Source organism: Drosophila miranda, chromosome XL, assembly GCF_003369915.1.
Source record: "Drosophila miranda strain MSH22 chromosome XL, D.miranda_PacBio2.1, whole genome shotgun sequence".
Taxonomy (NCBI): domain Eukaryota; kingdom Metazoa; phylum Arthropoda; class Insecta; order Diptera; family Drosophilidae; genus Drosophila; species Drosophila miranda.
In genome coordinates, this window is record NC_046673.1 from 2,802,472 (window position 1) to 2,874,560 (window position 72,089).

General features: G+C 43.8%; 2 protein-coding genes across 5 annotated transcripts; both read right to left on the minus strand.

Moving 5' to 3' along the window:
* Nucleotides 1-12,111: 12,111 nt before the first annotated feature.
* LOC117187283 lies at nucleotides 12,112-20,207 on the minus strand. Of its 2 annotated transcripts, none has more exons than XM_033389643.1 (2): nucleotides 16,424-20,207; nucleotides 12,112-12,451 (listed from the first exon to the last, which is right to left on the minus strand). In XM_033389643.1, exon 1 carries the CDS (start codon nucleotides 19,665-19,667, stop codon nucleotides 16,929-16,931), a length of 2,739 nt encoding a protein of 912 aa, XP_033245534.1. In that variant the 5' UTR covers nucleotides 19,668-20,207; the 3' UTR covers nucleotides 12,112-12,451; nucleotides 16,424-16,928. The 2 variants fall into 2 exon arrangements, with proteins under 2 accessions (XP_033245534.1, XP_033245529.1); XM_033389638.1 differs by having other exon boundaries at nucleotides 12,112-12,179; nucleotides 16,152-20,207.
* Nucleotides 20,208-20,588: 381 nt separating this feature from the next.
* On the minus strand, nucleotides 20,589-47,305 carry LOC117187284. Of its 3 annotated transcripts, none has more exons than XR_004472029.1 (4): nucleotides 47,206-47,305; nucleotides 24,973-25,418; nucleotides 20,690-22,014; nucleotides 20,589-20,629 (listed from the first exon to the last, which is right to left on the minus strand). XR_004472029.1 is itself a non-coding variant. In XM_033389645.1 (2 exons), exon 1 carries the CDS (start codon nucleotides 24,455-24,457, stop codon nucleotides 21,812-21,814), a length of 2,646 nt encoding a protein of 881 aa, XP_033245536.1. In that variant the 5' UTR covers nucleotides 24,458-24,804; the 3' UTR covers nucleotides 20,589-20,629; nucleotides 20,690-21,811. The 3 variants fall into 3 exon arrangements, 1 of the variants encoding a protein (XP_033245536.1); XR_004472028.1 differs by lacking the exon at nucleotides 47,206-47,305 and adding an exon at nucleotides 25,479-25,838; XM_033389645.1 differs by lacking the exons at nucleotides 24,973-25,418; nucleotides 47,206-47,305 and having other exon boundaries at nucleotides 20,690-24,804.
* Between the last annotated feature and the right edge of the window lie 24,784 nt (nucleotides 47,306-72,089).

Genomic DNA, 72,089 nt, shown 5'->3' on the forward strand with positions numbered 1-72,089 from the left:
ACGGCTTTTATTTTGCTTTGAATAAAAGCAATTACATCATTAGATGTGAGGTCAGGGGCCAGCCGTGAAACAAAAACTTGTCGTTTTGGTGGGACTCCCACCAGTGGTTTAGTCACCACAGGCCTAGTACCTGTGGTGGCAATATCCGGAGGTCCGGAACGTCTATTTACTGGTGGGATCGGGATAGACGGGACAACTAGCGAACTTGCGGACACCACGGACACGGACGCTGCAGACTACCTGGCTGCACATTCTCCGAGGCGATGAATTCGGCTACCGAATCTGCATCGCCAGCAGCTGTCGTTGCCCTTGGAGTGGCAAACGAGATCAACTGCTGCACACTTGGAGTGGTCGGAGTCAGTTTTTCGGCGGCGCACGGCTGAGTGACGGTTGGCAATTGCAGATCCCGCGGAGTGACCTTTTTGCGCCTCGGAGACTCATTCAGCAGTTTTAAACCGCTAAACTGAGCCTCCATGGCTAGGAGCCGATCGTATTGGTTTTTAAAACCAACGGTCAGCTCCTTAAAGCCACTCCGCGTCTGCCTCATAAAAGCTACCATGTCTTTCTCCACCGCACGGCATGCCTCGCAACTGTAGTGCAAACTACGCTGTCGCAGAGCCAGCAGGGGATAATCGGCTGATCGTGGGTGATCTGCTTATTGCATGATTTTTTGGCACATACAACAGAAAACTCCATAATAAAAAATTTGAACAAAATTAAAATCAAATAATATTTAAAAACAACATATGAGGAGAGGGAACAGTTGCATCAACAGCTTATGAGAGAGAGAGAGCTACTGAACAGAAAGTTACGAGAGCGAGAGAGAAAGAACAGTTATTTAAGTTTAGGTGATAGGGAGAGAGTGATAACACAACAAAAGCTACCAGACGAGAGCGGACTGCAATGCAATGTAATGCGTACTCACTCACTGCAACAACACAAACACGACAAGCCGACGCCGAAAAATAAAAAGATAAATAATGTTTTAACACAAATCAAAAGGTATGCACTCGCGGAATAGAATAGGTTTCCAGATTGTTGGCTGGTTAGGAAGTTAATTAAAGTTTATTTAGGAAAACACCGGATGTTTATTCAAAACAAAAGGAAAAAATGCGGAGCGCAAAAAAAAAACGCGTCTGATCACTACGAAAGAGAATGAACGATTTTTGTCAGGATTCCAGTAACTTCTTGGATAAGGGCTCTAGGGACTTCTCTATATCCTCCGCGGATTTCACTGAGCCTGGATTCGCGAGCCTCGAAGTAACAGTCTTTTTAAACTTTACCCAGTTTGTGTTTCGGGGGTTTCTATAGACTGTTATCTTCGAAGAGTGTTTGAATTCGCACTTGAACTGAATGTACTTATGGTCTGAGAAGGATGGTCTTTCGAGGACTCTCCAGTCAGATACCAAGGTACTCTTTCCCGTGACAAGAGTTAGGTCTAGCACGTTTGACGAGTTGGGACCTACGAAGGTGTGTTCCTCCCCCTCGTTTGCTAAGTTAGTGGATAGTATTAAGTTTAGTAGTGAATCACCTCTATCATTAATGTCGGTGCTTCCCCACACATTGTGATGGGCGTCTGCGCCAATGAGCAGTTTGAGAGAGATTGATTTGATTTTTTGAGCCGGCTTCTGTCACCAGTCTCCTAAGTTTTTCCGGTGGTGCGGGCCTGTCGTGAGCCATGTAGCAGGAAGCTGCCATAAGGCGCTTTTCCTCACTCTCCAGTATCACTCCTGTAAGGTCGTCCGTGCTGTAATTATATAAAATATTAGCATGGATTCCCTTCCGTACGAGCACGGTGGTTCTGTTCCTGCTTACCGATGTTGAGTAGAGAAGGTTGTAAGGACTTTATTCCGGCCACAGAATTGCCTGACGCAGTCCACGGCTCCATGGCAATGAGGAGCTCCGCCGACGCTATGTTGCTTTTGTGTAGGTTGAGCTAAAGCACCCTTAGTGTCATGGGTGGCTAACTCAACCTCACTCGACGACTGATTATAATTGTCAGGTCACCGTCCTCCTCTTCCTCCGAGTCGTCCAGCGCAAGACCCTGGGCGGCCTCCACTATGGTCTCCAGACCTAGGTCTTTCTCGACCTCGCCTGCCTGAAGGTTGTGCGCATCTTTATCTTCGGGATGGCGCTTTTTCAGCAGTAGGTAGACGCTACCTACGCCCCCCGCCATCTTCTCGAGCTTGGGATACCTTGCCTCCTTTCTGATCTTTAGGATCAAATGCTGGCCCTCCTCGTTGGGTAATGGGTTACCAACATGTAGTGCCCTCCAGTCTGCCGTTGGCACGTCTGGATTCTGCCTCTGCAGCAGCTTCAGCGCTCGCTCTCCTTAGACAGCAATGGGAAGAGCACCTTCGCCATTGGAATATAAATTATTAATTGAAACTTCCGTTTCATTAATTTTTGTTTTTGTTTATATTATCCGATCACAATAGATATACCAAGTTATCTATTAAAAATACAGCCTGTTTAGCTCGTATTTTTCCATTTACGCCATTTCACCATAATATTGAAAATATCTTTTTGGACTCTTGGTCCAACCCACATGATATCATTTAAACTTTTATTGTTTGTGGTTTTTAGCTGAAGCATCGAAAACCACCCTCAGTTTTGTCGTGAGACTGGAATCTCTTATGACTCCTTGATGGGGCAAATAATATTTCCCATCTTCTTTGGACTCTACCTATTTCCTAAGTTTTGTATTCATGCATAAACTTTATGTAATTTTCTTTTAATTTGGTCTTATTGCTGAGCTTTCTTTCTAAACTTTATAATCGTGCCATAGCTTGTGGTTCTGACTCTCCCAGATCCTTTTTAAATGGTATTTTAGCCACATACCTGCCATTCTCATCTCTTGTTGTTTCCGAGAAATGCTTCGCGCAAACATCTTCTTCTACGTCATTCTTACTGTTTTCCTTAGCAACAGTTGGCATCCTTATTTTCCTTTCTAACCTTTGGATTACATTGCTGGTAAAATGACCAGCTTTAAGATAAGATAACATCTTACTTTAATTTGTTTCTTAATAAGGCTTACAACAAATTTGAGATATGAGACTAAGCTGATGAATTCTGCTTCAGCTGCCGCTGAAGTCGCTTTTGCTGATACCGCTGCTGCTAGTGTTGCCTCTGCCTATGTCGATGCTGCTGGTGTCGATACTGCTGATGTCGCTGCAGCTATTGTCGGTGGCACAGTAGGCACACACAAGCTGTTTTTTTTTTTTTTTTTCACAGTCACAGTTATTTTACCACTTCTATCGTTTTTTTTTTAATTGTTGGCCTTTAAGAGCTTTTGGATGTTTCGGATTATATATTTTTCTTTCGATGTTCCGGCCTCGAAAACGCCAACGTCACGAAAATTTGTATTTTTCAATTAATATAGATATACATCTTTCGTTATCTATTAAAATACAGCCTGTCCAGCTCGTATTTGTCCAAAATATTAATTGAAACTTCCGTTTCATTAATTTTTTTATTTTTTTGTATTCTCCGATCACAATAGATATACCCAGTTATCTATTCAAAATACAGCCAGTTTAGCTCGTATTTTTTCAAATTATTAATGAAACTTATGTTTCATTAATTTATTTTATACTCTGTTCCTTCCTACATGTGGGAAATCTGAATTTTTATTTTGCTACCTTTAGCTATCAGTAAACTGGACACTTTCTCAGTCTCAAAGGAGCTGGTTTAACTCCGTGCTCTTACCACAGGGGAGAAACAACGTAGAGTCTCGAAGGACCAAAATGTTAAGACCCTAAAAGAAAATTTGCGAGTTGAGTTGTAAATTCAAACTAAATTGTATTCTTCAAATCAGAGCCTTATATGTGATTTGACAATGAGGTAGGAGGTACAATTTTGTATTCTATTATTATAGTTAGACCTAGGCAAAGGATACATTTTACTGCGGGTGTCTACTTTAGTGCATGCTTACATTTGTGTTATTTTAGGACTGCATTGGTTAAGTGTGTTCCCCACTTGTCTTTTGTTTTATTATTTTTTAATGGGTTACAGATCTTTTTTACTTTATGTGATTTCTTTTCAGATCAGTTTTGTGGATACAGGAGTGAATGTGTATAACAATATGTTTATGTTTGAACAATTGCTATTATTTACTCTTTCTTTCTACTCTACTTCTTTATGCTAAGCTTATACATATCCAGAAAATCATGAAGTCCAAACCCGTAAATTTTAAATTATTAAATAATAGTTAATATATATAAATGGAATATTAAATCTGTTTCTTTTGCCCTAAGTAGAGCTTGAGGAAGTCCGATGATTAAATAGAGAAACGCTTGATTAGGGTTGTGCTGTCGGTGTCAATGTGTAGGTGTGCGTAGGAAGCTGGGTTGCATAAACCGTCTACAGTTTCGACGTCGCAACTAGACCTTGAACCAGTTGGACTGCGGAGTGGGTGTCCTACGGTGCGCAAAGGAGAGTCTGAAGACACGGCGACAGGCTCTGATGATTGGGATTGTATTGGAAGGAGCACAGGCTCCTTGTGAGATAGGGTTCACTTACTCTGTGCGGGGGTTACATTCCAGGTACTTAGGTACTTGCCAGCAATAAAGTATATAGTTTATTTCTTGATCCCTTTCGGTGGGTTCGAGTTTACAAGTGCTATTGTCTATTCTTAGTTGCTGAAAAAACCAGCAGTGGACAAAAAGTCGACCCCTACGCAGCCGGACGACCAGTTGAACACCAATATAGAGGGAGGGTTCGTAAAAAACCCCGCCCAGGCGTGTCGACGATGCGGAAGTGACCGGGAAATCAATTCCCAGATCGAGGTGGAGCTGGCCTTCGGGAACAAGGTAGTTCCAACCACGCTTCTTGTGTTGTCAGGAGTGATTGATGCGCTTGTCCTGGAATGGAATTTCATCACCGCGGTCGGAGCACTTGTGACTTGTGACTTGGGCACAGGGTTGCAATCTCTGCGAAAGGCCCCCGGTCCTTGCGTCCACTGAAGAATCCTCAAAACCAGCGTCCGGCATAGCCGGTCGAGGAATTCCTGGCGAAGGAGTTGGGGGAGTTCGCCCATCGTGATGTTCAAGATGAAGACGGGAAATCCGTCAAAGATACGTATCCTATGCTAAGGATCGACTATATTTTCGATGAGCTCAGGGAGGCACAGTTCATCAGTTTGGACTTGAAGGAATGCTACTGGCAAATACCATTACCGGCAAGGGAATGTTCCAATGGAAGTGATGCAGTTTGGACTTCAACTTTTCTTCAGCCAGCTTCCAAAGAGCCCCGGACCAAGTGATAGGCCCAGAGATGATACGGCTTGCATTCGCATACCAGTTTGACATCATCTTCATAGGCCGGACAAAGGAGGAACACCAAAAAAACTGAAGGAGATGTTTCGACGACTGAAGAACGCCAACTTGCGTTGGAACATTGACAAATGCGCATTTTCCAGAAAAGAATTGGGGGTCATATTTGGGTCATCTGGTGACTGAGGAGGGCCTCTGTACCGACCCCGGTAGCCGCCATTGCAGAGCTACAGCCCCCAGCTAACGTCAGGACCAGTACCTGGGCGTGGCGTCCTGGTACAGACGTTTTGTGAATGGGTTCGCCCCCTTATTTCAGCCTCTCAGCGCCTTGCTGAAGAAGAAGGCAAACTGGGACTGGACGGCCGTACTGGCGTGCCATAGGCGGAACGTTGCCTGAGCGTAATCGAAGAGGAGGAGGAAAACCGGAAGGAGAGGAACACAGACTGTGGGCGGCTAGGTAAAGTCAAGGAGAAGATGAAGGCTGATCCGATGAAGTAGACCGGCTACGTGGAGCAGTCAGGCCAGGTGTATCGGCATATCCCACACCGGGCCGGAGACGAAGAGGTGGCAAGCTCGGGTCCCAGTCCCGGGCATTGGGGACAGCTACAAACGTCGGGAAAGGCAGGACAAAGCGGATGCCGCCCGTGCGCAGTCTACCGGGTGGGGAGTCGAATGATCCCTGGATCCGAGTCGCTGCACGTGTGTGACATCCGCGTCCAAGCCAATCCGGAGACAGGAGGAGCTGGGCCCAAGGGGCAGCCCGATGTTGGGCCGCACGGGCGCAAGGTCAGAGGACCTGTTGATCACGACCTTGGAGATCGGTCTGCGTCCTGAACTGGTACCAAAGGACGGGCTAGAAGAGAAGGCAAGGTGAGATAAGGAACCCTAAAACTCGGGAGGCTTACCAGATTCAAGGCGATACCAAACAACACGACCTCGAGCAGCATGGGGATGTCCGCCAGACCTGGAAATTATAAGTGGACGTTAAAATAGCAAAATAAGAACAAAAGGAAAGCTAACAAAGCCCCGGGGCACCCTAGGGCTAACGCTGCGAGAGGCGCGGATAATTTTCAAACGGTAACGAACAAGAGAGCCAACTGGAGGGCAAGGGAGAGCAGTCCAAGAGGCCCATGTAGAGCACCGTTACGTGGAACGGTGAGAATCGGCACGAGCCCTTTTAAGGCGGGGACACCACGAGATCAGTTCTTTTTGAAAAAAAAACGTGAGTGAGAAAGGTAAAATGCAGCAACATCTAATCAGATACTTGACCGAACAACGAAAGTTGATGCGAAGTGGGTTTTATGCTGCCGATACCCAAAGTCGGCGACAGGCATACCGGCTTGAGCGCGAAGGGAGAAGGGCGCGAAGAAATGGGTCCACAGAGCTGCAGCTTCTGGCCTCACCGCATGTGTCCACCGCGGGATCAATGGGACCAACGATGTCTTCGGTGGTATCCCCGGGGTGCAGCGGGGCGGAGAGCGACCTCGAGTTGGTGAGTTGGGTGCCGGCCCCGACGAAGAAACGCGCGAGGGAGGTGAAAGGCGAGAGCCGTCCGCCGGTACGACACCACCAAGCGCGATAACCCCACTCCACCAAGCGGGAGGAGCCCCACTCCAGCAAGCGCGAGGAGCCCCGCGCCGGCAAACGCGAGGAGCCCCACGACAGCAAGCGCGAGGATCCCAGCACCGTCAGGCGCAAGGAGCGCTGGGAGCGCCACAAACGGCCGCCAACCAACGGCGAAAACCTGCCCGAGACGGAAATCCAAAGGAGAGTGCCCAAAGAAGAGGCCGGCTGGAGAAAGCCGGAAGGGGACGCGGAGGGAGGAGCCCAGAGAGGGGCGGCCATCGAAACGGGCATCCACGCGCTAGAAGGGGCCGGCCGAGAAGGAGAAGCGGTCGGCCACGCGGTCAACGCGCCCGGCCGAGAAGGAGAAATCGTCGGAGCGCACAAGGGGGAGATTGGCAACGCGGCAGGTGGGACAAGAAGACCAGCGGCCAGCCGAACCGCAGGAGGGGCGGCCTAGATCAAAAACGCAGGCCGAAAGCGGAATTGAGGAGCCGCTGCCGGCAGAAAACGTGACCGAGGAGCCGAGGAGCTGTGGCAGCCGCCCCCACGACACGCCGAGAGCGAAGAGGAGGAGCTACAGCCGCAGTCCAGCGTCGGCCACCGTTAGATCATGGTCGCCGGCTGACAGAGGAAGCCTCAGTCGAGCCGGCAGGCCGAGGGTAGCAACAGCAGGAGCACGAGCCACAGGGAGCCGCTCTCGGGCCTTTTGTGTCGCAGGAGGTGCGCTCCGCGGTGCGAGACGGCATGCTGTGGCACCTTTAAACGCTGCACATATCGTCGATCTCCGGGTCAGCGCTGCGGAAGCCCGTGGCGGAGGAGATGCGCCAGCAACGAGCGGGACCCGAGGCGTAGAGGATGGCCAGTGGAGTCGGAAGTCTTAGCGGTCGCACCCAAGGCCGGGGTGGCCCCCGTAGACGCGTCCGAGGAGACGACAACGACGGAGGCACCTATGCCAACAACGACGAAAGAGGCGGCGGCAGAAACCGCTGCTTTTCTACTCCGAATGGAAGAGAGCGAAGCGGACGTAGCCCTATTCCAGGAACTTTGGATAGTGGGAGACAATTGAGTATGTCGTAATTGACAAGAAGCTTAACTGGAACCTGATTGTCAAAGATGGACTAAGATGGGACATGAACCCAAGTATAGTCCAATAGATATATGTAGCAATAGTTAGACCAATATTACTTTACGGAGTTACGGTGTGGTGGCCGGCCCTATCAAAAAGGACGATCACCAGAAAACTGGGCAAAGTTCAGCGAACCGCCGCCCTATACATCAGTGGAGCTCTTCGCCCAGCCCAAGTAATGCGCTAAGCGCCATCCTATGCTTTCAGAGCCCTGACCTCGCAGGAAAGGAACGGGCAGTAGTAGCAGAAATACGTCTAAGAGACTCAAATCAATGGGTGCCACAGCGCATAGGTCACTCTGCCATATTAAACAATAGCAATATCGCCCCGGCAAACATCTTTACGGATGGATCGAAGACGACGACGGAGTCGTAGTCGGCTCCCAGATCATTGCAGCGTCTTCCAAGCGGAAGTATCAGAAATCAGGGAGGCTCTGAATTGCCTACAAGAGGTTGACGTTACGGCAACCCAGCTAAAAATGTATAGCGACAGCCAGGCTCGAACTCGGCCACCGTGGCAGACTGCCGCAAATATCTCCACAATATGGCTCAGCAATTTGCTATTACCCTGATATGGGTCCCGGGCCACCAGGACATTGAGGGCTACTGTATAGTGGACGAGTTGGCCAGATCTGGCACTACAATCCCCATTCTCCAAGATAAGGAGGATACTTTTATGCCAATGGCCACCTTTAAGCTTATTATAAAAGTGCCACTTGGGCTCGGCCTTTTTAAATGACATTTCGAAGATGTCAAAACAATGTCCCAGGAAGATCGCTAACTTTGTGAGAGCATCTGGATGGGATAATTGCTGACAGGATGTCTCACAAGGCAGGAATGAAAAGATCCTAAGCGGTATCGCAACGGGCCGAGCCTGGCCTAGGTGCGCCGGGCTCCGAGCGTGCCGGGCAGTCGGCGCAGCATAACCTAACCTATGTACATACAGTGGGATTAAAACTTTTATTTTTTGATGCGCCATTCAGAATGCACGAGCGTCGATCTACATACTTTTACATTTCTGGCTAATATATTTAGGTTATTATAATAAAATGGGGTTGCCGTACTAACTAATAGGAATTATCCTACCACAATATTTGTACATTTATTTTATCATACCTTCATACATTTGCATAACTATCATATCTTGTCCGGTAGGTTGCTTGATGCTTGTCAAACAAAATGTTTATACCCGATACTCAAAGATTATAGGAGAATATTAGGTTTGTGCAGAAAGTGTATGGGTGCAACACCCAGACGTAAGCGTTTCCGACCCTATAAAGTGTAGGGTGTGATGTGGTGTGAAAATATAAAAAAATTGACAGATGTAAATAAAATATGTAAAGAGAAATGAAAAATTTTGTTCGCAAAAAAATCAGTTCGTCCCATTTTGTCCCATAAATCATAAGCTCACATATATGTATGTATACTGATTGAGAATCGGGTATTAATGTAGAGTCGCGGCCGTAGCTACGAATCACAACGTTCCCACTCGTTTTTGTCTATGTTCGTTGAATAATGTGACGGTAGTGCTCTGATACCGTAGAGCTCTCCACTTTCCGTTTTGTCTATCTTCCTGTCTCTCTCACAGCTGAGAGTTTGAATTAATTTAGTTTATGCTTTTAGTGCTGTATTTGTTTTACTATTCTTCGCACATGTGTGTGTAGGCATTGCAAATATGGACACACACACAGTAAAAAGAAGCTGCTTCCTGCTGCATGCTTGACAAATATCAGCATCGTTCTGTGTTTAAATCAAAAATAAACATTTTACCGAACAGAAATTTACCGCACTCTCTCTCTCTCTCTCTCTCTCTCTCTGCTACGCGCTTCCACTGATTTGTATAATTCACTTCTATCAACTGCACCGACGAAGCTCATAAATAATCGGATTTGCACAAACTTGCAACAGAAAATAAAAAACATTGGCATCGACCCAACTTTTTCTGATAGGATTGGGGCTCAAAAAAAAAAATTTATTTTGTGTTATTCCTGAGTTTTTAAAATCGAACCATTCATGTTGACTTTGAAATCTATATATTTCGCAGGCGGTTAGCTTGAGCTTCAAAGTCTTGAGAACCGATTGTTAGCAGGAATGCTGTTCTCGGTTCGTAACTGGGCAGTTATATAATACTAGGTGTAGCATATACAAAAATAAGTGGCGGCGAATATTTCAACGGCATTGCACAGTGGTATTGCACACTAAATCAGCCAAATCGAGCTGATTCGGCGGATCGAAATGGATTACTTTCAAAATAAAAACGTTTGCGTCAAAATGATAATTTTTCTGGCTTATTGAACCCATAAGGTACGAAATTACTAGCTCTTACTTAAGAGCTTAACAAAAATTTCTTTAGATGAGACAATTCAATTATTTTTCTGATGATAGCTTAATACGATATTACTAAGGCAACTGAATTGGCTGAACAACCTGTAATACAAATCTTTCCTAATTCCTCTTCAAATGACTCGATTTGAATGGGAATATCTGCTCTAACAAACAACAATTATCTGGCTTAATACTTTTTAGGATAAAAGTTTTAGCTTGTTTTTGTTATCATCCTGTTTTTGTTATAGAATTCCTTCAAACCCTTCGGTACTAGCGTAACAATGCAATTCTGTTTTCTTAGTCGGACTATATAGGGCTAGAACTGGTGCTGAGGCCAGTCTCTCACAGAGATAATTAAATATTGTCACACATTTGTCATCTAGCTCAAAATTTCCCAATAGTTTTGCAACCCGGAATAAATCTCCTGAAGTAAGAAAAGAGTCCTAAGCATTTTTGCATATCTGCGGAATTATTTGGCTTCGGGAGGTGCTTGATTGTCGTGATTATTTGGCTTAATTCCATCCTTGCTTAATGTGAATCCCAAAAATGCATTACAAGTGTAACAAAACAGACACTTGCTCAACTTGATTTCTAACCTTTATTCTGCTAGGAGGTGTAATACTTTACATAAGACAACAAAGTGTTCTTCTATAGTTTTGGTTCCGATTGGATCCATGTGTACAACTACATTTCCCTTTTTTTTTAATGGGCCGAGTATATTGTTCACAAATCGAGACCGAATGGCATGCTTAGATATTCGTATTGTCTGTTTGGTGTCACAAAAGATATAAATTGAATTGAATTCTCTGCCACCTTCACCTGGTGGAAACTACTCTTCAGATCCTGAAGGGAGAAATACTTATTGCAATGGGCAATGGCAATGGGTACCCATCTCTTACTGTTATCTAATTTAATTGTCTATAATCAACGCACAGCCTTTTCTCACCTGATTTTTTTGTTCACTAGTACAATTGCGGAAGTATAAGGGGAATCACTCGGTCTGATATGGCCTTCAGCGAGAAATTCTTCAATAAGTTTGTCAACTACTCTTTTGTAATGATATGAAAGCTTTCTTGGTGTTGGATATCTTGGGGCTTGTGACATAATTTTTATCTTCATTACATACTTATTGTTGAGTCCAGGAACGTGAGTGTTCGTAGTGGGGCGGATCGCAGCTCAACTCTCCCACACCGCAATTGCGGTAGCCGTCATACGAAATGAAAACCGTTATGTTTAGTGGTATATATATAATTATGTGTGTGTATTTGGTTGGACGGTCGCGCGGTAGATCGGCCGTCTGAAGCGGGGGTGAAATCGTAACTGCTTAACTCTATGCCTTATGGTGCTTTTTCTGCCGTGAGCGCCGTGTGGATCGTGGATTGTGGATCCGAGCGCCCCTCCGAGCGCGCGAGAGCGAGTTGGGACCGGGGCGCACGGAGTTGGCAAAGTGCGCGGAAATTGTTTACGGCTGGCCTGAACAGTGAGAATTGCGGATAAAACACAATCGCTTATCTTCATAGGTACTTAGGCGTTGGTTGCGTTTTATTTCCTATTTGCAAAAGGAGGTTAATACATTTTATTCTTATATGTAGGTAATATATCTACGCACGCTTTGTCTTTTCTCCCCGCTCTTTCTTCGACTGCTCAAACTAATGTGACCTTCTTTTCTTTTCATAGTGTGGCCATTTTTCTTTTCTCTTTTTTCTTTATGTATCTGTGGGTATCTGTGCCCTTGCTTAAAACTAAGTATATATAAGCTAATTTTTCTCGACAACATCCCCACCACCGTGAATCAAACACGCTCGTGATTCACAATATGTCTAGCTTTGCCAGCATACAGGTTGGGCGGTGTAGAACTCCAGTCGTCGTCTTTACAGTGGCTGAGCGAACCTGTCCGTCGCGTCCAGGCGTGACTGCTAGAATAACTCCCTTTTTCCATTGAGATCGATGAAGGTTCTTATCACAGATAAGAACAATGTCCATTTCAGCGAGTGGTGGCACTGGGTGATGCCACTTTGTCCGTCTGCATAGGTCTGGTAGGTACTCATTGAGCCACTTGTTCCAAAATGAGTGGGAGATCTGCTGAGCGATGCGCCATTCCTTTCGAGTTGGCTGGTACTTCTCCTCTTGTGGATGTGGTGTCTGGCTAGAATTGGGAGAACCTAAAAGGTCCCACTCTGTTCGCCTTTGCCATATTGACTGCAGAAGCAGTTTAGCCATCAGGGAATATTCGGCTAGAATTCCAAATGGGTCAAACACAGACATAACCACTCGCAATACTTCTCGCTTAGACGGTATTTTTGATTCTGAAAAGATTGATGCGTCAATTTTGTTAAACGAAAGTGAGAACCCGAATTCGTCGCCGCGTGTACACCAGTACATTCCCAGGACCTTTTGATAATGCGAAGATTCATCCCTATCAAGAGTTATGGGTTCAGCTACTTGTTCGTTACCAAAAACCTTGTTGAAGAATTTCGAATTGGACACAAACTTTCTCACTTCGAAGCCTCCCTTTTTGTGAATGTCAACTATCTCCTTCACGACTCTCACAGCCGATTCTTCGGATGAAAAACAATGCACCAAATCGTCCACATAATGGTTTTTAATAATGGCATTCACCGCATCTGGATACGATTCCTTAAATTCAAGTGCGTTTCTATTTTTCACATATTGAGCAGAGGCCGGTGAACATTTGGCTCCAAATGTCCGTTAAGGATTGATACCCGTCGGGGCCAGTCATGAGCATGGAGTTTAACGACACTCCATCGACTTCTGCAGCCGCGTCGAAAACAATTCTCAACTTGCCGGGCTTGTTAGGATTTAAGACCCCAAAATGAGGCAGGAACCATTCTTTTTTCTTGTCCACTTCCAGTTCATTGCTTGTGATATGCCGAATGTATGACTTTTCTTCGTATGCTTCCATCAGGTCGCAGTATTTTTTGTGGTACTCTGGATCATGTATAAATTTTCTTTCCAAGGACAATTGTCTCTTTATTGCCATTTTCTTGCTGTCAGGCAAGACGACGTCATCCACTTTCCATAGTAATCCCGTTTCAAAACGGTCACCAATACGTTTTGTCGTGGTTGATAGCAATCGGTTCGATCTCTCAGTTTCTCGACCTTCTACGTGGTTCTTCACAATCCGCACATCCATTTCCGAATTCGTGATGTAGTCTCGCACCAACTGTTCAATGTGCTCGTCATTGTGTTTAACCAGATGTACGGCCTTTACATTACTCATGGGTCCTGATTCTCCGTGACATTTTCCATACGCAACCCATCCCACATTGGTTAATGCAATGGCTGGCCCAACGTATCCCATAGATCTCATTTGCTTTGGAGCTATCAAATGTAGGTTATCTAGTCCGATTAGTATTTCAGGTCTAGCATTTCTATAGCCTTTCACAGGAATACTCTTTATGTGTGGGTATTGCGAACTTAGCTCAGACATCTTTACGGATTGCTTCGACAGCCGTAAATCCTTAATAGTCCTTACTCCGTTTAGTGCATAGACCTTGCCTCCACGTTCATCAGATATTCCATTATTAAATCGGCTGACCAATTCCGTTGATGTCTTTTCTCCAAACCATTGCAATGTCAGACTTTCTTTGGGTCCATGTAATCCTAGCTCGTCTGCCAGGCTTTCATTTATAAGGGTTACTGAAGAACCTTCATCCAAAAAGGCGTGGCACCTCACTATTTTATTTTTAGCATGAAGATTAACAGGCAATATCTTAAACAAAATCATTGAGCTAGCCTCATGCGTTGCTGTTCCTGTGAACTTTACTTCCTCGCCTGGTTGATTAACTGATTCTGCATGGAGCAAACGGTGAATGCGTTTGGCACATCCATCAAGTCCACATTGGTGATGTCGTCTACATTTTTGACTACGATGGCCGTACTTTAGGCAATTGAAGCATAATTTTCTTTCCCTTACATGCTGCCATTTTTTTTCAAGTTCTAACTGGGCAAATGAGTTACAGTTTTCCAAGTCGTGTTTCCCATTGCAGGCGGAGCACGCCTTCATGGTTACAAGTCCGATGTCGTTTGCATGGAATAGTCTCGACTTTTCCTTCTTTGGCTTGAACGTCGCCTGATCGTCAACCAATCCTGCGTCTTGCACTTCTTCGGCCAATCCCTGAAGCCATAGACTTAAATGACGGATCGATTTTTCATCTCCTAGTTGCTTGGAATGGCGTCCCCACTCCAGTCTCTGTTGCACTGGCAACTTTAAGATTAACTCCTCCATTAATGTTGGGTTTTTTAACTGCTGATGTGCGTTAGCTGCTTCTAAGAATGAAGCCAAGTTTTGTACCTTCATTTTGAACTCTACTAATTGTTCCAATCTCCCTTCGCGAATGCTCGGAAATTCTCTAACGCGACTAATCTGGCTTTTTACGAGTTTCTCCGGTCTACCAAAATTTTGTTTAAGGGTCTCTAAAATATTTGAAACGTTAGAACTGTGAATAAGCAAACATTCAACGGTCTCCCTAGCCTTGCCCTTTATTGCCTTTTGTAGGCGTAACAAATTTTGCCTGTCACTGTATCCGTACTCTGCAGTGGTCATAGTGAAAGCTTCGTTGAACATTGGCCACTCTTCGGGAGCACCATTAAACTCCGGTAGATCGTACAATTTTCTTTGCGTTTCCTGAGAAGGAACCGGTTGCCTTGGTGATGAGACTGCGTCTGATATCACTGAGGGCTCAGCCGTGGTTGATTATGGTCCTGGCTCGCCAGTTGTCCTTCCACTAATACCAAGGGATCGCAGAAGTTTATTAGTTTTTTCCATTTGAATTTGATTCATCCGCAGAACTTCCATTTGGAACTGCTGCATTTGCATTGCATTGGCCCGCTGACCTTCTTGCATTTGGCGCCACATCTCCATCATAACGTTAACAACGCCATGTGATTGGGCTTCTTTTGATGTGCCGGCCCCGGCCCCTCCATATTTGAGGCTTCACCTTGCGCGGATTCTCTTTCCACTTTTCCCATCTCAACGTTGTCCTCGTCCATTTCATCCGTTGCCCTTAATTTGCTCATTGCTCTGGTAATCATCACCCGCAGACTAACCTTTCCCCAAATCAACAATCAAATTGGCACTTACCAAACAAACCACAATCCAGAAATTTTCACTCGATTTCATCAGCCAACTGCGCACTCAAGCCTCTAGTGGCTGGCCCGCAAGAACTTCGTTGGTTAGAGCGAGATGGCAGTATGTGCACGATCTCGCATACATACATATAAATGTGCGCTTTTTTCAGCTGCCTGACGTGCGCACCCACGTTGGCCTTCGTGTTCTGCAATGTTTATTATCCACCCACGAGCGAGATGACCGTCTCCTTGTGGGTTCCGTCGCTTCTCCAATGTCCAGTATACTTCAGTGCTTGCACCACGAGTCTCTGCCCGTCTTCATACAAACTCCAAGAACTCTAGCGTCATTGGCTTCCAAGAAGCGAAATAAAAGATGTTGAGTCCAGGAACGTGAGAATTGCGGATAAAACACAATCGCTTATCTTCATAGGTACTTAGGCGTTGGTTGCGTTTTATTTCCTATTTGCAAAAGGAGGTGAATACATTTTATTCTTATATGTAGGTAATATATCTACGCACGCTTCGTCTTTTCTCCCCGCTCTTTCTTCGACTGCTCAAACTAATGTGACCTTCTTGTCTTTTCATAGTGCCGTCCATTTTTCTTCTCTCTTTTTTCTTTATGTATCTGTGGGTATCTGTGCCCTTGCTTAAAACTAAGTATATATAAGCTAATTTTTCTCGACAACATCCCCACCACCGTGAATCAAACACGCTCGTGATTCACAATATGTCTAGCTTTGCCAGCATACAGGTTGGGCGGACTGAGCGAACCTGTCCGTCGCGTCCAGGCGTGACTGCTAGAATAACTCCCTTTTTCCATTGAGATCGATGAAGGTTCTTATCACAGATAAGAACAATGTCCATTTCAGCGAGTGGTGGCACTGGGTGATGCCACTTTGTCCGTCTGCATAGGTCTGGTAGGTACTCATTGAGCCACTTGTTCCAAAATGAGTGGGAGATCTGCTAAGCGATGCGCCATTCCTTTCGAGTTGGCTGGTACTTCTCCTCTTGTGGATGTGGTGTCTGGCTAGAATTGGGAGAACCTAAAAGAAAGTGATTAGGGGTTATCGGATCGTCTGTGGGGTTATCCAGAGCAATGTGTGTAAGCGGTCTGGAATTTACTATGTTTTCAGCGTTACACATTAGGCTATACAGTATGTCTTCTTTCAGGTTTTTGTCATGCAGCGCGTGTCCTATGGCCCTCTTCACACTGCGTACCAATCTTTCCCAGCACCCACCTGCATGGGGGTTTAGCGGGCAATTAAACAGCCATTCGATCTGCTTGGTTGACAACTCGTTCGCTATTCTAATGTGATCGAGGTCCTGTAATTCTCTTTTCAATTCACGCTCAGCTCCCACCAAATTGGTACCATTGTCAGATCGGATTCTTACTGGTCTTCCACGCCGCGCCATGAAGTTATGCAATACTCGAAGACACGTATCTGTTGTCAGGTCCCTGGCAATTTCCAAATGAATTGCTCTTATTGTAAGGCATGTAAATATGCATATCCAGCGTTTCTCGGTACTCCTTCCTCTTTTTTCGACTGCTCAATAAGCTGACTCTCTCGCATCGCAAAATATGTGTAGTTCAATTGGTTCCCCAAAGAACTCTTCAGCGTTACATTGGGGTATCCTCATCTTGCATGCTTGGCTTAGGCTGCGCAACCAACATTTCCATTGCTTTATATCGTCGCCCTCAACTGGCTGGTCCCACTCTGTTCGCCTTTGCCATATTGACTGCAGAAGCAGTTTAGCCATCAGGGAATATTCGGCTAGAATTCCAAATGGGTCAAACACAGACATAACCACTCGCAATACTTCTCGCTTAGACGGTATTCTTGATTCTGAAAAGATTGATGCGTCAATTTTGTTAAACGAAAGTGAGAACCCGAATTCGTCGCTGCGTGTACACCAGTACATTCCCAGGACCTTTTGATAATGCGAAGATTCATCCCTATCAAGAGTTATGGGTTCAGCTACTTGTTCGTTACCAAAAACCTTGTTGAAGAATTTCGAATTGGACACAAACTTTCTCAGTTCGAAGCCTCCCTTTTTGTGAATGTGAACTATCTCCTTCACGACTCTCACAGCCGATTCTTCGGATGAAAAACAATGCACCAAATCGTCCACATAATGGTTTTTAATAATGGCATTCACCGCATCTGGATACGATTCCTTAAATTCAAGTGCGTTTCTATTTTTCACATATTGAGCAGAGACCGGTGAACATTTGGCTCCAAAGGTCATGACCTGCATTTCATACTCCTTCATCTCGTCGCCTGGATTCTTCCTCCATAGTATGCGTTGGGCACATCGATCCTCCTTTCGTATTATGACTTGGTGGAACATTTCTGCTATGTCAGCACAGACTTCAATCGGTTTCTGTCTGAACCTCATAAGAATGTCCGTTAAGGATTGATACCCGTCGGGGCCAGTCATGAGCATGGAGTTTAACGACACTCCATCGACTTCTGCAGCCGCGTCGAAAACAATTCTCAACTTGCCGGGCTTGTTAGGATTTAAGACCCCAAAATGAGGCAGGAACCATTCTTTTTTCTTGTCCACTTCCAGTTCATTGCTTGTGATATGCCGAATGTATGACTTTTCTTCGTATGCTTCCATCAGGTCGCAGTATTTTTTGTGGTACTCTGGATCATGTATAAATTTTCTTTCCAAGGACAATTGTCTCTTTATTGCCATTTTCTTGCTGTCAGGCAAGACGACGTCATCCACTTTCCATAGTAATCCCGTTTCAAAACGGTCACCAATACGTTTTGTCGTGGTTGATAGCAATCGGTTCGATCTCTCAGTTTCTCGACCTTCTACGTGGTTCTTCACAATCCGCACATCCATTTCCGAATTCGTGATGTAGTCTCGCACCAACTGTTCAATGTGCTCGTCATTGTGTTTAACCAGATGTACGGCCTTTACATTACTCATGGGTCCTGATTCTCCGTGACATTTTCCATACGCAACCCATCCCACATTGGTTAATGCAATGGCTGGCCCAACGTATCCCATAGATCTCATTTGCTTTGGAGCTATCAAATGTAGGTTATCTAGTCCGATTAGTATTTCAGGTCTAGCATTTCTATAGCCTTTCACAGGAATACTCTTTATGTGTGGGTATTGCGAACTTAGCTCAGACATCTTTACGGATTGCTTCGACAGCCGTAAATCCTTAATAGTCCTTACTCCGTTTAGTGCATAGACCTTGCCTCCACGTTCATCAGATATTCCATTATTAAATCGGCTGACCAATTCCGTTGATGTCTTTTCTCCAAACCATTGCAATGTCAGACTTTCTTTGGGTCCATGTAATCCTAGCTCGTCTGCCAGGCTTTCATTTATAAGCGTTACTGAAGAACCTTCATCCAAAAAGGCGTGGCACCTCACTATTTTATTTTTAGCATGAAGATTAACAGGCAATATCTTAAACAAAATCATTGAGCTAGCCTCATGCGTTGCTGTTCCTGTGAACTTTACTTCCTCGCCTGGTTGATTAACTGATTCTGCATGGAGCAAACGGTGAATGCGTTTGGCACATCCATCAAGTCCACATTGGTGATGTCGTCTACATTTTTGACTACGATGGCCGTACTTTAGGCAATTGAAGCATAATTTTCTTTCCCTTACATGCTGCCATTTTTTTTCAAGTTCTAACTGGGCAAATGAGTTACAGTTTTCCAAGTCGTGTTTCCCATTGCAGGCGGAGCACGCCTTCATGGTTACAAGTCCGATGTCGTTTGCATGGAATAGTCTCGACTTTTCCTTCTTTGGTTTGAACGTCGCCTGATCGTCAACCAATCCTGCGTCTTGCACTTCTTCGGCCAATCCCTGAGGCCATAGACTTAAATGACGGATCGATTTTTCATCTCCTAGTTGCTTGGAATGGCGTGCCCACTCCAGTCTCTGGTGCACTGGCAACTTTAAGATTAACTCCTCCATTAATGTTGGGTTTTTTAACTGCTGATGTGCGTTAGCTGCTTCTAAGAATGAAGCCAAGTTTTGTACCTTCATTTTGAACTCTACTAATTGTTCCAATCTCCCTTCGCGAATGCTCGGAAATTCTCTAACGCGACTAATCTGGCTTTTTACGAGTTTCTCCGGTCTACCAAAATTTTGTTTAAGGGTCTCTAAAATATTTGAAACGTTAGAACTGTGAATAAGCAAACATTCAACGGTCTCCCTAGCCTTGCCCTTTATTGCCTTTTGTAGGCGTAACAAATTTTGCCTGTCACTGTATCCGTACTCTGCAGTGGTCATAGTGAAAGCTTCGTTGAACATTGGCCACTCTTCGGGAGCACCATTAAACTCCGGTAGATCGTACAATTTTCTTTGCGTTTCCTGAGAAGGAACCGGTTGCCTTGGTGATGAGACTGCGTCTGATATCACTGAGGGCTCAGCCGTGGTTGATTATGGTCCTGGCTCGCCAGTTGTCCTTCCACTAATACCAAGGGATCGCAGAAGTTTATTAGTTTTTTCCATTTGAATTTGATTCATCCGCAGAACTTCCATTTGGAACTGCTGCATTTGCATTGCATTGGCCCGCTGACCTTCTTGCATTTGGCGCCACATCTCCATCATAACGTTAACAACGCCATGTGATTGGGCTTCTTTTGATGTGCCGGCCCCGGCCCCTCCATATTTGAGGCTTCACCTTGCGCGGATTCTCTTTCCACTTTTCCCATCTCAACGTTGTCCTCGTCCATTTCATCCGTTGCCCTTAATTTGCTCATTGCTCTGGTAATCATCACCCGCAGACTAACCTTTCCCCAAATCAACAATCAAATTGGCACTTACCAAACAAACCACAATCCAGAAATTTTCACTTGATTTCATCAGCCAACTGCGCACTCAAGCCTCTAGTGGCTGGCCCGCAAGAACTTCGTTGGTTAGAGCGAGATGGCAGTATGTGCACGATCTCGCATACATACATATAAATGTGCGCTTTTTTCAGCTGCCTGACGTGCGCACCCACGTTGGCCTTCGTGTTCTGCAATGTTTATTATCCACCCACGAGCGAGATGACCGTCTCCTTGTGGGTTCCGTCGCTTCTCCAATGTCCAGTATACTTCAGTGCTTGCACCACGAGTCTCTGCCCGTCTTCATACAAACTCCAAGAACTCTAGCGTCATTGGCTTCCAAGAAGCGAAATAAAAGATGTTGAGTCCAGGAACGTGAGAATTGCGGATAAAACACAATCGCTTATCTTCATAGGTACTTAGGCGTTGGTTGCGTTTTATTTCCTATTTGCAAAAGGAGGTGAATACATTTTATTCTTATATGTAGGTAATATATCTACGCACGCTTCGTCTTTTCTCCCCGCTCTTTCTTCGACTGCTCAAACTAATGTGACCTTCTTGTCTTTTCATAGTGCCGTCCATTTTTCTTCTCTCTTTTTTCTTTATGTATCTGTGGGTATCTGTGCCCTTGCTTAAAACTAAGTATATATAAGCTAATTTTTCTCGACAACATCCCCACCACCGTGAATCAAACACGCTCGTGATTCACAATATGTCTAGCTTTGCCAGCATACAGGTTGGGCGGACTGAGCGAACCTGTCCGTCGCGTCCAGGCGTGACTGCTAGAATAACTCCCTTTTTCCATTGAGATCGATGAAGGTTCTTATCACAGATAAGAACAATGTCCATTTCAGCGAGTGGTGGCACTGGGTGATGCCACTTTGTCCGTCTGCATAGGTCTGGTAGGTACTCATTGAGCCACTTGTTCCAAAATGAGTGGGAGATCTGCTAAGCGATGCGCCATTCCTTTCGAGTTTTCTGGTACTTCTCCTCTTGTGGATGTGGTGTCTGGCTAGAATTGGGAGAACCTAAAAGAAAGTGATTAGGGGTTATCGGATCGTCTGTGGGGTTATCCAGAGCAATGTGTGTAAGCGGTCTGGAATTTACTATGTTTTCAGCGTTACACATTAGGCTATACAGTATGTCTTCTTTCAGGTTTTTGTCATGCAGCGCGTGTCCTATGGCCCTCTTCACACTGCGTACCAATCTTTCCCAGCACCCACCTGCATGGGGGTTTAGCGGGCAATTAAACAGCCATTCGATCTGCTTGGTTGACAACTCGTTCGCTATTCTAATGTGATCGAGGTCCTGTAATTCTCTTTTCAATTCACGCTCAGCTCCCACCAAATTGGTACCATTGTCAGATCGGATTCTTACTGGTCTTCCACGCCGCGCCATGAAGTTATGCAATACTCGAAGACACGTATCTGTTGTCAGGTCCCTGGCAATTTCCAAATGAATTGCTCTTATTGTAAGGCATGTAAATATGCATATCCAGCGTTTCTCGGTACTCCTTCCTCTTTTTTCGACTGCTCAATAAGCTGACTCTCTCGCATCGCAAAATATGTGTAGTTCAATTGGTTCCCCAAAGAACTCTTCTGCGTTACATCGGGGTATCCTCATCTTTCATGCTTGGCTTAGGCTGCGCAACCAACATTTCCATTGCTTTATATCGTCGCCCTCAACTGGCTGGTCCCACTCTGTTCGCCTTTGCCATATTGACTGCAGAAGCAGTTTAGCCATCAGGGAATATTCGGCTAGAATTCCAAATGGGTCAAACACAGACATAACCACTCGCAATACTTCTCGCTTAGACGGTATTCTTGATTCTGAAAAGATTGATGCGTCAATTTTGTTAAACGAAAGTGAGAACCCGAATTCGTCGCTGCGTGTACACCAGTACATTCCCAGGACCTTTTGATAATGCGAAGATTCATCCCTATCAAGAGTTATGGGTTCAGCTACTTGTTCGTTACCAAAAACCTTGTTGAAGAATTTCGAATTGGACACAAACTTTCTCAGTTCGAAGCCTCCCTTTTTGTGAATGTGAACTATCTCCTTCACGACTCTCACAGCCGATTCTTCGGATGAAAAACAATGCACCAAATCGTCCACATAATGGTTTTTAATAATGGCATTCACCGCATCTGGATACGATTCCTTAAATTCAAGTGCGTTTCTATTTTTCACATATTGAGCAGAGACCGGTGAACATTTGGCTCCAAAGGTCATGACCTGCATTTCATACTCCTTCATCTCGTCGCCTGGATTCTTCCTCCATAGTATGCGTTGGGCACATCGATCCTCCTTTCGTATTATGACTTGGTGGAACATTTCTGCTATGTCAGCACAGACTTCAATCGGTTTCTGTCTGAACCTCATAAGAATGTCCGTTAAGGATTGATACCCGTCGGGGCCAGTCATGAGCATGGAGTTTAACGACACTCCATCGACTTCTGCAGCCGCGTCGAAAACAATTCTCAACTTGCCGGGCTTGTTAGGATTTAAGACCCCAAAATGAGGCAGGAACCATTCTTTTTTCTTGTCCACTTCCAGTTCATTGCTTGTGATATGCCGAATGTATGACTTTTCTTCGTATGCTTCCATCAGGTCGCAGTATTTTTTGTGGTACTCTGGATCATGTATAAATTTTCTTTCCAAGGACAATTGTCTCTTTATTGCCATTTTCTTGCTGTCAGGCAAGACGACGTCATCCACTTTCCATAGTAATCCCGTTTCAAAACGGTCACCAATACGTTTTGTCGTGGTTGATAGCAATCGGTTCGATCTCTCAGTTTCTCGACCTTCTACGTGGTTCTTCACAATCCGCACATCCATTTCCGAATTCGTGATGTAGTCTCGCACCAACTGTTCAATGTGCTCGTCATTGTGTTTAACCAGATGTACGGCCTTTACATTACTCATGGGTCCTGATTCTCCGCGACATTTTCCATACGCAACCCATCCCACATTGGTTAATGCAATGGCTGGCCCAACGTATCCCATAGATCTCATTTGCTTTGGAGCTATCAAATGTAGGTTATCTAGTCCGATTAGTATTTCAGGTCTAGCATTTCTATAGCCTTTCACAGGAATACTCTTTATGTGTGGGTATTGCGAACTTAGCTCAGACATCTTTACGGATTGCTTCGACAGCCGTAAATCCTTAATAGTCCTTACTCCGTTTAGTGCATAGACCTTGCCTCCACGTTCATCAGATATTCCATTATTAAATCGGCTGACCAATTCCGTTGATGTCTTTTCTCCAAACCATTGCAATGTCAGACTTTCTTTGGGTCCATGTAATCCTAGCTCGTCTGCCAGGCTTTCATTTATAAGCGTTACTGAAGAACCTTCATCCAAAAAGGCGTGGCACCTCACTATTTTATTTTTAGCATGAAGATTAACAGGCAATATCTTAAACAAAATCATTGAGCTAGCCTCATGCGTTGCTGTTCCTGTGAACTTTACTTCCTCGCCTGGTTGATTAACTGATTCTGCATGGAGCAAACGGTGAATGCGTTTGGCACATCCATCAAGTCCACATTGGTGATGTCGTCTACATTTTTGACTACGATGGCCGTACTTTAGGCAATTGAAGCATAATTTTCTTTCCCTTACATGCTGCCATTTTTTTTCAAGTTCTAACTGGGCAAATGAGTTACAGTTTTCCAAGTCGTGTTTCCCATTGCAGGCGGAGCACGCCTTCATGGTTACAAGTCCGATGTCGTTTGCATGGAATAGTCTCGACTTTTCCTTCTTTGGCTTGAACGTCGCCTGATCGTCAACCAATCCTGCGTCTTGCACTTCTTCGGCCAATCCCTGAAGCCATAGACTTAAATGACGGATCGATTTTTCATCTCCTAGTTGCTTGGAATGGCGTGCCCACTCCAGTCTCTGTTGCACTGGCAACTTTAAGATTAACTCCTCCATTAATGTTGGGTTTTTTAACTGCTGATGTGCGTTAGCTGCTTCTAAGAATGAAGCCAAGTTTTGTACCTTCATTTTGAACTCTACTAATTGTTCCAATCTCCCTTCGCGAATGCTCGGAAATTCTCTAACGCGACTAATCTGGCTTTTTACGAGTTTCTCCGGTCTACCAAAATTTTGTTTAAGGGTCTCTAAAATATTTGAAACGTTAGAACTGTGAATAAGCAAACATTCAACGGTCTCCCTAGCCTTGCCCTTTATTGCCTTTTGTAGGCGTAACAAATTTTGCCTGTCACTGTATCCGTACTCTGCAGTGGTCATAGTGAAAGCTTCGTTGAACATTGGCCACTCTTCGGGAGCACCATTAAACTCCGGTAGATCGTACAATTTTCTTTGCGTTTCCTGAGAAGGAACCGGTTGCCTTGGTGATGAGACTGCGTCTGATATCACTGAGGGCTCAGCCGTGGTTGATTATGGTCCTGGCTCGCCAGTTGTCCTTCCACTAATACCAAGGGATCGCAGAAGTTTATTAGTTTTTTCCATTTGAATTTGATTCATCCGCAGAACTTCCATTTGGAACTGCTGCATTTGCATTGCATTGGCCCGCTGACCTTCTTGCATTTGGCGCCACATCTCCATCATAACGTTAACAACGCCATGTGATTGGGCTTCTTTTGATGTGCCGGCCCCGGCCCTCCATATTTGAGGCTTCACCTTGCGCGGATTCTCTTTCCACTTTTCCCATCTCAACGTTGTCCTCGTCCATTTCATCCGTTGCCCTTAATTTGCTCATTGCTCTGGTAATCATCACCCGCAGACTAACCTTTCCCCAAATCAACAATCAAATTGGCACTTACCAAACAAACCACAATCCAGAAATTTTCACTCGATTTCATCAGCCAACTGCGCACTCAAGCCTCTAGTGGCTGGCCCGCAAGAACTTCGTTGGTTAGAGCGAGATGGCAGTATGTGCACGATCTCGCATACATACATATAAATGTGCGCTTTTTTCAGCTGCCTGACGTGCGCACCCACGTTGGCCTTCGTGTTCTGCAATGTTTATTATCCACCCACGAGCGAGATGACCGTCTCCTTGTGGGTTCCGTCGCTTCTCCAATGTCCAGTATACTTCAGTGCTTGCACCACGAGTCTCTGCCCGTCTTCATACAAACTCCAAGAACTCTAGCGTCATTGGCTTCCAAGAAGCGAAATAAAAGATGTTGAGTCCAGGAACGTGAGAATTGCGGATAAAACACAATCGCTTATCTTCATAGGTACTTAGGCGTTGGTTGCGTTTTATTTCCTATTTGCAAAAGGAGGTGAATACATTTTATTCTTATATGTAGGTAATATATCTACGCACGCTTCGTCTTTTCTCCCCGCTCTTTCTTCGACTGCTCAAACTAATGTGACCTTCTTGTCTTTTCATAGTGTGGCCATTTTTCTTCTCTCTTTTTTCTTTATGTATCTGTGGGTATCTGTGCCCTTGCTTAAAACTAAGTATATATAAGTTAATTTTTCTCGACAACACTTATGTTCAAGGGCTGGTATGTTGGTCAAGTCTAAGTAATTTAATTCAATTAATGGTCGGATTTCACTACGCAAGTTTTCACTAAGTTTGTAATCAATATTGTAAATATTCTGAGTATCGAAAGTTTGCTCAATTGTATCTAGAAGTGCATTACTTATCTCTGGAAGTTCTCAGTTATTCGGATGTTTTTTTTTTGTCTCATTCCCTATTGTGAAGGGATGGCTTTTCGAGTATTATTGTAGTTTTTATTGATATAAGAGTAGGAAATATGTATAGATGATTAATTCTTAATTGTTTCGCGTCGCTTCCTCTTTTCGTGTGGTTTTTCGTCGTGACAATCTGTCGATGATGATCTATATGCTGACATCGATATAGATATCGATGTTGATGGACTTGCCGTGCGTATAACAGCACCGTAGGGTTAACAGTTTCTGTTAACTAGCAGCCCGTCACAGTCGGCCTTTCCTGACAATTCGCAGCGTCCCCGCGAGATCTTTGGGATGAGTCGCCTTCCATATCGTCATCTTCATCTGGATCATCGGGTGGGAGTTCGCACCAGCGTTTCATCCTTTCAGATGAATACACCGACTTGTAGTGCCTTTGCTTCGGGGAAACCAAAACAACTTTAGAATCCGAATAATTGTTTTCTCTGAGATCATGTGGCCGGACTTGTCGTGACATTCGTTTAGAATATAGAATCTTAACTGCTTTGGCACAGCCCATAATAGCTTGCTGTCATATTTGCGAAAAAGGCGATCTTGCTCAATCACTCACTCGTCGTTCTCAGATCTCTTATCGATTTTCATATCAGCTACAATTTTCTGGATTTTCTCATCTTGTAATTGTATAGTGAATAGCCAATCAGCTTCGTCGATGATGGTCTTTGAAATTTTCATGCATGCTGTTTCCATCTCATGTGCCTCCTCAAATGGAGCTCGTCTTAGCGCGTCAACGTGACTCATCTGTGTTCCCGCTCGATGAATAATGTCTATCGCAAATTCTTGAATACGCAACCATCACCTTGCAATTCGGGGTATCAGATCTCGCTTCTCCATTGATGTCTTCAGGGCATTACAATCGGTAACAACTTTCATTCTCTTACCGTAGATGTAGTATTTGAATCGCTCCAACGACTCGACGACGGCAAGAGCTTCTAGCTCGTAACAGAATGAATCTGATCTCTCAGCTTTATTTTACGTGGCGGTTCCTCAGGGAGGGATTTCAACCACGGCGTCTAATGTTTATTTGCAGCTTAGCCTCGATTAGTGCGATATATATACATATATCACGCCATCGCGCACCACCGCTTCATACGCAGGAACCTGGTACAATGCGCCAGTTAGCGCCCCTAAAAAGAAGCTATAGCTATGTACATAGCGACTCTTCCGGTACCAATTGAAAGTATCCTGGTCGGGCATACAATCCCCCTTGGTGAGGGGCGAGGTGTATCTAACACGTCTTCCGATCTATGGGTCTCGGCACCCGGTTGAGAGCGCAACTCCACGAGGAGCCTAGCGGCTCTCCCCGCGTAACGTTTGGGTATCAACCACAGCCACCACGATACTCCCACTAGGGGGCCGACCTCAATGTGCAGCCTTGGAACTGCACAACCCGTGGTACCGATCTTAAGGACTCAGCTCGATCCTCCCTTTTAGCCCCGACCGGCCTGGATAGGGAATCCACCCAGCCCGTGCGCCGCTTGCGCGTTCAGCAGCTGCTGTCGCCTGGAGAACGCCAGTCCGGCGAACCCGTCGTTCGACGTGGTGTGTAGAACCGGCGACGAGTCGAACAACATTTTGACGGGACCCTTGAGCCGTGTATAAATTGCTAGCAATACAAATTTCTCGTCCCATTGGTAATCATCAACTACTTTGTGGACACGATCGATGGACCGGTTAACGGAGATGGCGTCATCGTCGCTTGGGTCAAACACCTTTGCTATTTCTTTGACCGATGCTTGCCTAACGTTTTTGGTCGCCTGTCCACCAGGGCTATTGTCGTGGAAAATCTCTTGGGTAACCTCTTCTGTGATTTGCTGCTGCTGATTAGCTGTTGCTGATGCCGCTGTTGCCTCTGCGTTTTGAATTTGCATGGTAACCAACTGAGCCATCATATTCTTTAGCTCCGTCATTTCGTGTTGCATACGTGAAATCGCCGCCGATTGCGACGTCAGCGTCTCCTCATTTTGACTAGTGATTCCAGCTCCTTGTGGCATCTCTACGTCTTCCGATTTTTCATACTCAATTAGTCGTTGTATTAATTCGGCTCTGGACCCAGAAAGTGCCAAGTTCCTCTCTCGTATAAGGAACCTCAACTGGTCCCCCTTAAGGTCCGCTATTTTCACCATTTTCCTTAGTATGCTTGTCTCTCTCTCAATGACTTTGTCTTCTTTTAAGCTGCACGCACAAGAAATTCCTTTTGCAAGTGTGCGAGCGAGACAACTGATATGTAGGTATTTCACAATGACGCTCAAGATCTTTGTATGTACATACATATATCGACAGGCTCACACAGATTTCTGATGCAATTTCTCGAAACTCTTTTTCCCAGGTTCACTAAGATTCCTGATCGCTAAACTTTGAATCCGTCTGCCACGTAGAAAAGGAACACATCCGTAATTTTCAATCTGCCTTGTCACATAGACCTTTGGGAATACAACCCATTGCAAACTTCTCACGCCGACGATTCTTGCCGCTTTTCTTGAGTTTCTCTTATAACTTTTCCGCTCTACACAAAACCAACTCTAATGATCCCACTTCTGAACTGTGAAGGGATGGCTTTTCGAGTGTTCAGGCCAGCAGTAGACAATTTCCGGGCACTGTGCCAACTCCGTGCGCCCCGGTCCCAGCTCGCTCTCACGCGCTCGGAGGGGCGCTAAGATCCACAAACCACGATCCACACGGCGCTCACGGCAGCAAAAGCATCATAAGGCATAGAGTTAATTAGTTACGATTTCACCCCCGCTTCAAACGGCCGCTCTACCGCGCGACCCCCAAACGCCCCGGCTTTTCATTTCTCGCGTGACGGCTACTAGTAGTTTTTCACTGGATAATCAATTGCATCATTGGAGAATTGAGCTTCGACCCGCCCCACTACAAACATTGGTCCTTCGAGCCGGATCTTCGCCTGCACAAAAGGAGAAGTCCACTCCAGCAAGCACCGGCGGATAATTACCAATTTCCAAGATAAGTACGGATCCCCCATCTGCCCATCTCCAGTGGCTCCTCTCCTTCTGGTCCCAGTCGGCTGGACATATTCATATATACATACATACGTGCCGCTTCTTTTCTTCCACCGTTCTACCGACGGCGCCATATTATCGGCAATTCCGGGCGTTCTCCGCTTCTTCGAGTGCTCCTAAACATCCAAATTCCGAATAAAAACGGTCGCGCTTATAGTTCCGTTGTCGGTGCAACCAATTGTGCCGCAGTGAATTTAAAATAATTCACCCGCAGCAAGCCTAATTTTATCCGCCCACTAATACGCCAGCCCCCGTATACACATACACATCGGCATATGTACATGTACATATGTATGTACTCACCGCTCTAGCTCCAAAAATTAAACCCTACCTCGTTCTGCCAATGCTTGTGGTCTCCTACTTTTCCAAAGGTTTAATTTGATCCGAGACAGCTCCTGCATTCCGCCTCCGATCCAGTGCTTACATTCATATACATATGTATATCTGTCTGTAACTACCCTACAGTACCAGCAGTGAGCGATGACGAATGTCATCTACAATGTCATCTAGGCGTTGACGCCAGCCAAATCGAACCCCTTGTTATACCCGATATTCAAAATGAGTATTGGGGTATATTAGATTTGTGGTGAAAATGGATGTGTGTAACGTCCAGAAGGAGTCGTTTCCGACCCCATAAAGTATATATATTCTTGATCAGCATCAATAGCCGAGTCGATTGAGCCCTGTCTGTCTGTCTGTCTGTCCGTCTGTCCGTCTGTCCGTCCGTCCGTCCGTCCGTCTGTCCGTCCCTATCAACGCCTTGTGCTCAAAGACTATAAAAGCTACAGCAACGATGTTTTGTATTCAGACTTCTGTGATATGTCACTGCTACAAGAATATTTAAAAACTTCGCCCCGCCCACTTCCGCCCCCACAAAAAGCGAAAATCTGTGGCATCCACATTTTTAAAGATACGATAAAACCAAAAACGCAGAATCTTAGAGGATGACCATATCTTCCAGAGTGCAAAATCTGAACTAGATCGTTTGATTATTATAGCCAGAATCAAGAAAACAATTTCATTCTTTCTCGCTCTGTCTCTCTCTAACACACAGGTTTCAAGGTCTTTTTTTCCAACTGCAAAATATGAGTTCAAGGATCTCAGAACCTATAAGAGCCAGAGCAACCAAATTTGGTATCCACACTCCTGTGATATCGGACCTTGACCGTTTTGTGTCAAAATTTCGACACACCCCCTTCCGCCCCCGCAAAGGACGAAAATCTGAGGCATCCACAAATCTCAGAGAATATTAAGGCTAGAGTAACCAAATGTGGTATCCGCACTTCTGTTAGATCTCACTATAAAACGTATATCTCAAAATTTCGCCTCACCCCCTTCCGCCCCCACAAAAAACGAAAATCTGCTGCATCCACAATATTGCAGATTCGAGAAAACTAAAAACGCACAATCATAGAGTATAACCATATCTATCAGATTGGTGAATCTGGATCAGATCAGACAGTTTTTATAGCCAAAAGGAACAAATCAATTTGCAGCGTTCTTTCTTCGCTTTGCATTTGCTATTTGCAATCGTCAAATTGTGCGCAAACGAAGCGAAAGTGCTGTGAATTTGATTATTATCAGGTAAGTGCAGTGTTTAAATAATTAATAATATGTGTGCGCGCGTGGTAAATAAAGAAAATCTCAATTGTATAAAAAGTCAAATTTGTGAAAAAACTGTGTTCAAATTATATTAATGTTTCGCTGCATTCACATTATACTTTATTCTTCTCGTATGCTCGGGAATAAAAGAAGAATAAAGAAATAGAATGTAAATACGTATTAGCGAATTAAATTTTTATAATCTGCGGTGTGCACGAAATTGCAATTTTTGAGCAGTCCAGCAGCAAAACAAACAACAATAGAAAAGCAACAAAAAGTAACCCTTATTTGTGCGGCTTGTCTCGAGCAGGTAAATTTTTTTGCGCGTGTTTTGTTTTTGTTGTTGGAGGAAATGAACAGCCCACCGCTGACCTACAGTGAACATTGTTGAAACAAACAACCGTTTTAAAAATCGAACAAATTCTTACTTTTTATGCAATTGAACCAAATTAATAGTTATTGTACATATATGTATATAATATATAATATATCCATATTACTTCAGCGGCGGTGAAGATGAAAATACCCAACGAGCCAGCAGAAAAAGTTATTCGGAGGGCTATTCACAATATTAAGAATAGCTATTTTCAAAAGGGCGCAAGGGACAAAAAATACAAAGCTCTGGCATCCTTAGACAATAATTAATAATAATTTTTAATAAATAAAACTAATTGGAAAAATAAACAATTGAATGTATTACTTTTTTATATTAAGTGCATGATTTTTCGGCAACGCTCGATGACAATGTCATCGATTATGCCCTAGGACATCTCCATGTTAAAGTAAACAGCTCAGCGTATGGCCGGTCATCGACTATGTCATCGGGGGTAGTGACGCGGTCATCGACGTGTCATCGATGTCCCGTACTGCAGGGTAATATTCCTACCTCTCCCAGACACCAGCTGAGCTTCCGTGGCTGACATATGCACAGGAATACAAACATATGTGTAAGCACATATTCTTGCAGCCCCCTGGTTTATTCCGTGCATGCATGCCGTGCAAATTAAATAACTGCGGTAGCGGATTGCGTTTTTAAAAAGTTTTTATTTAACTTCTAAGTTTACAGATATAGATTTAAGTTGAGGGTCACAAAGGATTCCGGACAAAGGGTTTGCGCGATCTTAATTTTTAGCTCGACTTTGCGGTGTCGCTTCTGGATCAAGACTGACTTGAACTTTTTGATCTTTGCATCGTCGATCCCTTTCGGGAATAGTTTTTCTATAAACATCTCAATTGATTTCGCCATCCCGAGTATTGGATTTCGTCATCCAAAGAGAGAACTGTAAAATGCCCAAAGTGCAGGATCTGCAGAAAGCCGGGTGTGAGATTGTTTATGAGAAGCCGGGTGTGGGCAAACATTGTTTTTCCATTTAGGCGAGTGTCAAAGATTGGGATTGTGGCGGGAGCCATTAAGATTGTACATCTTAGAAATCAATTAGGCGGAGGCCCAAGATTGAAATTGTTTTCGATTTAGAAAGCCAAAGATTGTTTACAACTCGTATAAAAGCTCAATAGAATTGGGTACGTTAACTTGCATGCATGGTCCATCGTTTTTTTTATTTTAAAAATACATACAAATTAAATAACTGCGGTAGCGGATTGTGTTTTTAAAAAGTTTTTATTTTACTTCTAACTTCACTGATATAGATTTAAGTAGAGGGTCACAAAGGATTTCGGGCAAAGGGTTTGCGCGATCTTAATTTTTAGCTCGACTTTGCGGTGTCGCTTCTGGATCAAGACTGACTTGAACTTTCTGATCTTTGCATCGTTGATCCCTTTCGGGAATACTTTTTCTATAAACATTTCAATTGATTTCGCCATCCCGAGTATTGGATTTCGTCATCCAAAGAGAGAACTGTAAAATGCCTAAAGTGCAGGATCTGCAGAAAGCCGGGAGTGAGATTGTTTATGAGAAGCCGGGTGTGGGCAAACATTGGTTTTCCATTTAGGCGAGTGTCAAAGATTGGGACTGCGGCGGGAGCCCTTGAGATTGTACATCTTAGAAATCAATTAGGCGGAGGCCCAAGATTGAAATTGTTTTCGTTTTGGAAAGCCAAAGATTGTTTACAATTCGTATAAGAACTCAATAGAATTGGGTACGTTAACTTACACATATAAAACAACACACGATTCCATACGTACGGCATATATTTACTTACGCATTTTTTTGAATGTAGCATTCTTGCATAGCTAAATATATATATAGTTAAATATGCGACACTCGAGTTTAAGTTTTAAAAAAGGTTTATTTATTTACTTAAACTTAGCGTACTATTGTTAGTTAGTTTCCCCGACGATGACTAAGGTCAGATGTCTTAAACGGAATTAACTTGGGTGAATTCTCCGACGGTGTCGCGATTGACGTTTGTCTTGAACAGAACTGAACTGCCTACTTAGATGTAGACTATTTATATTACGATGCTCGGATTGGGATTCGGAGGCATTGGCTTCGGCTTCGGCTTCGGTGATGGAGTACGTGACTCGATCGATGTGTGGGAAATGCGGCTGTATGTGCCTCGATCGATATGTGGGAAAGACGGCTTTTGATGAAAGGCTTCCGCTGCGTATGATCAGTGTTGCATTACTTGGGGGTGGCTGAGAATATGGCCTCCTTGGTTTTGTGCCCAATTCTGATTGGTGAGCTAGGATGGCGTGGTTTTTGAGAATCGATTAGTAATTGATCTCTGGAGGGTGGCGTGATTCTAGTGCGGCTGGATACGCGGCATCTATTGTTTTATGTTCGACTCCTAGCTTAGGGTGTTTGTTTACATTGCCGGCTATCGGCTACAAGTGGTCCACTTCGAGCGTGGGATTGTTTATGGGATTCGAGGCTGAGGGTGTTGGATTTTTTATAGTATGTGGGTGCAGGGTAACAGACATAGATAAGGGTATGCGGAGCATGGACTATAGATATGTCACTATATATATATTGTATATAAAACGGTTACTCCGTTTTTTTTACCCGCTGTTTCAATCTCGTCAAAAGGGGGGGCTCGTTAATCCAAGCCACGATACCTAGCACGATACCTGCCATGGGCAGATCCGACATTTTACGAAAGCTCACAAATAGATTTCCTGATTGGTGCCGACATCCTTCCATCCATCCTCTTGAGCGGCTCACAGACGAACATCTGTGGATCTCTCCTCGGACAGGAAACCATTTTCGGGTGGGTTCTTACAGGCCCAGTGCCAAACACGGTACAAGGCAGGGTCGCATCCTTCTCCACGCAAGTTTCCACCGTGCTAGAGACTCCGTTAGACCAACTCCTCACAAAGTTTTGGAGATGGAGGACATTCCTACTAAAATAGTAAGCGAGTCAGATTCGTTCTGCGAAAGAAATTTCCTCCGAACTACGTCGAGAACGCCAAGTGGGAAATACGTCGTCACGTTACCGTTTCGCGACCCAGATCATCTCAGATCAGATCTGGGGTATTCAAGGGCAACCGCGCTGGCCCAGTTCCTAAGAAACGAAAATCGCTTGATAAGAAAAAGTCCCCTACAAGAGCAGTACGACACCGTGATCCAAGAATACCTAGAGCTTGATCACATGACAGAAGTTCCTCCGACTCATGGGTCCTCAACCTACTACCTTCCGCACCACGCTGTCTTCAAGCCTGAGAGCACTACCACGAAGGTGGTATTTAACGCATCCAGCCCGTCGACCAACGGTGTGAGTTTGAATGATCTTCTGCACGCCGACCCGGTCCTCCAATCTGACTTGACCCTCCAGATCCTAAAGTGGCGTTATTTCAGGTACGTTTTCAACGCGGACATCACCAAAATGTATCGCCAAATTTGGGTTGACCCGAAACACACCCCTTTCCAGCGAATATTATTTCGAAGCAAGGAGGGACACATCCGCGACTATGAACTTAAGACCGTAACCTTCGGAGTCAATTGCGCTCCTTTTCTTGCCATCCGAGTGTTGCAACAGCTAGCAAGCGACGTCCAGTCCAGATTTCCGAAAGCAAGTCGCATTATCCGGTCATTCATGTATGTCGACGATGTCCTAGCCAGAGCGGATTCTACCGATGAGGCTCGACTAACGATCCGCGAGTTGCAGGCCGCACTTAGCTCTGCAGGTTTTCCGCTGCGGAAGTGGACTTCAAACCACAAAGCCATTCTGGCAGGATTTCCTCATCTTCTCCACACCGATTTTCTGGAGATGGATGAAGAGAGCACGGCTAAGACTCTCGGGATTCGCTGGAAAGCGACTTCCCGGCCAGCGGTAAAAGTCGAACATCACGGGTTCTGCGATGCATCCGAGAAGGCTTACGGTGTCGCCATCTACGTTCGCATTGAGTTTGACCGTTTGGTCGAGGTGCAGCTTCTCACAGCGAAAACGAGAGTCGCACCCGTGAAAACCGTGTCGCTCCCCCGGTTAGAGCTTTGCGGGGCAGTGCTTATGTCCGAAATGGCGGCGGCTATCCTGCCGAATATGCCAACAGCAAGTACGAGCTGCTATTGCTGGACCGATTCCACCATAGTCCTCGCCTGGCTGGCAAAGCCCGCGTGTCACTGGACCACGTTCGTGGCCAAGCGAGTGACTAGGATATCTCAAGCGACCGATATTGAGAAGTGGTGCCACGTTCCATCCGAACAGAACCCCGCGGACTTAGCCAGCAGAGGCGTGCCGTTACAGGAGCTGGTGGAGAACCAACTCTGGTGGCACGGACCAACTTGGCTGCAGAGGCGCCGATATCAATGGCCGGCACCAGTTAGTAACTCCGCCGTTATGACCTTAGAGCAGCGAACTGTAAAGGTCCATTTCGTACTCAACCCAGCCGCAGACTTCCTCGAACGATTCTCCAATCTGGAGAGAGCTCTACGAGTCCGTGCATATATCCTGCGCTTCACCAAGCGCTGCCGGAAGTTAGCCACCGCGCAAAAGAGCCATCTTACGAGCGGCGAAATTACCGAAGCTGAAAAAACTCTTATCCTAGAGACGCAGCGTAGAGAATTCCCCGAGGAGTATCGCTGCCTAAGCGGTAAGCGTCCAACGCCAAGGTCAAGTTCTATCCTGAACATGAACTCTTTCCTAGCCCGTCATGGGTTGACCAGAGCATGCGGCCGTGTCGCAGGCTCTGAAGTGCTAAAATATGACGAACGACATCCAATCATTCTTCCATATAATAGTCGATTGTCTCGACTTCTCGCGCAATTTACACACCGGATACCTCTTCATGGCGGCAACCAATTGATGGTGCGCCTCATTCGATCAAAGTATTGGACTCCAAAGGTTTATTTTTTATTTTATTTGTATATATATATTCCTAACGCGACAGTATTTCTACTTTATGTTAATGCGCTAGTCACATGGAGTTCACATAGTTGTGTGCTTTTAAGCAGAATGATTTTCTTATTCTAACATTTTTAGTATGACTAATATTTTTATTATTATGACTAATATTTGTATTATTAATACTAATACTAATTCTAATTTTTTTTATTTTTTTTTTTATTATTATTTTTTATTATTATTATTATTATTATATTTTTTTTTTTTTATTTATTTTTTTTTTTATGGGTTTATCAAGTGTTTTTCTAATTTCTCCCTAAATTGCGTTGCTCTACTAATATTTTTAATATTGAAAGGTAACTCATTCCATAACCGAATAGCATTTGTTAAAATTGTTTTCCTGAATTGGCAAGTTTGTACCTTATGGTTACCAGATTCAACGTTCTTTTTGATGAGGCAAAGGTTAATTTATCATATAAGTAGCTCGGCTGTCTGGTATAGATTATTCGATGTAGAAAAATAATTGTTCTGTACCCTATCCATGTCTTTAAATCCATTTTGAATATTTGTCTTGCTAAGATTGAGATATGATCGGTTCGTCTCTTGTTATATATGTAGCGGGCAATGTTGTTAAATGTTACTTTTAGTTTTTTTTGAGATTCAGCGTCACAATTTCCAAATATTTCAATACCATAGAATAAGGTGGGTGTCACCTTCGATTTCAAGTTTTGAATAGGCCATCGTATTTAGTTGCTTCTTGTATATAATTACACATTTACATTTATCTGGATTAAGTGCCAGACCATTACGCTTCGCCCAGCTACTCACATTGAACAAATCACTGTTACACACACTTATACACTCGTCAATTTTACTCAATGGACGACTAACATACATTTGGACGTCATCCGCATACATATGACTTTTACAATTTAACAGGACGTCTGGCAAGTCATTCACATATAATGAGAACAAAAGCGGCCCAAGAACTGAACCTTGAGGCACACCACGTGTAGTGCTCATCATTGAAGAAATTCTACTTCCACTTACTACTACCTGTCTTCTATCCGTTAAATACGATTTTAATAGCTTTATAGCTACCTTACTAAAATTGAAAAAGTTAACTAATTTACTTAATAAGATTTAGTGGTTAACCGTGTCAAATGCTTTACTGAAGTCAAGTAGTACAATAGCGTCACATTTCCTTCATCTTGTGTTAATCTAATGTCTTCCGTTATATTTACTATTGCCGTAGTACAGCTTCTTTGTCTTCTGTAACCTGACTGTTTGTCACTTAGTAGTGCATTGCTATCAAGGAAAGTTCAAATTTGTTGTGACATTAATTGTTCAAGAACTTTTGACAAAAACGATAGAATTGATATAGGTCTATATTCATTTTTTCCTTTAGGGACCGGGGCTATTTTCGCAAGCTTCCATGTACTTGGAAATATTGATTTTGTTAAGACAGTATTGCAAATATAAGTCACATGTGGTAACATTTTCGGAAGTAAGATTTTTAGAAATTTTGGATGTATTTCATCCAGTCCGATTGCATTTGACTGAATTTTAAGCACAGATTCAAGGACATCACACTGACTGGCACACATGAAGCTAAAGTTATTATCACAGGAACTATTCGGTATATTGTCAAGATAATGATTATATGCTACTTCAGGTACCCCGTTTATCACAAATTTTCTATTTAATTCATCTATGTCTACATCAATTTTGGTGTTATTTGTCCTCTTCCCTATTCCCAAGTCTTTGAGCTCCCTCCATGTCCTTCTTGTTAATATTGCACTTCGAAACCTTACAGAATAAAAAGACTTTTTAGCTGTCAGTATTAATAGGTTGGTTTTTTTCCTTAAAGTTTTAAATTCTTGATACTGAACAGACGTTCTGTAGCGGTTCCATTTGTTATATGCTTTGTCCCTTAATGATATATTGTGTGCAATACATTGATTGAACCATGGATTTTTCATTGGTGCAATCTTTAATTTACGCAGCGGTACGAATTTTTCATAAAGACATGTTATGTGAGCTCGTAGTTGTTCTACTTGAGAATTAACATCATCCATGTTAAATATTATATTCCAGTCATATGTATTGAATTCGTCATTAAGTTTGGTAATGTCAATGCTATTAAAATTTCGGTACCATATGTCGTCGTCAATCTTTTTACAATTAAAATCATAAGTCGGGAAAAGTAGGTCGTGTCTGGAAAATGTTGGGACAGATAACTGATCATAAAGAACGATTTATTCTTTATCATTGACAAAACAAAGGTCCAATAATGTACTTGCAGTGTTTGAGAAATGTGTTGGTCTACTATTATTGACTAGATGCAAGCCTAACGATGCCATCGCTGACTCCATATGTCGTTCCTTCAGTATATTGCTGTTTAGATCCCCGATTATAATTACGTCAGTATAGCTTACAGATAGGTCTGAAATTGCATCAATTACTTGTTGGTAGATTGTATTGCGGTGTGGTCTGTACAGACAGCCCAATAGTAATTTAAGAGAACTGTTAGAGGCCGATAATTCTATAAAAAGGTATTCTATTGCACTTTCTGGAGGGTGCTTGCATATTAATTTGGATTTGAGTTTCTTGTTTATGTATACAGCAACACCCCCACCATTTCCTTCCCGATCAGATCGGTATAGATCAAATCCGGTACACTAAATGACATTATCACATAGATGCGGCATGAACCACGTTTCCGAAACACAAACTACATCAACATTCGATTGTTCAAACATATGTATATCGGAACTCATCAATCTTACCATACAGACTCTGAGCATTTATATGACAAATATTTATGCCATCTTTTTGTTTAGCCAGCGTACGAATCAATATCCTACTATTCGTTGGAAGTCTATTCATATTATGGACCATTTAAAAGATACTAAATAGCATATTAGCAGCACACGCAATATACACAAATCACTTATAACTATATAAAAACATAAAACCTTAAACTTCAACATTATATTACTATGGCTAAGGAAAGTTTTACTAACGAAAAAGGTTATTCTGGTCTGTCTCAACTGGCCTGTTACCTGCACCTGGATCAACTGCTGCAAGCTCATCCTCGGAAGTATCCCGCAATGTTTGCAGGTCATGCATGTTATCCACTCTAAAAATCTCTCCAGCTGGATGCTTCTTAACATGCACGATCGCCCGACGAGTGAAAACAGCCGATAGTGCTTTTCCTTTTTTCATTTTCATCGCCTCTTTGAAAACAGCCAGATTCTCTTTAGACAGCTGCTCATTAATATAAAACGCAGCCTGCGAGTCGAATTCCATTAGGTCCAGTGATAGCAGTTTTTTCGATTCCCTGCGATAGTTGCCAACAGCTCGCAACAACGCCGCCTTCTCTCTCACACTCTCTAGTCGCAGGATTATCACTGGATCAACAGCTGTTCCGTGAGTTCTCTGTCGGATCCTATGTCTTTCACCCTTGTGAGGGGTGTTAGGTTAAGGGCAAAGCACGCCTTGTTGAATCGGACCTTCAACATTTCACCTTCTTCAAAGGGTATTCCATGAATACGGAGATCACACGCAATGTCCGCTTTGGCGCGCTCAAAACATTGTGTGCTTAGATCTGTAACTTGCGCACGTATTTCTTGCATACCATGTACCTCATTTTTGAGTTTGATAATTTGCTGCTCCATTTCGTGGATTACCTCACCCGCCTTTTCCAATTGCAGGACACGTTCAGTGAGATTCTTCACATCTACTGCCATACCAAGAATTTGATTGGTCATAGCTGTGAACTTTTCCTCCATGGCCTGCAATACACCCTCAGACTTTAACGTATTTCCTCAGAACTCTTCGACCCCTTGAGATCAGTTCCAGATTTTTCTCGCAGACGTTTTGAAACTGGAGCCATGTTCAAAACGTTTTTCCGTTACGGTGCTGCTTCCTCCCAACGACCTGGTTCGCAAACTAGCCAGCGACAGCGAGAGGTCGGACATAGACCTATTAATAGGTTGCGATGCCAACGCTCACCACACTCAATGGGGGAGCTCGAACACAAATGTAAGGGGTGAGTCACTTTTCAGCTTCATCCTTAACTCAAATCTATTTATTTGTAATCGGGGCAACGACCCCACTTTTATAATTAAAAATCGACAGGAGGCTATTGACATCACCCTAGTGTCTTCCAACCTGTTAGACATAGTCAAGAGTTGGCAAGTCCTTGATGACCACTCTTTCTCTGACCACAGATACATCGAGACCACACTATCCCTCGAGTGTCCGAAACCTAAGGACTATATTAATCCCAGGAAAGCCAACTGGGAAAAATATAGCTCAGCCCTGGAGGACTTACTCCCCTCCAAAGCACCATCATGCCCTGACACAAAAGACGACCTAGATCGCCTAGTGAACAGGTTCACAGAGGCATGCAACAAAGCCTTCGCGGCAGCGTGCCCCTCTAGCAAACCTAGGGGGAAAAAGAAACCCCCCTGGTGGTCAAAACAAATAAACATCCTACGTAAAAGCTGCAGGACCCTCTTCAACAGGGCCAGAAGCGCGAACGAGGAGCCACTGGGCAGACTACAAAATCAGTCTGTCACTATATAAAAAGGAAACAAGGAAAGCAAAAAGAGCCTCTTGGCAAAAATTTTGCTCGGAAATTGAGGAAACGTCAGAGGCCGCAAGGCTTCGCAAGATTCTCTCAAAAACTAACCCCTCGGTAGGGTATCTTAAAAGGAATGACGGCACGTGGACTAACTCCAGTGAGGAGTCCCTGCACATTCTACTAGACACACATTTTCCAGGGTGCACAACCATCGAGACGGCACATCTTCCAGGAGAGGGACCGGTAACCTCGATGGATCACATCCTCACAATACGTAGCATATGCTGGGCAATAAACAGCTTCAACCCGTTCAAATCGCCAGGCCCAGACCAGGTAATCCCGGCCCAACTTCAGAAGGCCGGGGATACGGCCATAAACTGGCTACAACGTATCTTCAGGAAGATACTGGCTGTGGGTACAATCCCGCGAACATGGCTTAAGGCAAAGATAGTCTTCATTCCCAAAGCTGGGAAAGCCTCGCACTCAGCTGCAAAAGACTTTAGACCAATCAGCCTATCGTCCTTTCTCCTCAAAACCTTTGAGAGACTCGTCGGGCTGCAACTGAGGACAACTATACACCCTCAGTTGCTGTCAGGCGCACAACATGCCTACCGGAAAGGAAAATCCACGGAAACGGCTCTTCATGAAGTGATCTCAGCGGTAGAGAAATCTCTGCATCACAAAGAGTACTCACTCATAGCCTTTCTCGATATTGAGGGAGCTTTCAACAACGTTGTACCGGGCGCCATTACAGAAGCCCTGACTGACCTGGGGGTGGACCGTCACTTGGTGATGCTCATTGATCAATTGCTCACATGCAGGACGGTGACATCATCGATGGGATCGTCCGCCCAGTCAAGGTATGTCAACAGAGGCACCCCGCAAGGTAGTGTCTTGTCTCCTCTTCTGTGGAACATAGCAGTCAACAAGATTCTATGTGACCTAGAAGGGGGGGGCTGCAAAGTCGTGGCCTATGCGGACGACGTTGCGATTATCTTCTCGGGGAAATACCCCCAAACACTGTGCGACTTAATGTGCACAAAGCTAGCGCAACTGTCGGATTGGACAGAATCGCGCGGTCTGGGAGTAAATCCCTCAAAAACGGAACTCGTACTATTCACAAATAAATACAAGGTCCCGCCCCTCAATCCTCCAATACTACAAGGATGCAGGCTCTCCTTTAGCGACAGTGACAGTTACTTACGGTTGGTAATTGACAAGAAGCTTAGCTGGAACCTGAATGTCAAAGACAGAGTGAAGAAGGCAATGACTGCACTCTACACATGCAAAAAAGCTATTGGGCTAAGATGGGGTATGATCCCAAGCATAATCCAATGGATATATCAAGCTATAGTTAGACCAATACTACTCTACGGAGTTACGGTGTGGTGGCCGGCCCTATCAAAAAGGGCGATCACCAAGCAACTGGGCAAAGTCCAGCGGACTGCCGCCCTATGCATCAGCGGAGCTCTTCGCACCACCCCAAATGATGCGCTAAATGCCATCCTATGCCTACAGAGCCTTGACCTAGCAGGAAAGGAACGGGCAGAAGCAGCAGCAATACGTCTAAGAGACTCAGATCAATGGGTGACACTGTGCATAGGTCACTCAGCCATATTAAATAATAGCAGTACCGTCCCCTCAAAAACAGACTACCAAGTTCCAAGAGAGTACACAGACACTCCCTTCGACACAATCATCCCTCACAGAGACGAATGGCTCGAGGGACTCCCAGGCCCAGATGGGGCCATAAACATCTTCACAGATGGATCAAAGCTGGACGACAGAGTCGGAGGGGGAATCTACTCTGAACAGCTAAGCATAAGGCATTCCTTCAGACTCCCAGATCATTGCAGTGTCTTTCAAGCGGAAGTCATAGAAATCAGGGAGGCTCTAGACTGCCTACAAGCGGCTGCCGTCACGGCAACCAAGCTAAACATTTATAGCGGCAGCCAGGCTGCGATCAAATCGCTAAGCGCGATTTCCTCGAACTCGGCCACCGTGGCAGACTGACGCAAATCTCTGCACGAGATGGCTCAGCAATTTGCTATTAGCCTGATTTGGGTCCCGGGCCACCGGGACATCGAGGGCAACTGTATAGCGGACGAGCTGGCCAGATCTGGCACTACAATCCCCCTTCTCCACGACAAGCAGGATATCTGTATGCCAATGGCCACCTGTAAGCTCATTTTAAGGGAGCAATACAAGCGACTAAAAAACGATATGTGGCAAACAGTGCCACGATGTCGCACAACTCGGCAAACATGGCCGACTATGGACATGAAGCGCACCTCCGAGCTCCTCAAGTTAAGCAGGAAAAGGTGAAGCGTAGTCACACGTTCCCTCACGGGACACTGGCTAATAGGCACCCACGCTAACAGGCTGGGGGCCCCACATAACGATTTTTGTCGCAGCTGTAGAGACGAGGAAGAGGAGGAGACAGTGGAACATCTGTTCTGCTCCTGCCCAGCTCTCAGCAGAAGAAGGCTACAGCACCTGGGCTCAGCCTTTCTACACGACATCTCAGAGATGTCCAAACTATGTCCCAGGAGGATAGCGAACTTTGTGAGACCATCTGGATGGGATAATTGCTGACAGGAAGTCTCACAACGCAGGAAGGAAATGATCCTATGCGGTATCACAACGGGCCGAAACCGGCCTAAGTGTGACGGGTTCCGAGCGAGCCCGGCAGCCGCCTCAACCTAACCTAACCTACGGTGCTGCTTGAAATACTGCTTTATACTGCTTGATTTACTGCTTTGCCGACTCTTTACAATGCGTTGCCAATCACTTTGCTGTCTGCAACCTGCTTGCAACCTTTTATTGGTTATGGCTACGTTATTCTCTCAGTGACTCCGAAAGATCAAATGCTGGTTTACTGAGAGTGGTTCAGAACAATAACAAATATTCTTCTTCCACAGCACAACCAATAACAAATATTTTTCCACTGTATTTTATTAAAATTGGCGTTGTAGCGTTAACTTCAATTATTTCCACCGTCAATTGTTGTCTTTCAATGCGGACACAGTTTATGATGTGAACAAAACACTCTGTTTAATAAATAATAGTGTATCACTTGAGTTTTTCACGATTTTTTTCCTCTGTATGTTGTACACGACTTGCTTGCTTGGCGCCTGAAAGACAGCTCCAAAGGTTCAAAGGCTTATGAAGGGGGTTGTGAACTCCTGCAAGGTCTGCGTTATTCACAAAAGGAGGTTGCAAACCCAAATGATGGGAGATCTTCCAACTGAGCGGTCGTCCGCTCCGGACGGAACTATACAGGGAGAGCGTGTCTGATCACGAAGGGGTATGTGTGCGTATTCGTGTGCTTTTCCACAAAGGCGATACATTTACATTTACATTCTCGCCGCCTTCGCTCGGTTCGTCGCAAGGCGCGGATGTCCACAGCATATCCATTCAGATAATGGAACAACTTTCGTTGGTGCAGCAACCCTGCTTTCCAGTGACTTCCTTGACGCGTTTAAGGACTCGGTGACTGATGCGTATAGCCAACAGCGGGTTTCGTGGCGTTTCATCCAACCAGGAGCTCCACATATGGGAGGTCTATGGGAAGCCGGAGTGAAGAGTTTCAAAACTCTCTTCTACAAGGCCACGTCCACTCGGAGGTATACGTTTGAAAAGCTTTCTACGCTGCTCGCGAAGATTGAAGCGTGCCTCAATTCCAGACCGCTCTCACCGATGTCCGACGATCCGACGGAGTTGCTAGCCCTCACTCCCGGGCACTTCCTTATTGGGGGATCCTTAATGAGTACGGCCGAACCCGAAATAAAGAGGAACCTTAACTCGATCATCAATCGGTGGCAGCATTTAAAGGCCCTCAACCAACAGTTCTGTCAAAGGTGGAAGGAGGAATACCTCAAGGAGCTCCACAAGCGGACTAAGTGGCAGACGCCGACGCCAAATCTGCAGGTTGGCGATATGGTGGTCATCAAAGAGGATAACCTGCCGTCCAACGAATGGCGGCTCGGAAGGATAACTTCCGTGTATCTTCTCCTGCCTGTAGAACCCCGTAGCTCCATTCAACAATAACGTGAATGTGCACTTGTCCCATTCACAGCTCCGTACTAATACTTCCTCGACTTCTCTATTCCATCCTAGTTTCATCCTCATCCAGACATGGCCCCACGGATCCGCGCCAGCCGCACCACCGAGAGCCGTCGTGATCGAGGGATCAACTCGTACCGTTGCCGGGTCTGCCGAGGAGTTCATCCGTTACGGACCTGTCACCATTTCCTTCGCCTGAGCCCTGAGAAGAGACTCCGAGCTGTCCTTATTAATAAATATTGCGGGAACTGCAACTGTGTGGCAAAAACCACCACACTGTACTCCACATACCCTTGTCTCGTCGTCCAGTCCGCTCGGCCTCAGGAGCATCGTCTCCATCTACAGCGCCCCACGTCAAAGGTCGAGTCCCGTTTGCGCATCCGCACGCCTATCCGACAGCTGAGCGATTCCATCCAGGCGCGTTTCGGTGACGTGAGGCTTGCCGATGAACAGTTCCATCGATGCTCAGGCCAGCAGTAGACAATTTCCGCGCACTGTGCCAACTCCGTGCGCCCCGGTCCCAACTCGCTCTCGGATCTCGGATGGGCGCTCGGATCCACAATCCACGATCCACACGGCGCTCACGGCAGCAAAAGCATCATAAGGCATAGAGTTAATTAGTTACGATTTCACCCCCGCTTCAAACGGCCGCTTTGATATCGATATAGATATCGATGGTGATGGACTTGCCGTGCGTATAACAGCAACGTAGGGTTAACAGTTTTTGTTAACTAGCAGCCCGTCACACTATATTGTCTAAACTATGTCTTAATGTTTCTGAATTGTCAATTGATGTTTTCGATTTTTGATGTTTTAGCGGTGTCAACCGGATGGGAGGGACTTAGTTGATCTAAGGCTATATCGTTGGAAAAAATCATGCTAGGCAAAATGGTTTTTTATCACTTAATTGGAAACTTAAATTTTCAATATTATTTGTTTATTTCAATATTATATGATGTTCATAAAATGATAATTTTAACTTATACTTCAAGAATGGTCTAACCAATAGCAATTCTTCTGAAATATATTCATCTGGCATAATATAAAACAAAATCATATTTTAATGTCATGATAGGTTATGTGTAAGTAAATTTTTCCATAATGGAATGGTAAAAGAGTATATTTTTTGATGTTTCGGAAAGGTAATGTTAAAGCTCTCACAATATTAACGGCGCCGCCCGTATTCGTCGCTGTCTTCATCTCTGGGAGTTTTTGGTTTCATTGATGATTTGGTGTACTTTTGCTTCTTCAATCTCACATACACTTTCACGCAACGCCAACTCTTGCATCTGCAAAATGTATCCCATAACGAATGTTTTTGCCGGAATGTAGAAAGTTTTCTGAAGTTGCATCAATAATTCGGTTGTCGAACATGCCTTATCAAATGTTCTCAGAAAGTTGGTTTTAAATTGGTCATAATTTTTTGAAGTGTCGAGCCGCATGAATGTGTCTGCCTCTGAATTTGGTGCCATTAATAAGCGCATCGTAGCTTGTAGGCGTTACTTTCATCAACAGCAGAGCAAGCGCGCCCTAATTTTGTAATCCACAATCCAGCGTCTTGGTCCCTCGGATTCGAGAATGGGACCATTGCATTGAGCAAAGCCCTTTTGGTAATATTCTAATAGCGGCATCTAACTCTTCTTCTTCTGGTATGTCGGCGTCGTTTTCCAAGTTGAGGTTAGGGTCGGCCGGAATGTCGTTGTCAGCCGAAATTTGGTCGGAACGGAATGGCTCGCTGGATCGGGGACATAACCATTCTCCTACGCGAGTTTCTGCAGCTGCCGCAAAGTTGCGTTGATCGAGTGCGCAATTTCTTGCCCGTCCATCCAGTTCAACACCTGCTGCTTCTCAATGGCAGTGGGGAAAAATAACACGTGTGGATTCTAAGAAGGTTGCAACAGAACAGATTATTCATTTTAATGTAAAGGTCTTCATAACACAGGTTGTTCATGGCAAGTAGATACATATGTGGTACATTTGTATCAGGGGTATTCCTTATTTAGTTGTTAGATGTATTGTCAAATCCAACACTCCTTTTCAATACAGATATTTCTAAATTGATTCATTTTCAGTAAAGACAATTCTTATTTGTTATATGTATTCAGACCTAGCATGTGTGTAAACCTCTCATGTTTAATTTTACAAAGATTCTTTGTTAGTAGGTCTGCACTCATTTGATCAGTAGGACAATATTTCAGATCGATTACATTACTACTATAGATTTCGCGTACATAATGATATCTTATATCTATCCGGGCATGATAAACCGGATTCTTAACCAAATTCATAGCGCTAATGTTATCCGCACACCATTTTTAGTCTTCTGATATTTGAGTTTAAGATGCTTCGTTGTATTCAAGTATCGTAAGATCTGCTTTGCTGCTGCTAAATGCTCGTTGTGTGGGTTGGTATTGTGTTGCGATAGCTTACATGGGGAATGTAAAATATCGAGTCTTGTCGAAATAGCACCATACATAAGTGAGCCCACTAGGGATTGGTACTCGGCCTGGTCCACTGGATTGCATGACTCGCTGTCACATTTGCCGTGGAATCCTGGAACCAACGGCACTGACGCAGTACGGCAGTCTATCATGTCATACTTCTTTAAAAGCTGCAAAAAATGCTGCCTTGGGTTTATAATGATAGCGCCAGTTAAACCATCTCGCTCAATACTCATTGTTGTGTCCAGGAAAGTGAGAATTGCGGATAAAACACAATTGCTTATCTTCATCGGTACTTAGGCGCTGGTTGCGTTTTATTTCCTATTTGCAAAAGGAGTTTAATACATTTTATTCTTATATGTAGGTAATATCTACGCACGCTTCGTCTTTTCTCCCCGCTCTTTTATCGACTGCTCAAACTAATGTGACCTTCTTGTCTTTTCATATTGTGACCATTTTTCTTCTTGTCTTTTCATAGTGTGACCATTTTTCTCAGCAACACTCATGCCAAGGAATTGATGAATAAGGCCTTTATCGACAATCTGAAATGCATTAGAAATTACACATTTAATTTCCCCTAACTCAACAAGATCTGAACTGCAGATCATTAGGTCATCAACATATACGGTTATTATGTTGACGTGTGTGCCATTATGACGAGTATATAAGCTCGGCTCACTTGCACATGCTGCGAAACCATTTGGCCGTAGAGTCCTGTCCAGTTTGATGTTCCACATTCGATCAGATTGTTTAAGTCTATACAAAAATTTCTTTAATCTCAAAACCTGACCATCCTGCTGCTCGAACTTCTTAGGCTGCTTCATGTAGATCTCTTCAGTCAAGTCTCCGTTGAGGTACGCTGTTGATACGTCCAACTGGTGGACATGAAGTTCAAGCTCAGCTGCTATTGCCAAAACCATTCGGATTCTAGCATATCTGACGACAGGAGAAAACTTTTCGTCGTAGCTAACGCCGTACATTTGTCCGCATCGTTTGGCAACAAGTCTAGCCTTGTAACGTTCCATTCTTTCATTTGCATCGTACTTGATTGCGTACATCCAGCGACATCCTTGCTTTTTGTTCAGACGGAAATTGCGCTCGCTCCCATGTCTTATTTCTCATCAGCGCGTTGTACAACTCTTGCATAGCTGTCCACCATTCACTGTTGTTATCACCCGCCATGGCTTCTTCCACGGTCTCTGGTACATTGTTTTCACAGTTTAACATATTTACATAGTTATGCTGTTTTCTCGGTCTTCCTCTCAGTCCAGTTCTTATCAGTTTTGGTCTGCCTCTGCCTTTGCGTGTTTCGTCAATTGTATGATCATCATCGCTTTCTACGCACACAGCGTCTGCTTTTTCGTTGTATTCGGCATTTTTTCAGTTTTTTCATTGTTTTTTCTCTTTGCTTAGAACTTGGGAATCTGCAATATTGGGCTCAATAAAACGCACATCTTTGCTTACAATTATTTTCTTGTTTACAATGTCATGCAAACGATAGGCTTTGCTTGTATCAGAATATCCGACCATTATCAATTCTTTACCTTTTGGGCGGAATTTCTTGCGCTCAGTTTTATTTAGTGCAATTGGAATACCCGAATGTCTGCAGATTACTCACCATTGGTTTTTGACCATACCAGACCTCATAAGGTGTCATATTTACCACTGCTTTCGTTGGAGATCGACCTGTTGGGGATTAATTTCTTAAGTATGCTGCTGTATGAACTGCTTCTGCCCAAAATTTTTCATCCAATTCAGCATTCAAAATCATGCTGCGAGCCATTTCTACGAGCCATTTCTGCTGCGGTGTGTGTGGTACAGACAGCTGCCTGATGATACCATTTGCATCCAAATATTGATCGAATTCGCGGTTGATGTATTCTGTGCCGTTATCAGATCGGGGAATTTTAATTGTTCTTCCCGTTTGGCACTCAGCCATTTGTTTATACGATTTGAAGATATCAAGCACCTCGGATTTGTTACCATTGTAACAAAATATCGGCTGGCGAAAATCCTCTAGCTGAACCCTCCACGAGGGTGCCGGCTGGGCAATGGACACTGCATTACCCCGGACAAGGGTAATGCACTGTCGCTTGCTCTGTCCGGGGTAATGCAGTGTCTAGCTAAGGGTATGGTCTGGCGTCTTCCCGATTCAAAGTCGGGGGAACCGAACCAGGGCCATGGCTAGAGGTGCCTGGCGGTCAGGCCTAAAACGCTAGGGGGTGGTCCCCCCGAAAAATATTAACCAGTATGGACCCTCGGGCCAACTATGGAGTCGAAGAAGGAGCAAGCACGGGTTGGGATGTCAACCCAAACGTCGGTGGAAAGCGTGACTGCTACCACCGGCGGGGACGGGGAGGAGCAGTCCTCTCTGCGTGTCGCCAGCGGTCACACCTCAGACTTGGCGGGAGCAGGCCAGGTCAGTTGTATAGCTACTGCCACAACGACAACTCACTCCGCAGCCTGCAAATTGAGCCGCACAGATGCCGTAGTCGATACAGACACGGATCTGGAGAGCGTGCTCTCATTAAGCAGGACGGAGGAAGAGAGCCTTCTCCGCTCGCCGAACCCAGGCATCAGCTCCCTGCGTAGGGAAGGGCCGAAGCGTTCCAAAGAGGGGATGAAGGCCAAAGCACAATACAAAGCGGCCCTCAACATCAAAAGCCGGCTGCAAGGAAAGGCTTACATCTCCCAGGAGGAGAAAGTCAAGCTAGCCTGGGCCGAGCAGAGGGTAGAGGAGGGTCGGCTACATTATGCTCAGATGCCACAGATGAGGGCGTCGAACGGCGAATATGCCAATAAGGTGGAGGAGATGATGGCCACCAAGAGGCAACGCTCCACTGAGAGTGCCATTAAGGACACTCCAGCGAGCAAGCGGCAACGCGGGCCCAAGAGTGCAGCCCCTCCACCGAAAGCGGCCAAGAAGCCAACGAAGCCGAAAGCGAAGGTCAGCGATGTGACCAAACGACATCTGATCGTGGCACTCATCGACCGCAGCGAGGAAAACGGCAAGATGTCAGCGGCACAGTGGAAGCTGGTGCACGCGCGTCTCGTCGACGCACTTTTTGCACAGATGGAGGAAGACCCCGCGGCCCCAATGCCCACGTTCGATGGTGCTGGGTGGCTAAATGGGGCTAAGATCCTGAAGTGCAATGATGATCCAACCCTAAGGTGGCTGACGCGTACGGTCTGCCAACTGGAGGCGATGTGGGAGGGGGCCAAGCTGGAGGTTGTGGACCGGGAGCTTATCCCGTCCAAGCCTAAGGCGAAGGTACTCTTCCCCATCACAATCCAGGGGGACCGAGCGCTAAAGCTCCTTCAGCGGCAAAACGCGGACGTGCTAACGGCCGATTGGAGGATCCTACACATTGGTAGCCCACTACCCAACGAGGGGGGCCAATGTGTGATCCTCCAAATAAACAAGGAAGCAGAGGATCTGCTATACCCCAAGTTCGGGAAGATGGTGTGGGGCATGGGTAGCGTCTACCTGCGCCTCAAAAAGCGCCACCCTGAGAAGGACGCGCATACCCTGCAGGAAGGCGAGGTGGAAAAGGACTTAGGTCTCGAGTCCATCGTGGAGGCCGCCCAGGGTTTTGCGCTTGAAGACGAAGAAGAGGAAGACGGTGACCTGACGCTGGTAGTCAACCCGTCAGGTGCAAGTGAGCCAGCCACCCATGCTGAGTGTGCTGCAGCTCAACTTGCATAAAAGCAAGGTAGCGTCGGCGGAGCTCCTCATCGCCATGGAGCATGGGCTCGCCGACATAGCTCTAGTCCAGGAGCCCTGGATTGCGACAGGCAATTCAGTGGCCGGACTAAAGTCCTCAAATCATAACCTGTTCTACTCAACATCGGTAAGCAGGAACAGAACCGTCGTACTCGTACGAAAGGAAATCCATGCTTACCTTATGTCTCATTACAGCACGGATGACCTGACGGTTGTGATGCTGGAAAGTGAGGAAAAGCGCCTTCTGGTGGCTTCCTGCTACATGGCTCACGACAGACCCGCACCACCCGACGAACTCAGGAGCCTGGTGACAGAAGCCGGCACCAAAAACTATCAACTCGTCATCGGAACGGACGCCAATGCCCACCACAATGTGTGGGGAAGCACCGACATCAATGACAGAGGTGAGTCACTCTTAGACTTTATACTAGCAATTAATCTATACATAGCAAACGTTGGGGAGGAGCACACCTTCGTAGGTCCGACCTCATCCAACGTGCTAGACCTAACACTTGCAACGGGAAACAGTACTACGGTATCTAGCTGGAGGGTCCTCGAAAGACCATCCTTCTCAGACCATAAGTACATTCAGTTCAAGTGCGAATTCAAACACTCTTCGAAGATAACAGTCTATAGAAACCCCCGGAACACAAACTGGGCAAAGTTTAAAAAGACAGTTACTTCGAAGCTCGCAAATCCGGGCTCAGTGAAATCCGCGGATGATATAGAGAAGTCCCTAAAGACCCTATCCAACGAGTTACTGAACGCCTACCATGCATCGTGCAAGCCCTCGAGAACGAAGAGGAGGTCCAAGCCACTCTGGTGGAACCGAGATCTCTCTCTCCAAAGGAACAACCTCAAGGAATTCTTCAAGATCGCCAAACAAGCGAACGAAGAGATTGTCAATGAGGGATATAAAATCCTACTTAGGAGCTACAAGAAGGAAATACGTAAGGCACAAAGGAACTCGTGGAGAAACTTCTGCTCCAACATCGAGAAAGTGCCCGAAACCGCTAGGCTCTGGAAGCTGCTCTTAAAGCAGCCCACAGTACAGAGCCAACTAAAACTAGACAACGGACAGTGGACAGAGGGCAGTAAAGAAGCCCTAACAGCACTAATGGAGGCGCACTTCCCTGGATGCACCGAGGTCACTGACGCCAAGGAGCATCAGGACCTAGCAACCGAGGAACAGCACCCTCCAATAGGTCTGTTAACCACTAAGAGAATCCACTGGGCCATAGACTCCTTCGCGGGCATAAAAGCACCAGGACTGGACGGGATATTCCCAGCCATGATGCAGTTGACCAAAGAGGTTATTACCCCATGGCTCCTCGCAATATACTCAGCATGCCTAAGTACGGGCTATATCCCCAGCCAATGGAGAACCTCGAGAGTTGTCTTCCTCCCTAAGGCAGGAAAGTGCAGCCATGTGAGTCCCAAGGATTACAGACCGATAAGCCTTACCTCCTTTATACTAAAAACACTAGAAAAGCTGTTGGATTTGCACATCAGGAATGAGGTAGAGGGACTGATGTCAACAAACCAACACGCCTACACTAAAGGGAAATCAGTGGAGACGGCACTACACTCGCTAGTAGCCACCATCGAGAGCGCCCTTCACAACAAAAAGTATGCTTTGGGAGCATTTGTGGACATCTCAGGAGCATTCAACAACGTGGCCACAACCGCAATAACAAGTCGCCTAGAAGCGAATAACATACACCCTGCAATCAACGTCTGGATCAAAAACCTCCTAAGTTGTAGACGGGTGCAATCGGAGTGGGGCACTGCTTCCATGGTAAAGGGGGCACACAGAGGCACACCTCAGGGTGGAGTCCTGTCGCCACTACTGTGGAATCTGGTGGTCGACGACCTCATCAAGAGATTTGAAAGGAAGGTCCCAAAGATAACAGCTTATGCAGACGACATAAGCATACTTATTACGGGTGTATGTCCATCGACCCTCAGCTCCTTAATGGAACGTACACTCAGGGAGATACGTGAGTGGGCGGAAGAGGTAGGACTCAGTATCAACGCAGACAAGACGGACCTCATCCTCTTTACCAAGAGGTACAAGGTACCGATATGGACCCCCCCGAAAATTGACCAAACTAGGCTGACTCCAAAATCACAGGTGAAATACCTAGGCACAGTACTGGACAGCAAGCTGGCATGGAGGCCCAATGTAGTGGAAAGGGTGAAGAAGGCTACCATTGCGCTTTATGCATCCAAGAAGATGCTCAGCAGCACATGGGGCCTGTCACCTGCTCTAATGCACTGGATCTACATCTCGGTGGTGCGACCAACTCTGCTGTATGGAGCCTTAGTGTGGTGGCAGGCTACTGAAAAGAAGACATACCATAAGCTTATGGAAAAGACTCAGCGACAGGCTCTGCTCTGTATTACAGGGGCGCTGAGGTCAACCCCAACAAAAGCACTCGAAACTGTACTCGGAATCGACCCCCTGGACATTCACGCTCGCCTGATTGCGGGAAAGGCAGCACAACGCCTCATAGCATCAGGAAATCTATCGCCACAAGGATACGGGCACAGTTCAATTGGAAGGGACATGACCAGATCAACTGATTACATGACCCCCCAAACTTGCCTCGACGTCAAAACAACCACATCTTTGGGACCTGAAGACTGGAAAATTGGAAGGGACCAAACTGAGCACCTCAATATATACACAGACGGCTCCAAGATGGACGGAGGAGTAGGAGCGGGCCTATACTGTACAGACCCTGAGATAAGGCTGTCGTATAAGATACCGGACCAATGTAGCATATTCCAGGCAGAAGTTTTTGCCATCGGGAAAGCAGCGGAGGTCGCTCTCCTCACAGAACGAGCACACGATGCGGTCAACCTATTCGTCGACAGGCAAGCGGCGATAAGATCCATGCAGTCGTCCGCGGTCAGTTCCAGAAGTGTCTTGGCGAGCAGGGAGACATTAGACATCCTAAGCACGACAAAGACAGTGCGGATCTATTGGGTTCCCAGCCACCAGGGCAGCGAAGGAAACGAAGCGGCGGACGTACTAGCTAAGGAAGGCGTCGGGCTGGAGAAGAACCGAGAACGTGCCTGTCTCCCTAAGAACGCTGCAAGGCGATCTAGAGAAGCAGGCTAGAACACAGACTGATAGCAGGTGGAGGAGTACCACCACCTGCAGAACCTCGAAGATAGTGTGCAAGGAACGCACCTACCTTGAAAGGACTGAAGATTGCTAGTGGGAATACTAACAGGTCACTGTCTGGCTGCTGCACATGCAGCAAAGCTAGGCATCACCAACAGAGACAGTTGTAGGAAATGTGAGGAACCTGGGGCTATCGAAACCCTGGAACATCTCATCTGCAACTGTCCGGCTCTCTCAAGGGCAAGGAGGAGATACCTGGGCGCCCCAGTGTTGGCATCACTGGAAGATGCCTCCAAAAGGACGCCACAGGAACTGCTGGCCTATGCTAAAAACACCTCGATTCTCGGGGACCACATTAACGCTCCCGCGACGGTTCATACACCCCCCCATCCGGATAACTAGGGGCCATATTGGCCTATGCGTGGCCCCGCTGAGGGCCGTCCGGGTTAACCTAACCTAACCTAACCTAACAAAATATCGTGATCCACCTATGGATGGTACATTAATTGGTGCACATATGTACGTCGCTGTGTACAATATGCAGGAGTTTATAACTTTTATTTTATGAGCATTTAAATGGAGCTACGCATATTTTACCCTTTAAACAAACAGTACATTGCCTGTCTTTATTAACATTGTCAAATTGTATTCCGTGCACTTATTTCTTGTCTTTTAACTCGAGCAAACTTTTTATATTTTATATTTAAGTACTACCGTAATATATCTTCTGATCGTCTTCTCTTAATTCACATAAAAACAAGTCGCCTTTTTGTTTTGCTTTTAACCAATTTTCACCATTTTCGCCATTTATATATGCAAACTTCCGTTCAAAAAACACACTGCACCCATTGTTCACTGCCTTGCTAACAGACACAAAATTACACTGCAAGTTTGGTACATAGAGTACATCTTTGAGGGTTATACTAAATGTTGCAGTTTTAAGTTTAACGTCACATCGACCAAATGCGTGTACAAACTTATCGCCAGCAATACTTATTTTTGTGTTATATTGTTCAAAAATTTCAAAGAGCTCTCGCTACGCGCACATATGAGCTGGTGCTCCGCTATCCAAACACTAATCTTTATGCTTTGGAGAACAATTTGTGCCCACGCTATACATACACCGAAAAGAAAGATTTTGCGTTCTCTTCTTTATTTTTTTTGTATTCGATCTTATTTTGCCGACACTCGTTTGCAAAATGCCCTTTGCGACCACACTTATAGCATTTTAAGTTTGCTTTTGAACGTTTTTCGCGATTCCCTTTGTTTTGCACATTCGTGTATTCGTAACTGTTATTTTTCTGCTGAGAGTTATTACTTGGTTATTACGAAAACTTGTACAGTACCATTTGAATCACTAAGTTCACAGTTATTCCGCCGTTCACTCTCTTCTAACAATTTTATTTTCAATGTTGACAAAGACGGCAGCTCAGCACGCGATTCTAATGCTACAACGAGATTTTCAAAAGATTTTGGCAGGCTTGCCAATAGAATTATCACGAACAGTTCTTCTTGTCGGCTTATACCAATCTCACTCAATTTTTCCACGCCACTTGTAAAGTTTTGAATGTATTGTTGCATGCCTTCGTCGTCTGCCATACGCATATATGTACATATAACAGCTTTTTGAATAACGAAACTTTACGAACTTTACGGGCCTGTTGGCTGATGAATTTCTTTCAAAGCTTTTTCGTTTTTTGATTTATAATTTGCGACTTTTGCCTCGCCTGTCTCGTCTGCTTCTGGCTTGGAAAGCTCTCCAGACACCACGGGCCACAAATCCTGGTGAATTAATTCGCTTCTCATTAGAACCGACCATGAGTCGACCATTTTTTCACACAGAAAACAAATCTTTAGCCGATCCGCTGTTCAACATAACCCTTTGCCAATCATAACCTGTTGGGAATTATGATATAGGTGAAAAATAACACGTGTGGATTCTAAGAAGGTTGCAACAGAACAGAACAGATTATTCATTTTATTGTAAAGGTCTTCATAACACAGGGTGTTCATGGCAAGTAGATATGTACATTTTTATGAGGGGTATTCCTTATTTAAAAAATTTGTTAGGAAAATGGTTTAAAGTACTTTTCGAAAAGTACTTTAAAATTGTTGGAAACGATGTAATTTGTGTTTCTAGTGACAAAACGGATTTTGATGTTTTAGATTCCTTGCGAAAAAATTTCAATTGCAGCAGCATATTGCTACTGCACTTCACAGAAGGTCCAAAGCATCCAACAAAAATTCGCCTATTTCCAGCAACACGTCCAGCAGCTTTTCAGACAATTCAAACGATGAATTTTAAATGGATTTATGTACAGCGTTGATTGCGGCAAATATACAATGAAATGTGTTTAGCAATGCTATATTTAATAGTTTTCTGAAATAATACACTGGGCAACATATTCCTGATGAGAGTACTCTCAGAAAGAACTACTTACATAGATAAATCCTACCAACAATCTATCCAAAAAATTCGCGAAAGCGTTTGGATATCAGTTGACGAAACTACGGATAAGCAAGGGCGATATGTTGCGAATTCGATTTTAGGAACATTGAGTGAAAAGGAATCTTCATCCTCATTTTTATTGTCCTTTAAACAGCTGGAAGAAGTAAATAATGCAACTGCTTCTCGACTTGTGAACGACAGCATTCGTTTATTGTGGCATCACGGGAATGATTTAAAAGTTTTGTTACTCTTAACGGATGCTTCGGCATATATGTACATACATAAATATGATAAATACATATGATAAAAGCTGGTAAAAAAAGTTTTTTATCCGAATCTCGTACATATATGTACATATCTTGTTTAGCACACGGATTAAATTTAATAGCTGAAAAGGTAAGAGCATCGTTTCATGTCGTTAACTCGTTCATATCCTGTGTACAAAAATATTTCATAAAAGCTAAGCTCAGAGTACAACGCTACAAACAAATAGTCAATAAGGAGCTACCACCAGAACCTATCACAACTAGATGGGGTACATGGTTGGAGGCGGCTTCATTTTATGCAGATAACATGGAGGGAATAAAAGAGGTACGATGTTTATTAACAAAAACATTTTAGTCTAAAAGATTCTAAATTTTGCATTTTAGGTTCCTGAAACACTGAACCCAGAAGATGCTATTTCCATCAAGCTGGCGAAGGAGCTGGTAGAAAATCCACAACTATATCGAGATTTAATATATATAAGATCCCATTTCGAGAGAGAGTTTCGAAATAATAATAGCTTTGGAAGCGAAGGGGCTTCCATTAGCAAAGTCAATGGACTTATTCAAGGAAGCTAAAAATATTGTCTATAACAACATTTTTATACTCGATACTCAAAATGAGTATTGGGGTATATTAGATTTGTGGTAAAAGTGGATGTGTGTAACGTCCAGAAGGAATCGTTTCCGACCCCATAAAGTATATATATTCTTGATCAGCATCAATAGCCGAGTCAATTGAGCCATGTCTGTCTGTCCGTCTGTCCGTTTGTCCGTCTGTCCGTCCGTCCGTCTGTCCGTCCCCTTCAGCGCCTAGTGCTCAAAGACTATAAGAGCTAGAGCAACGATGTTTTGTATCCAGACTTCTGTGATATGTCACTGCTACAAAAATATTTCAAAACTTCGCCCCGCCCACTTCCGCCCCCACAAAGGACGAAAATCTGTGGCATCCACATTTTTAAAGATACGATAAAACCAAAAACGCAGAATCGTAGAGGATGACTATATGTTTTAGAATGTAAGATCTCAACCAGATCGTATAATTATTATAGCCAGAATCAAGAAAACAATTTCATTCTTTCTCGCTCTGTCTCTCTCTAACACACAGGTTTCATGGTCGGTTTTGCCAATTGCAAAATATGAGGTCAAGGATCTCAGAACCTATAAGAGCCAGAGCAACCAAATTTGGTATCCACACTCCTGTGATATCGGACCTTGACCGTTTCGTGTCCAAATTTCGCCACACCCCCTTCCGCCCCCGCAAAGGACGAAAATCTGGGGCATCCACAAATCTCAGAGACTATTAAGGCTAGAGTAACCAAATTTGGTATCCGCACTTCTGTTAGATCTCACTATAAAACGTATATCTCAGAATTTCGCCCCACCCCCTTCCGACCCCACAAAGGACGGATCTGTTGCATCCACAATATTGCACATTCGAGAAAACTAAAAACGCAGAATCATAGATAAGGACCATATCTATCAGATCGCTGAATCTGGACCAGATCAGATAATTTTTATAGCCCAACGGAACAAATCAATTTGCAGTGGCTACGCAGCGCCCGACGTCACGCTCAGACTGATTTTCTGTCTCTCTCGCACGCACTCTTTGTCGTGTCGTTTAATATTAGCGGCGTCTGCCGGAGGAGAGCCATACTGACTAAGTATCGGGTATAACTGTAGAGTTGCGGTGTCCGCAGCAACTCACAACGTTCCCCTCGTTGTTTTTGGAATGGATTAAAAAAAAATTGAATCAATTTTGAAAAGAAATCCAGATTTTAAAATCATTTCAAAAAATAAATAATATATTAAATCTCAATGCTGAAGATTTAGGAATTGAGCCCGTCACAAATAAAAATATAATTAATATAAATAAATATAAATTTGCTCCGATTATTTCCTGTGACGTTGGAAAAAGATTTTTCACGTACAAAATGATTTTTGGAGAGAAACGACAGAGTCTCTTAGTTAAAAAATTTAGAGAAAATTTTAGTTATTTATTGCAATACCAATTATTTCGAATAAGCCTTTTTATGAAGCCTTTTTGATATCGTATGTTCCAAGTATTGTTTGCTCTAGTTTAAAAGCAGAAATATTTAATCAAATTTCAATTCCTTTTTATTCCTTTATTTTTTGATTTGATTAACATAGGAAATTGTTGCATATTTTGCATATTTTTTGTATTATTTGCATATTTGCATATGCAAATATGAAAAAAAATATTATAATGTGCACATCTTCTTTTCATGAAACGAACCTTGGTATTATCAGAGTTTTTCTATCCGAGTCGATATAACCATCTATGTGTGTCCGTCTGTCCGTCCCGATGAGCGTTTAGATCTCAGAGGCTATAAAAGCTAGAGCAACAGAATTTTGTATCCAGAGTCTTGTAATATCAATGTGTGATACTGACTACTCATAGAACCAAAATCTGTGGCATCCACAATTTTGAAGATATGCGAAAACTAAAATGGCAGAATCGTACTAGATTTTATAATCTGAATAAGATCGGATCATTATTATAGCCAGAAGGAACGAATGAAATTGCAGTGGCTACGCAACGCCTTCCAGGCGCTTACGCATTCTCTATCTCTCTCTTACACACTATTCGTCTTGCACTGTGTGCACCCTCTGGCAAAACAAAATGGCTGATGTTGGTGTGAGAATAGAAGAAAAAGAGACAGATCTAAGCACGTATCTCCCAAATGGTGCGGATCAGCTTTGCGCCCTTTGAGAGCATGATAGTGCTCTCTTAGATTTTTGTCGAAATAATAATAGCTTTTAGAGGTATTCGTTTCTTTGCCGTTTCAGCCGACGTCGAAGTGCTTCTACGTTACAGAGGAACGAAGTGCGCATGTAACTGCCACTTGCAGGTATCTTATATTAGAATTGATGATCATGGTTGGGAGGGCGATGCGCAAGCTCAAAATCTGCTGCTGTTATATGTTGTAGGTGTTGCATGTTTTGAATAGTTTGCGAGCACGGAATGCGAGCCAGTTTAAATGTAAACTTAGCCCTACTCTAGCGAATTTGGATGCCGAATCCAGCACGTGCTTCGTGTCGAATACCACCACCTCCCGCTCTATCCATATACATAGGTAACATGCTACAGCCTAAGTACTTCCATTCGTCTGAGCGCTTTAATGTAGGAACCGAGCGCGAACCTACACGGAAGGTCTCTGAGACGACCACAGTATGCTTCTGTTTAGGTTGCACCTTTATTCCAACTGTAAAACCTTTATCCGAGTTAAGGGTAAGCCCGACTGAAGACAGAAAGTCGACAGTCATGTCTAGCATTGTTTGAAGGCCCAAACGAGTTTTTGCAAATAAGACAATATCATCTGCGAGCACGGCCGCGTTTGTTATGTGATTTCCGATTGTGGCACCAATCTCATTTGAGGTAGGACCTAACCAACCGATCGATGACCTCGAGCAGGTATGAATTCCTCTGATCTCCATCCTTCCCCATTGAGCGTTGTGCAAAAGACCTCGTACGAATTTTGTACATAGTCAACGAGTTCTTTAGGGGCACCATATGCAGTTAGCGCGGCACTAACCTCTGCATGAGACACCGAGTCAAATACTTTTCTTATATCTAAAGTTGCGATATAAAGTGATTTACAAAGTTTATGGTTATCCCTTAAGATTAAGTCAACTATCGCCGTGTTGTTGGGAAACCTCGCTGACGCGGATCCCAGTCGATTGCTAAAGTCAATCGGGAAGCCAAAATGCCAAAAGTCTTGCGGCTCAGAGGCGTTCGATATCTAGCGCTCTTCGGATAGGACAGGCAACTTTACGCACGACAGAATCAGGTTCATTATGAGAAGCTTCTTATTTATATATCTTTCGCAATTTTCTACGAGGTGGATCTCTTTTCTTACCATTATACTCAACTCTTCCTCACTCCATTTTGACGTGACATATGAACGCCAAGTCCGCTTTTGCTACGGCATGACGCTTCACATATCGTGCATTGGTAACCACTGAGTGGGTTAACCTGCGCAATATGTTCAGATCGGGCCTCTAGGCTAGAAACCGTATGGATTTGGGTTGCAACGAGAGAGAGTCGCACTCTCGAATTAATGGAAAACGGTCGTGTTTTTTGATTTACTTCTTCGTAGCAAAAGCTCTGATAAGCCCGTCTTGTCCCCCGTGTCCGAAGCCTGAGTAAGGGCTGTTAAAATAAATTATCGCAAAATTCTACATGGCGCCCGAGCAGGGACCTTGGAATTAACTTTCGTGATCGCAAATTTTCGTTTGGACCAGAACTCTGTTCGCGAATAACCGTTTGTCGCTTCGTAAAAAAAAACTCATGGCAAAAGAAGAAACGCCATTTCCAGAAGACCATCGGAGATGGAAGAACGTATTGAAGAGCCAAAACAAAAGAAGGATTAATACTGAGCTGCTATTGGCCTGGGAAGTGGATTCATCCGACCATCAGGTAACAATGCCAAAGCAATAGCGGCTAAAATAATAGCAAAAATAGGTTTTGGCTTGGCATTGACCAGTACTTGAAAATATGTATGATATGCCCAAACGGTTGAATAATCGTGTGTCGCTTTTGAAACGAGGAATAGTATACGAACGAGCCAACGCCAAAGTTTACCTTATTTTGGTTCTTGGGTTGCAATATTCCGTCTTTCGTTTCTGGAAAACATTGACCCTTGCAGCGGTAAGCTAATGTGCATTGCCGTGCTCTTAAAAAGATCGTCTCTTTAATGCACCACATACGCGTCTCTTTATTGTCGCATTCGGTCCTTACCCTGATCACAGCTTGGCGTTTCGTTTCGGAGCTTGCTTTCGCAGCTTCGTTTGTCATATCGGCCTCTTTTGCTGGCCTCGCTCAGATTGCGTTTCGTTCGTGTGTTAAGAAGCGATCATTTCGGTCTCTTACACTTGGGGAGTTAACTATTACATTGGAGCATCGTTCGTCTGTTTGCTTTCCATGTTCGTTCGTATGGAAGGCTTCTTCACCGTCATTCTCTTAAATTTGTGGAATTAAGTGAAAAGTTGTTTGTCGCTTCGTCTTCGGGTCAAACGTTGTTATAACTTACGTTTATCTGCGCGCGCTTAACGTTTCGTGCATCGTACGCTTCGTATCGTGTCGAACGTGGTTCGAACTTGATACGTCGGGCCAAAGTTTGGCTGTTTGTAGCTTGCGTTTAGAACGGCTCGAAGTGCTTTCGTTCAAGCGTTTCGAATCGAACCCAACGTTTATGCGTTGGTATTTTACCGAACTTATGCGCGCTTGGCTCGAATATTGTTCGGCTGGAACGCACTGCATTTGATTTCATTTTTATTATTATTTAATAATCAGAAAAATTGCTCAAAATGGTGAAGAGAAGCCAACCGCGGGCGGGATGGGTGGAAGCGCGAAGATGACCAAATTATATACGCAGCGGTGCAGGAGGGTGCAATTTCGCTAGATCCACTACAAATCCAATGTCGTTTGGAAATCTTAGATTCATACATTACTAAAGCAATGGACCTGCAGTCTGAGATCGACAGTTTTGATCCAGATAACTCGGAAAGGTCGGAATTAGAAGAAACGGAAATCAGTTAACTTATAAATTATCGAAAAATTCTAAAGACTATTTCAAGTTAGTTACTACTAGACTAAATGGAATTCAACTAATAAAATCCGGAGGATACCAGGCGGAGGATTTGAATCAACTTGATCTGATTTTTACGAACTAAATTAATCCCCATCTACGCTGTTGTTCAGACCCACAACTTCCTTCCAAAGAGCCAGAAAGAGATACTCGGGTGATCTGATTATTACAGAATTTTTTGGCGCAGACAACAGCCAATTCCATAAAGAAAAAAAAAGTTAATTTGATACAAACAGCTCTCAGACCAATGTGCCAGACAAGCGCTTGAAGAAGAATTATTAAAACGGAGGGGAAATCCAATAAAAGAGAGCGCTACTGCTCAGAAAATTTCGGGAGCGAGGGATAAAGAACAGCTATTAAGGTTTGGCTGACAGGGAGAGAGTGATTACTAAAGCAAAAGCTACGAGATGAAAGTGGGCTTAATGCAATGGAAGCTTACTTACAGAATAAAAGGAAAATGCGGAACCCAAAAAAAAAAACACTTCTGGTCACTACGAAAGGGAACGAACGATTAAACGATTTAAGCAAACAATATAAAAGTATTTATTAAAGCTAAGCTAAACGTTGTCGAGTTTCCCAGCATGATATTTAAGGGACAAATCTGTAAACTATAGCCAGTGGTGCAGCCTAACGTAAATCACCATTACTGTTCGATATTTGCACTGCCCACTGTACAAAATAATTGACTGCCGCAATGCTTACGCACGGCAGCGGCCGTTCTTTCGCCTCTCTATCCAACCTCTTCGTTCCTGCTGCTCTCTCGCGCTCTATCTATCGTTTCGTTCTCGGCTTAGCTTATGCCCGAGCTGCTCTAGCTCATGATGAAATTATACATACAAGGTTCTCTATTTTCTTAGTTTGCTCAGTACAACAGCAAAATTCGTTCTCTCCCCCTATTAGTAGTGTTGAGTGTAAAAAAAGAACCGAAAGAGAGTTAATCCAAAGGTGGTCCCTTGTACAATTTCATCATGCGATTAGCTGCAGCTTTAGCGCTCTCCTTCTATCGCTCTCTTTGGTTCGCTCGCTTGCATTAGGGCACGGGCAAGTCGGTCCGCCTGCCCTTAGTCAGTCTTGCGCTGATCGTCGTAGCTCAATCTACATAACAACGCTCATACAACCGCGTACTTTCGCTATTTTATAATAAATTTTCATATATTTAGTCGAAACCTCTCGAATCTTTATGTAACTATTCAACCTATGTATTTTATTATTTAACCTATTAAAAGAACTATTAACATAAATTATATGAGTCTGAAAAACAGAGGAGTATAATGTAATTAATGCTTATATTATTCTTCTAGCAGACAACTAATTTTTCCATTTTGCAAAGTTAACTTTCTTCCCCGTTCCACTTTTTACACACGACACTTCCAGTAATTGGACACAATAATCAAATAAAAGCAAAAAGAATAAATATGGGTAATATGGTGTTGAGCTAAAATCTTTGATAAAAACTCAACTCACTCACCGATCCACCGTCGGAAGAAACGAGCTGGCCACCTCGGATTGCGCGAAGTGAGCCCACTTCATATTGCTCAATCTTTTCATTCGTAACATTGGCGCTACCCAACGAAATGAATGGATCGTGAGCTCCCATATTTATGAGGGGCATGGAAGAATATGTCAACAGTATGTCACACTTTCTCAGAACTCTTATCATCACACTCCCAAGGGTTAGCTTGTGATATAGTTGTGCGATAAGAACCGTTCTGAATGCGAAAAATTTCTGATGTGGCTTTAGGGGGACCTTGTCAGTCTCAACAGCTTTGGACCTAGGTCCTCGGCTGGACTGTACCTGGTTCTCCCTCGTGCAGTGAATGTTATGCCTTGGAGTGTGGCTTGTCGGCCAATAAGGCCTATAAGTATGTGGGAAAAACGTTTAACTTTCTCTCTGGGATCGCTATTGCGATTGAGTGGAAGAGTCACGGACGGAGGAGCCAATTTCCAAATTGGATCAGGTCCGAAGGGGCTTGACAAAGCGATGTGCGATGACTTGGGAAAGAAAAAGGGGCCGAGACAGTTCGCAAGGAAGAGTGAAAGAGTTGAGAAATGCACGCCTGCTATCGCTGAGTCAACCATTCGATGCTGTAACGTGCAACGAGTCGTTATTTGAAAACGGGCGCTACGATTTGAGAGAGCTGGGCACGCTAATAAATATACGGCTCTAGCTCGTCGGCTTTGGGGGTGGACTTGTTGCTCCCTCAGATCAACCCAGACTCGAGGCTCCGATCATTAATAATATTGCTAGAATTTAGCAGGCTGCGACTTGTTGCTAGAACGGTAGATTTGACGAAAAGAAGGCGAAAGAGGAAAAGGAGATAGGGAACAGAAAGGGAGATAGTAGCGAAAGGAAAGAAGGATAAAGAGGAAAGGGAAGTAGGAACCAAGGAAAACGGAGAGACATCGGTGCATATGTCCGCAGCTGTTGTGCGGAGTCTGAACCCGCCCTGCCTTTGGTCAACATCACGGGATAGCTCGATCTTCGATTACCCCTTTTGACCTACGAAAACGCTCGAGCTAGCATTGAGTCCATTATTTTCTTCTTTATCTAAACTTTAACATTATCCCTTAAAACAAAATTAAATCAGATATGGCAACATAGGATATGATCTACTACTACTACTACTACTAAAGATAGGTGATTCGTAATGGGTGTATATATTTTTTATTATTTATTAAATTAACAAATTATCTGTTAATAATGGTACTTAGTTACTAAAGGCGGAAAAAGATAAGTTAAAAGTTAGCTAAATTTAAATGATTATAAATATTGCATGCAATTAGTTTAAGAGACAGTTCAGGGGATAGGGTTTGACAGAGGGAGTTATAATTATGGCATAAAACCCTAAAAGGTTCATGATCAGCATAATTAGACCTACATATGGGTAGACGGATAGGCCTAAAAGTACGGGTAGGTCTGGATGGAACGGCCAAGTCAATCTGACCCAAGAGAGTTTGGGAGTCAACAGTCCCAAGAAGGAGCTTGTGCACGAACATTACGCCATTGCATATTCTGCGATAGTGCAACGACGGCAGGTCAATAAGATTTAGCCTAGACCGGTAGGGTGGCAAGATTCTACCCGAGTCCCAGTTAAAGTTCCGAAGGGCAAAAATTAAAAATTGCTTTTGCACGGATTCAATAACAGCCTGCTGCTCTTTATACTGCGGGCTCCACACACAAGAACAATACTCCAATATAGGACGTACTAACGAGATGTACAGTTGTTTCGTAACGTACGGGTCGTCAAACTCCTTGGACCAACGCTTGATGAACGCTAAAACACCCTTAGCTTTATTTACAGTTGCAGCTATATGGGTGTTGAAACACATCTTATGATCAAAAAGGACTCCGAGGTCATTTGAACTCGAAATTCGCTCAAGGACATGATTTCCTAGAACATATGAGACAAAATGAGGAGCGCGACGGTAAAATGTCATAAGTTTGCATTTGGAAAGGTTCAGAAAAAGAAGATAAGTTGCACACCACAATAGTAGTTCACTTAGATCAAGTTGAAGGCGTGTGTGCAAATACCAATCAGAGTAAGAAAGACAGATTTTGACATCATCAGCATACATTAGTGTAGTAGAGTATGTTATAACTTGAAGCATATTTGATTATGTGACGATGATATATAATATTCGAGTTAAATTCTAATTAAATTCGTAACTTTCGCATTTCGCATAATTATTGGAAAAATCATTAAATACTTTAAATTTGTAACTTTCGTTTTTCGCATAATTATTGGAACAAATCGTTAAATCCCATAAATTTGTAATGAATCAAAATCAAAGAAGCGATCTGGCTGACAAACGTAATCTCTTATGCGGAGCTCAGTCGATGACCGGATGCAGATAGCATTTCTAGTTAGCCAACGAGCAGATCGCTCAAGGAAAAGCACACAGGCTCAGCCTCGACAGACAGGGGTTCGAGGTTTCAAATTCGCGAGGTTGGGAAAAGATTGGTTTGATTTCAAAACTACGTAAATTTCATATTTTGGTCGGTTTGTTTACTCACTCACTGTACAATTTCCAACAACCAAAGATCGATCTTCCGGCGTAGGCTGAAAAAAAACGATAATTCGGAAAGGTTTACAGTATGGAGACTCTATCTCTTGCTACAACTCAGAATTCCCACCCCGACCTACCTCCTTGTATATCGAGTCACAGAACATTTGGAGAATTTTCTCCCGAACAATTCAATCCGAATTCAAGTGATACAGATGGCTTATGAATATTTATAAAGATCGATTAAACACGCTACGAGTTTAACGAATGTGAAAAATGAATTAAACTAGTGTTGTTTTAACAATACTTATAACTGCGAACCCTGATTAACATTTCCTGAAATCCCAGAGGGAACTTGAACGTTAATGAGGTTGGATCGATAATTATTCTTCATGAATACACAAATTTTATGAGATTTTTAAACTTATTCGGTCTCAATGGACGGTACTTTAATCATTATGATGGTAAAAGGCGAGGCTAGCATCCGCTGAACCCTACGATGCGATAAACTGTGCTCCCTGAAGCTGCCGGAAGAGGAATCCTGGACGGAGTCTGGGTGAATGGGACAGCCGAAGGCGGAAAATTCTGCCTCTGTTTGGCTGAAGATCTGGCAACCAAGAAAACGATGGCCGCAGGTGACTTTAGCACTGCAGCATGGTCTGCGCTCGGGCAACCAAGAAAACGATGGCTGCAGGTGGCTTTAGCACTGCAGCATGGTCTGCGCTCGGGCAACCAAGAAAACGATGGCCGCAGGTGGCTTTAGCACTGCAGCATCCCTGATGCACTCCTGCTTCCTCTTCATGTGCCTTGGCGCGCGCTACTGGTTAACCCGGCCTAGGGTGCTCCTTGTAGGCGACGGATCCCAAGCGGAAAGGCGGTTTCTTACTCCAGCCCCCGGCTGGCTGCGCTCTGCGGCTTACTTAGCCGGCGACTGGAAGATGGGGTGCGTGGGGCCGCTGCCCCACGCGATAAACGAAAGACCGTCCGGTCTCAGAAGCTATTGCGTCTTTCCTCCGAGCGGGATCTCCTGCGAGACTCCCGTGGCCCGCCACTCCACTTGTACAAGCAAGGGAATCAGCGGGTGCGTAAGCTGCAGAAAATCAGATGAAAAACCCGTTCTGCGGACTTTTTTAATCGCACTCACCCAAAATATAGCGATCGAACGAACGGTAAGTCTTTTTCATACGGTGTCGAATTGTTCCACAACGGAATTTTCCGCGGATGGCACTTTTCACAAAAATCGTTTGCACGCGCATAACTGGTCTTGGCAAGATTTTAACCGGAAAAGGAATTTGACAAGGCCTGTTAGTCAGACATTGCCCCTGCCTGTTAGAAGTCCAAAGCATCTCTGCGCGTTAACAGGTCAACGTAACCCTGCGCCTCTTAAAGGGTGGTGGCATGTATCCCTGACCCCGAAATCATAATGTTTAACTAATGCAACCTCACGACGTTCTTCAACATTCTCCATTGTTTTGCCGTAAACGGCATTAACCATTAATTTGTAAAAGTTTATCTCAAAGTCATTGCTAGCTAATTTTCTAAGAGATGTATTGAGGTCAATACAACGTTTCAGCCAACAGGACTGATTAATTGATAAAACTCGAGATATTTTTTCTAAAATCATACCCTGCTCTATACATAACTGTAGCTGCTTCAAATGGATTATATAGTTCTTTTTATCAGTTAAGTCAGCTATTAGTTTTGTCTGCTTTCCTCCTGGTGGAATCTTATTTTCGGGGCAAAAAGGTAAACTATTATGCTTATTATGAATATCATCAGGATATCGCATATCTTCTTCAAAAATATATCCAACATCACTAGATGCCGATATGCTAAGAACGTTGAAAGATAAAATTTCATCGTTACTTAGAAATTTAAAATTAGAAAATGGAAGGGGTTGACTCATAGCCCATCCGTATAAGTTGTTGGCGTCAATATATGAAAGGAAATTTATGGGTTCGGTAGGCCCAAATTTATTATTTAAATATTTGTTATTTGCTGTTGCAATCCGTTGAGTACATTGGGTGAACAAGGGTTCGAGGCAACGAACAGCAGTTTTTAAAAAATTATAAATGTCAGGATCACTAACAAGTTCTAATTCTACCTTTGTGTATTTTAACAATGCATCCCATGAAACTGAAGGAGCAGTAAGGAGCACTGGTTACTATGACTTCGGCTATGTTGTTATTATGTTACATTATGCTTATTATATTAGTTCGATGTTTGTTCTAGTTTTATAAGTTTGTCTTTAAGCATTTTTGTCTTGAGGTGTTTATTAATGTCTTCTATATTGTTATTGTGTGTGTATGCAAGGTGATTTCGCTTTTTGGTCTGCTTGTTCATTTCCTTCTATGTTTTTATGACCTGGGATCCAGAGTAGTATTATTTTTGGATGTAGTTGCATTAGAAGAGATCTTATTTTAGATTCATAATAGTTTAAGGTTACGGGGTTGCCTATGGCTTGAAGAGAAGATAGAGTCTGAACATATCATATATTTCCCGCGCATAGATTTAACAATTTGTATTGCCTCGAATATAGCTATGATTCAGCAGAGTAAATTGATGAAAAATTTTGTAGTAAGCCCACTTTAAAGGTGTTTTTTTCCGTTGTGATTGCAAATGATGTGGTACTTGTGGTTTTTGATCCATCCGTAAACAGAACGGTTTGATCATTAAATTGGTTTTGGATAGGAAGAAAGTGTTGTTGGTAAGTAGATTAAGGTAGAGTAAGTTATTGCTGAAGGTACTTTGTTGTTAAAGTGGATTCTGTTTTGGAGGGACTTTGAGATTTTGTGAAGTGGTGGGTTTTTTGGAAAATTAAGGTTTTTTATTAGTTTGGCTTGTAGAAAGTCACGTCGATCTGCAACTGTATTTATGTTAGCTTCCATTAAAAGATTTGGAATCAGGGTTGTCCTAAATGCTCCCAAAGCTATCCTTACTGCACAGTCTAGGATGGTTTGAATTTTTTTAAGCCAAGTTATTGGGAATTGCCGTAAAATACTAGTCCGTAGTCAATTTTAGCAACTATTATTGCTTTTGTGATTGATATTAGTGTATGGGTATTGAAATTGAACTTGTTACTGGAGAGACATTTTATTATATTAATTTTGTTTGAGAGACAGTTGGCTAAGTCTTCTATGTGTCTAGTCCATCTATATTTTGAATCGAAAGTGAGTCTTAATATTTTTAAGTGGCCTACACTTGGTATGTTTAGGTTTCTCGTTGTTATTGTGCATTTACAGTTATGTTTACGGCATAAATATATGTAAGTGCTTGCATTTATCAAATGGTAAGGTTGAGCCTGAAAACGAACACCATTCGTCGATATTTTGGAAAAGATCGTCGAGATTTGAATTTTCTTGGGTTTGGTTTTTTTTTAATTTGACCATAATATGAAAATCATCTGCATAGGCTGTGAATGTGAGATTTCGTTGGATAGAAATGAGGTTTGCTAGTTTTTTGTATGCTATTAAGAATATAATAACTGATATCGGTGATCCCTGGGGGATTCCGTTATGCAGAGGAAAAGTGCTCGATAGGTTGTTTGCGATGCGACATTTGATTTTTCTCTTGCTCAAAAGATTATTAATATAGTATTTACGCAAAAGGTCCACGGATGTTTCGTGCTTTTTATGATTTTATTTTTACTTAATTCTTTTCAACCTCCTCGTCTTGTCGATACCGCCAAAAGTGCTCATTGAACCCCAGCTCCGATCTCTCGTTCTCTCATAGTTCTAGTTCGCAGAACTAGAACTATCGGATGATAATTCATATCGATACTTACGATATTTCGTACAACGTTAATGGTAAATACAATTGTAGATTATAATACTAAAACAACCTAACAGCTCGGCCATCCTGACAATTAGATCGCCCTCGATCGTAAATATGTAATTAAGAGTAATTTTAATTTAATGTGTATATATATAAATTGTTAACTATTTAAGTAGGAGTCACTTTCACACTGATTACGCCAATCTGCCCATTTCCTTAATCGGCATGCCTCTATAATGCCCTCATACGCGATTTGACTTATTTGGCAGTTTTCAATGTCATTTAACACATATCTGTCGTTCGGCAATACCTTTTTGATGATGTACGGACCCCTGTACTTCGGAACAAATTTTTTATTTGTACCTATTGTGGTGTCAATGTTTCTCATTACAACGAAATCGCCTTCCAAGAACTCAATATGATTTTTGTGATTCCTTTCAAAATACTCTTCACTCTTCTGCTGACAATGCTCGATTTTATCCAAAGATTTCTTACGTACTGATTCTAAATTGCTTTGAGTTCGGTCTTGTTTATCATCTAAGTATTCTGTTAACGCGTCAATATTACAACCCCTCTGTTGGACTCCGAATAACAACACTGAAGGCAATTCTTTCGTGGTCGAATGGACTGAGTTATTAATTGCATATTCAGCCTTTATTAAAAGTTTGTTCCAATCTTCGTGATTTATTGGCTCAGTTATTTTGGCGAGCATAGCTTTCATAGTTCTGTTAACCCGTTCTACCTGACCATTCGCTTGGGGTGAAGCAGTTGCCACTTTCACGTGTTCTATATTATTTTCTAGCAAAAATTTACTAAATTCTAATGATGTAAAACACGTTCCTCTATCGCTGATAATTCTACGTGGACGACTATAAAATTGAAAATACTTTGAAAAACATGTGTTGACTTCTTTAGTGCTTGTCGTATTTACAGAAAACAATTTTACAAATTTCGTAAAGGCGTCAATGATAACTAATACATGCTTCTTCTTTGATATAACAGCGGGAAGTGGTCCAAAATGGTCTACGTGTAAGGTGTCGAATGGGATTGGTCGCTTAGGAATATTGTGAAGTGTTCGATTATTCGCATGTGTGGGGACTGAAAACATGATACAATTTAAACAATTTCCTATAAACAAATCGATTTTAGATCTCATATTCGGGAACCAATAATGTCTTAAGATTTCTTTCATACATTTTTCGGTTCCTAAGTGACATAAGTTTTGATTATTTGCGTTTCCATTTCAGCTGGGACATAAAACAGCTCAACGTCGTTCTCACCTATTTTATAAGCAATTCCGTCGCTCAATGAAAATTTCTTAACAGGTCCATGCTCCAATTGTTCTTTTAATTTTCCTATATGGTTGTCCCTGTTTTGTGTTATCTGAAGCTGAAGATTAATGTCGTCGCACTCAATCACGGAAACTATTCGGTCTTTGTTATCACTTTCATTAATTGTCAGTATTGGTTCATATTCAAAATCTTGATTAAGCGCTGAAGGATATCTACTTAAGGTGTCCACATGGGACATATATTTTCCACTACGATGTTTTAAAGTGTAATTATAATTTGCTAGCTCTATGGCCCATCTGGCGATATTTGAATGATGACGTCCCTTTCCTAAACATAAAACTACTGAGTTACAATCTGTTACAATTCTAAACGGAATCCCTTCTAAATAAATTCGAAATTTCCTCAATGAATAGATCACAGCTAACGTTTCCAGATTGAAACTTTCGTATCTTGCCTCTAGTTTTGTCGCTCTCTGTGAAAAATATGCTGTTGGGTGAAACTTATTGTCATCTTGTTTCTGCAACAAAATTCCACCAAAGCCTTCACTACTTGCATCACAATGCAATTCTGTTTCTCGATTTGGATTATACAGAGCTAATACTGGTGACGAAATCAGTTTTTCTCGAAGATATTCAAAAATTTGTATGCATTTGTCTTGAAGCTCAAACTTAGTTCCAGGTTTTGTAAGTTCTTGTAATGGTTTTGCTATTTTTGAGTAAGCAGGGATGAAACGCCTAAAATAAGAGAATAATCCCAAAACCTTTTGCATTTCATGGCGATCTTTTGGCAATGGCAGATGCTTAATGGTTGCTGTGTGGTCACAGTTTGGACTTATTCCCCTACCAGAAAGGGTATATCCCAAGAACTCAATACTTTCATAACCAAATTGACATTTACTAACCTTAATTTCTAGTCGATATTCTGCGAGAATTCTTAAAACTCTACCTACTGTTATAAGATGTTCGTTCAACGACTTGGAACCTATAGCGATATCGTCCATAAAGCTGTTTG

What these genes read in the sequence shown, in the direction of transcription:
- LOC117187284 (XM_033389645.1), bottom strand. Translation starts at nt 24,457, where the DNA reads ATGTTCAACGAAGCTTTCACTATGACCACTGCAGAGTACGGATACAGT.
- LOC117187283 (XM_033389643.1), bottom strand. Translation starts at nt 19,667, where the DNA reads ATGTTCAACGAAGCTTTCACTATGACCACTGCAGAGTACGGATACAGT.